Source organism: Solanum lycopersicum, chromosome 9 (genome assembly GCF_036512215.1).
Source record: "Solanum lycopersicum chromosome 9, SLM_r2.1".
Classification (NCBI taxonomy): domain Eukaryota; kingdom Viridiplantae; phylum Streptophyta; class Magnoliopsida; order Solanales; family Solanaceae; genus Solanum; species Solanum lycopersicum.
In genome coordinates, this window is record NC_090808.1 from 29,917,412 (window position 1) to 29,989,500 (window position 72,089).

Below are 72,089 nucleotides of genomic sequence, written 5' to 3' on the forward strand. Positions count from 1 at the left end.
AGTTTGTTGAATGTACAAGCATGTAAGGGGAATTCTAAAGTATAACATAAGCTTGAACTTGATATAATGGAAACATACATATCTCTTTTCAAGATTATTCAACTCAATAAGTACTTAACGATACTCAAAACTGTTCAACTTATTCAACTCAAAAGTACCCAAGGATAAGATATCCAACTCATAGATTAGATACTCAACTCAAAGATTATATACTCGACTTCAGATATATGATACTTTACTTAAAAAAGAACATATCAACTCAAGATACTCAATTTAAGGTACTCAACTCGAACTAGTCAACTCATGTACTTAACTGAACTCATTTCAATATATAGCAGTTAAAAGAAAGTTTAATATACATAAAAGCTATTTACAAACGTGATGTCAACTCATAATCATAATATCATAAAATACATACCATGCTACCTCTCAAAGTCTACTTGTACAATGAAGTAAAGAAGTATCATACCCGCATTCATACTAAGCATAATCCCTTGAGAAACCATGCAATTACTACTTTGCGAGTTTCTCTAACCGACAACCACTATGATAAGCCTAAGTGGTGATACATCGTCTTTCCCACACTGCCACAACTTTCCTACACTTTCCCGTCATATAGAACGCTTAACTTAGTGGATCCACTAACTTAAGTGATCATCTAAAAAGTATGACCCTTTGATACCCACGATTACTACATGGTTTATAGTAACTTGAATTAATATTAACTCACATTCCCATATCGGAGCTCAATACTACTCTAAAATATATACTTGGCTCATATGTTTTAAAAACAACTTCTTCTGTGATTTGAGATTAGTGCTCAAAAACTTAGTTCAAAAGCTATCATAAAAGTCTCAGTTTCATTTGTTGTTTCATTTAGAAAGCGGTTACTCTTTTCTAAAAACTAGCCCGAAGAATCTTTGAAAATATTAGCTTCCATTCTTATTTATATGTGAAAACATTTTAAATCTCGTCGGGAATACTTAGTTCCCATATACTTCTTTGAGGAAAAGAACTTCAAATCTGAACTCTTGGCTTAAATTTGAAACTGAAGTCTTAAACAAGTTAAAACATTGGTGAAAGACTTTTGAAAACTTTATAAACTTCTCATTGACTTGATCCTTAACTTCTAGACTTGACTCTTAACTTTCCTTGAATTTAAGTATGATAACAAGGTTCATGATCTCATGGTTATGGATGATTTCATGATGATCAACTTTAGGTGTTCATGCAGAATTATGAGCATGAACTACTTAACTCAAGGACTCTAAGACACTTCTCATCTAAAGACTGTTTGATTTCTAGGGTTCATGCGGAATTATGGACATGAAAAATTCAACTCAAGGACTTCATAGGTAACATGTTATAGTCCCATTATTAGAAATATACACTCAAATGTGTTCGAAACTTATTACTCAAGACTAAATACTTGAACATGCTACTCCTCTTAAAGATACTCAATTTGTGGACTACATGCGGAATTATGGGCATGAACGACTCGAGCAGAAGGTCTACATACTACATGAAACTCATATGTATTACTCTTCTCATTATCTTGTTTATTTCCTTAGAACTTAATCAATGATGAATCCTAAAGAATTCACAATTGAACCTAAAAGCTTTATTGAACTCTTCTCTTAACTCTCTTGAATGTGAATTATGAATTTTAGAGTTTTTATATATGACATGGAAGATCTCATGATGAAAGTTAGACTCATGAATACACTCTCTTCATTCTCATATTCACTTTCTCGAATCTTGAAACAAGTTACTAGAAGTTGGAAAAGACTCCACAAAAGGATCCAAAGGGACTTTCTTAGAATGCTCAAAAGAATTCTCCAAACTTAAATGTCAACTATACCTTGGATTTTAGTTATGAATTCCACGTTATGATCATGTTAGGAATGATTTTAGGTGTTTAGAAGTATCTTAGAAGATTTAGAATCAAAAGGGAGTGAGGTGCACTTGAAACAAACTCAAACGGAGCAACCAGAGGCAAACTTGATGGGGCAGGCAACCCTAGGGCGATGGATGGCGTGGGGATCCAGCCCTAAAAGTACAGGGGGGGGGGGGGGGTTTGGGTTGCTCTGGTAGGTGCATCGCGCCACCCTCACCTAGAAAATCCAAGTTATCTTACTCATTTTCTCACCATGTGTCGCGTAGAATCGAACTTCCCCAACTACTTGGATTCAATTACTTAACTTAGTTACACTCTAATCTACTGAAATCAATACTGAAATTACTCAATTTCATCCCAATAAAACATAAAAGAATCCCAACATAACAAGATTTATAATGAAGCTCAAGAAGACCTATTTAGAACTCTAATCTTTTAACATCAAGAATGAAATTTCGCTGAAAATAACATGATTGACGTGTGACTTCACTAAACCAAACACTATGGAATCTGTAATACCTCTTAGTTATCAAACACATGCCAAACATCCACGACATCACACAATAATCTCGGTGAACACTTTATCCTCTCCTCTTTTCTCCTTTTTTCTTTTCTTTTCTTTTCTTGAACTCTCAACAAAACCCCACACTTATATTAGGATTATAAAACTGAATCTAATCGATTAGGCCCTTAAAACCGTACTAAAAACTAATTAAATCTTATTGGGTAAGGAAAAGACCAAAATACCCCTTACTTTTTTGGCTAGCTTTCTTTAACTGAGCAATCTAACTTCAAAAGGTCATATCTCACTCATCCTAACTCGGAACTTAGAAAACTCAGTGACGTTGGAAATATAATTCAAAGATATTTCCTAAGGTATCTTGTACCGCACCTAACTCATCCTGTGCAACGAGTTATGAATGTTTTAAGTTGACCCAAAACTCGTACTTAACTTAACTCTCCAAATTTTTGATTTTTATTATTTCCAATGTAGTTCTTTTATAACTGAAGGTGATATATCTATGGAACTTAACACAAGAAATTTTAATTCATTGATAAAATCTCACTCGCTATGAAGAAGAGTTCAAATTTTAGCTTAAAATATTTCCTGGGTGTTACACACCCATTGACATCACCCTGACCCCACTCTTCGGTGTACCATTAGTAGTCCCCATATAAGACAAGATTGAAGCAACTGCATCGTCGAGGAAGCCAAAGAAGGGAGTCGTTTCATCACCTCTAAAAGTAGATATTCTTTTGGTATTATCAATACTTTAAAAAACAATTCAAAATATACAAAATCATGAACAAATAAGGTATATCTAATCATTAGGTACATTAATTTACATATCAAATACAAACAAAAAACTATATTAAATTCATAGAACAACATTTTAAATACACAAAATGAGCATATTAGATACATCTAATTATTATGTATATGTCATATACATAGAAGACACATTATATTCATAAAATAATAGCTCAGAAACACATAATGGACATATCAGATATAAAAAAAAAATCTACTCTTTTAGGAGTTGTAGATACAAAGTTGTTATACGCATGATTTCCACCTTAATTTATACTTTTCAGTTACATTCCTTATTTAGATACATTGAATTATATGACTGAGATACATACACACTATATACATGTATCCAAGTGCAAGTTGTGGTAGGATTGGTAATATTGCTAACTCATGAAAAATAGATAATTAGCTCCTAAACTAGTGGGATGTGTGTTGTTTACCCTTAATATAAAGTAGGAACATAAGCCCACTAATATGACACACTTCATAGATTAGGAATGATATTTTTTTTGATGATTTTTTTCCTTTTCTCTGTCATCTCTCTGTTTATTTTATTTAAACTTATCATTAATAATCTTTAAAGTCATTATAAAAATTAAGTTACTGCTAAGTTAAAATAATAAGTAATTTCCAATTAACACACCCCTTCACCTTCAATGATAGAAGCCCAAGGGACCTCCTTTTTTTCATGCTTAAGTATCAATGGATGAAAAAATATCATTCTACATAATCTCATTTTTACTTTTCTCAAAAAACATTTTCTTCTATTTTTTTATATGAAACTTATATCACTACAAAAAAAACACTTAAAATCTGGGGGTTAAAATTACATATTTCGAAGGTCAGTAACCACAACAACTTAGTTATAGGGTAGTTGCAAAAACTCCGACAATTAGGTGTGCCACAATTATGTCGCAGGATTTTTTCCCAACCCCCGGTACCAGTAGAGGGGGTTTACTAACGGGGGTTTTGAACCCACAAATTGATAACTGCACAAATTCTAGGATTCAGAACCTCAACAATTTATATACTTTGGGAGTCAAAAACCCCATGATTCATGAATTATACATTAAAACTAACAAGAGTTTTAACCCCTGCTATTTATGAAATGTATCTTTTTCTAAAATTTTGCTGGAAATTAAATATTTAAATTTAAATATTAATAACTAATTAATTAACATAGACAAACCTAAAAGGGAATATAAGTACATGAAATAACACAATAATTCACCACAAAAACATGTCATAAAGTGTACTATTAGTTCTACAAACTTAATTGGAACATATTATTCACTTCAACCATATTATTACAAGAAACTTTCAATCACTACAAAAACTTGCTTGAACTTCAAATCACTACAAAAAATTGCTTTAACTTTAGATCACTAGCATCCAAACTCAATAAAGGATCTACAACTTTTCATGAAACTTCAGCGGGGTTCACTACGATTACTATCACTAACATCACCTGGCTGCAAAGGAAAATACACATGTAAGTGACTTCATCCAAACTCAATACTTTTACTCCAATAAAATATGAAATAATGCAAGCTAACACTAAGCATGTGAACAACAATACTAAATTCACTACTATGAAAGTAAATACCAATGCCACTCATTAACAAATAGGTCAATACTAACATGTAAAAATATGTTCTGGACCATGAGTACTGCCTTGCCCATAAAACTTTGCCAAAAATAAAGAAGCTAATCTCAGTAGATATGTCACTAGAAAAGATAGTGGATTCAGAATATGGCTGCAACTAAACGAACATATCTGATATATAAATAAGGTCATTCAAGAAGAGATAATGTAAACATTATATGTACCATTGTTGTAGTAGGAGAAAATAACCCCACAAATTGTTCTGATAATGCCCCTTCTTTCATTATCATATATGACTTGAAAGCAGCCATCATTTGAATGTGAGAATTCAACAATTTATTATAGTTCTCTTGGCAATCAGATGGACATGAAACACTCGAAGCATTCATACCGCAGAATTGAGGTCTTGCTTGTTTAAAAACTCTAGTGGGAACAACTCCTAATACCAAGCACCTTAGCCTTCCAGAGTGCTCTTTTCCTAGAACTTTGCCAATTGCATCATCAGGCTCTATTATAGACTCTTTTACAGTGCTTTGACACAAAGTTTGCTGAATTTTTTCCGAGTGTAGTACACACACAGAACACTTTATCAAAATTCTAAAAAGTAATTGAGAACAAAGATGAATTACCTAATTATAATCAAAGTTCAATCACATATTCCTGAGTTAGGAATTCCTTTACTCCTGAGTTTAGCATTCATAAAATACATTTTCCTGGGTTAGGCATTCACATTTTAAGTTAAGTACATGCATATATTCAATCCAAGTGAGAGATAAGTAGTGAGACATAATTTTAAATCATTTACTCAAGCAAGGATTTTAAACCACTTCAAAATGACTGCACACTATACTAAACAAGGCACCATCAAATTGATTTGGACAATAGCAATGACGAAAACATTAACAAAGAATCTCAGGTTTAAAATAAATAAGAGACTAAACATAAACTGCTTGACTTAACTTGTTAATAGAATAGGAACAGACTTGACAAAACCAAGGAACTGGAGTGCTATTATTTCCTCCCTTAACTAACTTACACTGATAACTTTTGCCGCTTCATAAACATATGCTCCATCTACATTCTTATGAGTAGCAAGATAAAGTTCTGCTTGTGCAGGCATTTGACCGGTCTCAACCATATATAAGTAAAACAATCAACTTAGAATAACATAACTAATTAAAAATAATTAAAAAATAAGTTATCTTGATAATTAAATAAAATGAAAAGAACTAAAATATTTAACCATTTCAACCCTTCTTCTAGAGTTAGCTTTGGATCCACCTGTGTGTGGAATGATTTGTTTCTTTCGACTTTCATCAGTTCTGTTGCACATTTCCTTACAAAAAAGATACACAAAATTCAATCATTAAAAAGTAATTATATGACTACGCATACTACTTGAAACAATTAAATATATATACATGTGTTTCTTTTTTATAACGATAATTAACAAAAAGGGTCCACTGATCTCTTGGAATTCCACGTGGAACATTATCCATAATCTGAGTTTTGCTTTTAAGTGGATCACTGAACAATTTCATATGTCCAACTTATTTGCACTCCACTTCTTTGAAATACAATTATAAACATATCGTCGAGCAGCTAAGTTGGTTGTCGCGAAAAAAAATCGAGGCTTTAATAATGAACACTATTTAGCTTACCTATTAAATTTAAATATAAAGATTCAAGAAAAGAATATAAGTATAGCATTCAGAATATAGAGTTTATACCACTATGATTTGATCAAAGACGCTATCGAAGTATGACATAGGAATATTTGGCCATTTTTCTAAGTGCATTGGAAATAAGGACGAATCAGCAACTAAAATTTTAGAAAAACCAGAAAGAAGGGGTTGTGCTTCTCCAAATGGACAATTCAGGTAGTCAAAATTGACCACAATACGATCTTCTCCAGATAATTTAGCACTTCTTTGACTTTTACTTTGAGTTTTTTTTGTTTCCTTCTGAATCTGGAATAGTGAAAATGATATGAAATGAAAACATGTTCAATTTGCCAGCCAATCATGTTCTAGAGTGGGTTGTAGTACTTGTTTCTGTTTTTAATTGTTTCCCTATATTGTTCCATAGTGGGTTGTTGCCTTTTATTATTCTTTATTTGTGATGTATTCTTTATTGGAAATACACAAAAAGGTGGCAAAATGGAGGGGTCAAATAATATAACCAGAGAGGTCACATGTAACCCCATTCCAATTGCACCATCATGCAAAATTTATTTGACAAAGTAGAATCATATTGGAAGTTGCCCTTCAACTGCAACAATAATAACTTTTGATCATCAAGACATTGAGGGGAAACCAAGAAACTTGTATTTTTTTTCATTTTGTGATTGAAATGAAGGGAGTAGGTAGAAAAGAAGATGAAAAATGAGGGGAAAAATGGTCAAAAGAAAAATAGGACAAGTGCTTGGTTGTTAAATTATGTATTTGCAGATTGTATTATGTCAAAAGATAAATAGGACAAGCCCCTCTAACTAGAAGAATTAAAACATTACAAATGGAGAAGAAAAATAAAAAAATATGAAAAAGAAAGCAGAAGTGTAAAGTTTACCTATTGCTTCTATGATCCAATACTCCATAGACTCACGTCCAACAACACACTTCCTAAATAATTTTGATTGTGATTCGGCTTGACTTGATGAAGTCGAATGTGATACAACCTGATTTGAGGAAATAGACTGTGATGCAGCCTGAGTTGACGGAACCGGCTGTGATGTACCCTGAACTGAGGAAGTCATCTATCTTTTCGCCTGTACTGATGAAATCAACTGTGACGTGGTTGGTTAAGCGTTGGGATGAGCTGACAATGTAGGTTGTGTTTGAACTGAGAATTGCAAGTTCTGCCAGCGCTTGGTCTTTGCCATTTCTACAATAAACCAAAGATAAGATAAATCAGAAACTCTTATTGTAATTGCAATACTTGTAAAGATTACTGGTTCATCCAGTTATAAGACTGCAGATTTTCATAAGAAATTTTTATCCAGATCCACACACACATGAAAAGTTCAAATCTTAATAAAAGAGTGATGTGATTAGCATATACAAATAGTTTTTCCTTTACACCAAAACTAAAAAGCATGCTATGTGTGTTCAGACATATGCTCCTCTGTTGAGATTTGGACATTTCATAATCAAGATCGATTTTTTTTTCAAATTCTTGTTGTTGGTAGGGCTCATTCTCAAATTTCCCTTCTTCATCAACTTGTCCCATGTCAAATACATCTCTTGGTTGTAAATGTATAGCTACACTCCATTCTTTATCTGTTTCATCATTAACATAGTAAACCATATTTGCTTGTGCTGCTTCAATATAAGGATCATCATACTGACTATCAACGGTGTGAATCAATTTAGAAAAATTGACACAATTAAAGTTCCAAACATCTCTTTTAAACCCTCTATCTCGAGTAGTGTCAGCCCACTTGCATTTGAAAAGCACAACCTTGAACTTTCCATAATAGTTAAGCTCAATAATATCTTCCAACTTCCCATAATATGGCAAATCTGCTTGTCTTAAATTTCTATCAGCACTAGATGCAACGCAAGAAGTGTCAGACATAAGAAAAACTCTACTATTTTGAGTTTCAATCCTTGTTCTCTAGACAAAGTTCAAAATTTGAACCCATTAATGTTATAAGCAGTGAATCTTTATGCATATGGCGCTGGAACTTGTGCTAAAAACTTTATATCATCAGAGATTGTGTCTTCTATATCTGGATTCATTATCTAAATAAGAAAACTATTTTCGTCATATATTCTATATTGAATTAGAAATCCTATGCAAAACTATCATCTAATTTCAATCACTCACCCGGTTAGGAAACCAATCAGAAAACTCTCTATTAGTTCTCTTTTCTACCTATGTTACCGAAGGTTTTCTGCCTCTTGAACTCCTTTTAATGTGTTGCCTAAATTCGCTACAAAGAAAATCAATGAACAACCATTTTATTAATGTTTTTTAGTAGATCAAGCTTATTTAAATTACTTACTCAATAAATGGCTTTGCTGAAGCGCAATTAAGTAATACATATCGATGAGCTTGAGTTTTCTCCAAATGAGTCAAAGGAAATGTTATGAAGCCTCCGACAAATTCACCTTGTCAAGGAAACATAGATGACCTTTCAGGAACCTCATTATGATTTGTTTCATCATTTACTCGTTTAGGCCTATTTACCCTCGATTCGATATCCTCAAAATAACGAGAAGAAAGATTTAGATTTTCTTTAATTTTTTGACCTTCAGCTATACATCCTTCTGCCTGTGATTTGTTCCCTATAAGGGACTTGAAATGACCTAACAATCTACCATTAAAATTACATAGTATTAGTACAAGCATTTACTTTGTGACAAAAGTTTTTAAGAATAACATATTTTACCTTTGAACAAAATTCATTCATAGATAATGTAGTGGACCACCTTGTTTTACTCCGTCCACTAAATGGACAGTTAAATGAACCATTATAGTAAAAAAGGATGGAAGGAACAACATCTCTAGGTGGCAAAGAGTGATAACAATCCATTTTTGTAGTTTTTCTAAGTACATGAGGCTCACGTTTTTCAGACAAATCTGTCTAAAAAATACACAGAACTCCACAAAATTGCTATAACTTGATTTGGAAGCACATTGCGAGTTGCTATCGGCAGTAATTGTTCCATAATGATGTGACAATGATGACTTTTAAATCCAAAGATACTCTTTGATTCTAGATGTATACAACGAGATATATTACTCGAATAATCATCGGGCATTAAGATATTCTTTAAAGTTGTAAGGAAGGTCGCTTTCTTATTGATATACCGTGGTTTCACGGTATAATTAATACTTTTTCCTTAAGTTTAGTGTGTCCAAAAGCCTTTTTTGTGCTAATTTTTATATAAGTGTCTCTTTGTTAAGCAGGAAATATGTCCAAAGCGGAATGCGGAGATTTTGAGCGAAGAAATACAGAAGAGACCACCTACGGAGCTTATGACAGTCCGTCGTGCTTGTGACAGTCCGTAGGTGGTAGCGTAGTGAAGCTGCTGAAGGAAGATGGGGAAGTCTGACCAAGTGTGGGATTACGAAGCTTGTGACGGTCCGTCGTGGCTATGACGGTCTGTCCTGCAGGTTCGTCATGAAGTTCATAGAAGTGAATCCAGTACCCAGATTCCAGGAGTTTAAGTGTTTTGGAACGAAGACCCTTGACAAACCGTCGTGTCTGTGACGATCCGTGATACTTGCCGTCGAGGGTAATGAAGAGAGCAGCAGAAGAAATTGCACAAGTATGGGACGACAGAGTACATGACGGTCCGTCGTGACCACGACGATCTGTCGCGAGGTCCGTCGACCCAGCCGCGTTTTGACAGATTTCCAGCAAATAGAATCCTTGTTTAATTAGGTTTTTATTTTCTATAAATAGTTCAAAAAATCTCGTTTTTGAGGTTAGACGTCGTATTGTTAGACACCGTATTGTTAGAAGCCGTATTGTTAGACACCATATTGTTAGACTTTTGATTATCATTAGATTTTTGTGAGATTCTTGATTACTTTGAGATTCTTGCAAGTGATTGTTGGTGATATTTGGTAATTAATCAAGCAAACTTTAGGATTTTACTCTTTCTCATTGAAATAAGTACATGAATTCTTATAAAATATATTTGAATATTGTAATTATGACTATGGGTAACTAAACTCCATAACTAGGGTTGTGGGAACCATAGGCAAATAATGAGGTAAAACCTAACTAAAATAACAATTCTAGAATAGTGTCTTGCATGTATTAATAATTCTTTCGCTTAGAAGTCTTTTTAACGGATGACCAACGTTAGAACTCGCCTTAATGCTACTTGCCGTACCAAGGAGGTAGATAATAGGAAAAGAATTATTAACATAGATTTTGTGTATACTATCTAATAGGCTAGTATTGATTGGTACGAGGTAATAACTTAGTCAAATATCGAATACGATGCTTAATATGAGGTAAGGATAAGGGTTAGGATAGCAACACACGTAGCCGGACCAAGGTGCGGAGTGAGATTTTCTTGATGCCGGACCAAGGATTTAGAAATACATAACTTATCACTTTGCATGCAAGATACTAGAAAAGAATTGTTATAGTTAGAATTATCAAGTTATGAACCTGTGGGGAACACGTAAACCCTAGTTACTTTGACTAATTGATTAAAATCCAACTGTCAAAGCTGTTAAGTGTCTCTTTCAAGTTCGTTATTTATTTTCACTCATTTAGAAATAGAAACACCCTTTTTATGTTTTTACTTTCCAAGGAAGTCATTGACCAAACAATAGTAATAACAGGTTGAAGTTAAGTCTAGACTATTTTCCTCGTGGGAACGATCCCAACCTCACTAGTTGGGTTATTTACTTGACACGACCTCTTTACTTCTTATTTGAGAAGTAAGTTTGAGCGTATCACTTATCTTTTGGAATTGTAAATGCACCAAGCTGAAAATGACCATTCTCATCTGCCCAAAGGTCTTCCCTTATAACCATATCTTGTAGATCTTTTCGAGCTTTTATGTGATCCTTCGACTTTTCTCTATCATTTAACAGAGTGTGAATAATATTGTCAAATTTTTTAAAATATGTTTAACATCTAAATTATGACGCAAAAAGTTGGATTCCCAATAAGGATAATTGAAGAATATGCTTTTTTTCTTCCACTGTTTAGTTGAACCTTCACCCGCACTGCTTTGTCTATTTTTTTCTTTTTATTTTTCTTTTATCGTTCAAATTTCCTTGTATTCCAAATGTAACATTAATATTTGTCACTTGTTGCAAATTATCAGATCCAGATAAGTTTTTTTTTGGGGGGGGGGGGGGTTCTTTCTTCTACAGTTCCATCAAAATGATTCCTCATTAATTTGAATTTATTATTTCTTGCCAAAAATAGACGATGACCAACAGAGCACCACTTTCCACTATGAATAAGTCGACAAGGTTTCATGTCAAAATTACAAGATGGACATGCAAAACCAATATATGTTTTCCAACCAGATAAGATACCGAGTCCCGGAAAATCACTAATTGTCCACATAAGTGCTGCCCACATTCTAAACATTTCATTCTTTGATGAATCAAAAGTCTCTACACCTTCACTCCATAACTCATTCAACTCCTTAATAAGTGGTTGTAAGTATACATCTATGTTTTTTCCCATAATTCGTGGACCTGGAATGATCATAGATAGAATAGAATTTGGTTGTTTCATGCACAACCAAGGTGGTAGGTTATATGGAACCAAAATTATAGGCCAAATTCTATTATTAGTACTCATCGCTCCAAAGGGATTGAAACCATCACTAGCTTACCTTAATCGAACATTTCGAGATTCAAATGCAAATTCAAGATAAGTTGTATCAAATCTCTTCCATGCCTCACCATCTCTAGGATGACTTAAGATTCCATCTTTGTTACCACCTTCCGTATGCCACCTCATATGTTCTGCCATATTAGAGCACATGAACAATCTTTGTCGTCTTGGCTTTAACGGGAAGTAACACAAATTTTTTGCAGGTCTCTTTTTTTTCTTCTTACCCCTAGCAACCACTTTACTTTGTATTCTTCTCATCAAGCTTCCATCTCGAAGTATGACAATGCTTGCATGTTTCCTCATTAAAATCATCTTCCCAATACAACATGCAATCATTTGGACAAGCATCAATTTTAACATAATCAAGATATAACTTGTTGATAGTTTTCTTAGCCTCATAACATGAATCAGGGATCTTTGCAAATTCAAGGGCATCCCTGAGTACATCCAATATCATAGTCATTCCTTTGTCACTTAGACTAGACAAACACTTTATGTGATATAACTTTAGTAAAAACTCTAATTTTGAGTACTTAGATCCTTCATACAATTCTTTCCTGCCATCTTTGAGCAACTCAAAAAAGTCTTTGTCATATGATGTGGGTATATCCTTTAATATCTCTTCTTCTTCCACTATTTGCGACGGACATACATGAAAGATATCTTGACTAAAGCCATGAAATGCTTCATGAATCAATAATTCTACATAAATTTTTGGAGGCAGTGTATCCTGAGTAAACTCTCTACTTTCAGAATTTTGCCACGCACTTGTTTCCCCATGCATAACCCAAATGACATAATTTTGAGGAAATGGATTGCAAAAAAAATGATTAAATACTACCTCTCTAGTATGCCATTTTCCAAAACAACATTGAGGACACGAGCATTTTATTCTATCTTCTATAGCTCCATTTTTAAAAGCAAATTCCAAAAAATGATTCAAACCAACCAGATATTCCTTTGTGGTCCTTGGCATTCTAATCCATGATTTGTCCATCAAAAAAACAAGATTAACAGACTGTATCACCTGTAAGATTTTCATGAGAAAATTATAAGGTTAGATAACAATTTTATGTACCAGCTAATGCAGACATGGAGTATATGCAGAAATGGTCATAATGATTTCTATTTTCATTCCAAAATTGTAACATAATGAACACAAGAAGTGAATGTGCATTTACAGAACAACAATCTGAGAGAAAATGTCTATTTTTTCACTATTTAGTACTACTGTAGTAAGCGCACCTGAATTATTTACAGTCTTGTAATCGATATTCAATCAATTTGTGTATGTACTAACTTATTTGGCAGAAACTCATTGATTTATTTTGTAAGTAAAATAAAACAGATAGCTGAGATTGAGAAAGATCAGCATCAGCATCAACAAACAAACTTGATACCAAGAAGTTCATCAAGCTATCATGAAATAGTACCAACAAATGTCAAAAGGAGGTCAGAGTACCTCAGTTTTCTTTATCCTTAAACAAACAAGATCTAGAAGCTCTCCAGTTTCAGCTCCTGTTCAAGATAAAGAAAATATTGAAAGGGGGGTCAAACCTGATAAATTAAACAAAAGAAATATTTTCTACAAGATTATGCAAAAGGAATATCTAAACAACAGTCATGATGTCACAACATTTGCTTATATAGAACAACTAACTTAAGTTATGAATATATCAATGAAAACTCAAGTTATGAACTAGCCAGATCACTACAAATCATGTCACTCAAGTCAGTATTCATCAAAAAATGGTAAAATATGTTCCTGAATCCTCTTACTCTCCAGTTTAATTAGTTAGTTCCTCTGTCTCGGATATAACCCCGGTTAGGGAAACAGAGTAATTTGTCATATCATAGTAAGTATTTAGGAGTCTTATCCAAATTGTTGATGAACATACAAACATTATGTGATGAAAACAAAAATACAGATAGTACTAATATCACAAAGTCTAATTCAAGTTTATCATATGTCAACTTTAAGACCAATTAAGAACTAATTAAATCTTAGATCAAATCGAAGTTACATGATAAACGAAAATATATCCATGGTTTCAAACAAAAGAATTCTGTTACATTTAGCCAGAGAAGTGAATGGTGAATTAGTGCACAAGGTGATATATATAGCTAAAATGTTATACTCATGATGATACGCGGGCTATTAGAGTATGTCCAATATACACAATCTTCATGACTCTTTTATGGCAGAACATTTTCTAGTTACCCTTCGACAAGCTAAGTATATGAAGAATTACAAGCATTCTTGTTTTTAACACGAGAATCGTCGAATCAGTGTGTCTTGTAGAATAGAATAAGTGGACAACTTATATAATAAAACATGATAAATAATTCCTATGAAAACTATCACACACTCGACTTCCTCAAATAACTTTGTAAAATTTCTACTTCCACTCAAATATTAAGGTTTGAATTTACAAAAATAAACAAACTCATTACATGAAAAAGTAATATATTTTCAAAGGAAAAAATATCCACCACAACGGGAGCTAGCAAACAAGAGAGAACAGACTGTTGCAAACTAAGAGATGATACCGCGAAATGTAGAAGATGTGAACATGTGGACTACAATACTTCCTGTAAAAATCTTCTACCACAAAATATATGTGGACCAAAGGACTAAAGGACTTCCTATAAAGACCTATTATAACATGTGGACTATAGACCTATATGAATATAATATACAAATACAAGTATACAGAGATAAGTGAAATCGAGGGCATATGTAGCAGCTAAACAAAGAGAACTATATACACCTTATGCATAAACAAGGATTGATAGAGAAGAAAAATTTTATAAAGAAACAAGGCATCTGTTGAGCAACACAATTGGGGCTAAGAATCTGTAAACACAAAATGCCTCGAAGAATCTGTAGAATCGCCTAAAATAATAACAAAATAAACCTAATTCTACCACAAAATACATGTTCAAATTTAATATTTTGAATTTTTCCTCCAAGACTAATACAACAGTATTAACCTAATTTTACCTCCATGCATCTATACAAACAGCAAAAAAACAAACTTACATAGTAAATACAAGCAATAATTTGTACAATTTATGAAGATTCAAATGAGAAAATCCAAAAATATAAAGTCGGTTCATTATTCAATGAGGTTATAAGTGGAAAACATTACCTTACAACACCTATCTCATTTTGAATCTCATGAGTAGATGAAGTTTATAGACTTGCGAGGAGACGATGGAGGAGTGCGATGGAGACGACGGAGAAGTACCTCTGTGGACATCGGAGAAGTGCTCTATCGGCAGTCAGAGAAGTGTGACAGTGAGATATAATTTGAAAGTTTCCTGAAGTTGTGTTTATTTTGTGTTTTGTGTATTTCATAAATAAAAAATATATACCTTGTGTTATGAAATAAAAAATGTATTTTGAAATAGCAGGTGTTTAAGCTCCCGGTATCTACTTAAATTTTTCTCTATGGGTTTTAAATCACGCTATTTATTTTTATTTTCCATCAGCTATCAAACCCCCATTATTTAATGTAATATGTGGGAGTTGTAGCTAACCTCCGCTTTGAAACCCCTACGATTTAGGTGTTTTTTTTGTAGTGTATGTGGTATAAAAAATAATTTATTTTGATTTTTCTTTTGTATTGTTGATTTGGTCTTTTTTGTTTTTAATGCAGGATACATATTTTGTTTGAAGTGTCATTTTATTTAGGAACTATTTATTTCATGTTTGTTGGTCTTTTATTTAATTGAATTGTTTAACTCCTAGTATTAGGAAGTAGTCGTATTTTGCACTTAAGATAACAAAGTTTGCTGGGAGTCCTAATAGTAGTGGGTTTGTAAGTTTAGTTCTTAGCAAGAAAATATCAGTAAAAGTCTATATAATAGACTTATCATGTTGCTATTGAAATAAGAGTGTTATGCAGTTTTTTGTTTTCTTCTGTTGAGTTTTCCTGCCATCTTTATTCATTGTCCCACTTGTCATATTTTATTAGTGATATCAGCGCAGGTTAGATCCTGAAGAAAAATAAACAAACAAACAGAAAAATTGTGAGGTAGATTTCACCCAAAAATTTTACTTTTTCCATGACTTCAGAGAGTAACTTTGTGCAAGCAACCATTCCTCATTTTGATGGTCATTATTACCATCGGAGTATGTTGATGGAAAATTTTCTAAGGTCAAAGGAGTATTGGCCGATTGTGGAAGACGACAATGGTGTTCCAGCGGAAGGCAATGTTTTGACAAATGCACATAAGGTAGAGTTCGGAGCAAGAAAACTGAAAGATTTGAAAGCAAAAGATTATCTCTTTCAGGTTATTGAGCATCCATTCTTAAAAACTACTCTTTTCAAAGAAACTCACAAAGTTATATGGAACTCCCTGAAAAAGAAGTATCAAGGTACTATAAGAGTGAAGCGAGCATAACTTCAAGCCTTGACGAGGGATTTCGAAATTATGCAGATTAAGAAGGATGAAACTGTCACTAGTTATTGCACCAGAACCATGGAGATAAGCAAGAAGATGCAATTTCATGGCGAGAAAATGATGAAGTCACAATTGTTGAAAAGATACAGCTTTCCTTGTCATTGAAATATGATTATGTTGTATGCTCGATTGAGGAGTCAAAAGACATAGATGCTTTGTCACTTGACGAATTTCAAAGCTCCTTTTTGGTACATGAGAAAAGGATGAACCGAAGTTCAACTTTTGAGGTGCGAGGCTTGAAGTCTGCTACTTTTATTTCTTCTCATTCTAGAGGAAGAGGTGGGGGTAGATGAAGAGGGAGATGAGATTGAGGAAATAGGGATGGTGGCAAGAAACACTACAAGAATTTTAGAGTCAATAATGATGAATATGACAAAGGCAGAGGAAAAGATTTTGACAAATCTAAGATAGAATGTTATCGCTCCCATAAATTTGGTCATTATCGTTCCGAATGTCGTACTATGTTGCCTAGTGAGAAAGCTGAAAAGTAAAATTTTGCTAAGAACAATGAAGGATAACCCTTGTTAATGGTTGTCCACGATGAAAATTGGCATGGGGAGAAAGTTGTTTGGTATGTGGATACTTGTTGTAGTAATCACATGACTGGAAGTAAGTCTTCTTTACACTGTGAATGTAATAAGAAAGGGTAATATCAAATTTAGAATCAAGAATGGGTGTGTGAAAACCATATCTAATATTATGTTACTTCTTTGAAAAATAATCTATTGAGTGTTGATTTATTGTTAGAAAAAGGATATGTCATCACCCTTAGGAACAATTCTTGTGAGATTTATGATCCTTCCAGAGGAGTTATCGCTACTATGGAAATGAATCTTAATAGGTTGTTCACTTTGAATGTTGAAAATGTTCAATCTTGTTTTATGGCGAAAGTGAATGACCCTTCATGGTTGTGGCATTTTCAGTATGGTCATCTCAATTTTAGTGGTTTAAAGATCATTCAGAAGAACAATATGGTGCTGGGCCTTTCTAAAATTGTTCTTCCTTCTAAGTCTGTGAAGAATATGTTGTTCACAAACAACACAGTTTCAATTTCCGAAATGGAAGTCATGGCGAGCAAAAGAGATGTTGGAGTTGGTTCACTCAGACATTTGTGTGCCTATAACACCAATCTCTAAAGGAGAAAAAAAGTATTTTATTACATTATTGATGATTATTCCCAAAATACTTGGGTATATTTTTAGCAAAAAAATCAGAGACTTTTCATGTATTTTAAAATTTCAAAACTCATATGGAGAATGAGACAGGGAAGACCATTAAAATCTCCAAACGGATCGTGGAGGAGAATATTTTTCTAAAGAATTTAAATACTTTTGTGAGACTTGTGGCATTCGAAAAAATCTCACAACAACATATACACCTCAGCAAATGGTGTATCGAAGAGAAAGAACAAAATCATTCTTGACATGGTTCGAAGCTTGCTGGTCGAGGAAGAGTTTCAAAGGTACTTTGGACAGAAGGAGTAAATTGGAGCATCAACATCGTTAATAGAAGTCCTACTTTTTCTCTTCGATATGTGACACCACAACAGGCTTGTAGTGAAAGGAGACCAGTTGTAGATCACTTCAGAATTTTTGGATGCATTTACTATGTACATGTCCCAGATGTAAAATGAAAGAAGATTAATGATAAAGATGTTAAGTGTGTCTTTCTTGGTGTTAGCAAGGCATCGAAAGCATACAAGTGTTTCAATCCTTTGACAAAAGGATTGTGACTAGTAGAGATAATTGTTCTCCATGAAGGCAATACATGGAACTGGGTTGAAAATTTATCTAATCAAATTCTATGCGATGATAAATCTGAAGAAATAGCTCCAGCAAATATTGCTCCAACGATTGAAGATTTTCCACCTGCACAAGAACCTATTGAAACAGAGCAAGTTGTCACTCAAGTTTAAAAAAGACCTACATGGATGAAAGATTAATAGGTAACCAGTGTTAATATCAATGATGAGATGATTGCTCATTTTGCACTTTTCGTATATTGTGACCCCATAAATTTTGAAAGTGTTACCCAGTAAAAACTGGAGGAAGCAATGGATGCTGTGATTTCAGCAATTGAAAAAATAACACTTATGAGCTTACTGATTTACCAAAAGTAAACTCAATGAGAATGGTGAAGTTGATAAGTACAAGGCGCGCTTAGTAGCAAAGTGATATAAGAAAGAGTATGGTGTGGATTACAAAGTAGTCTTTGCTCTAGTAGTCAAATTCAATACCAGCAGGTCGGTGGTGGCATTGGCAGCCCGAAACAAATGGCATATTTATCAATTGGACGTAAAATCGGCCTTCATACATGAAGAATTGCAAGAGTAAGTATATGTCGATCAATCACCTTTTTACAATGAGTATGGTAGAGAAAATAATGTTTGCAAATAGAAAAAAAGTTATGTAGCCTAAAACAAACTCCATGAGCATGGTATAGTCAAATTGATGCTTATTTTAATAAGGCAGGTTTAAAAAATGCCCTTATGAGCATACACTTTATACTAAAGTTGAAGATGGAAAGCTTTTTAATTGTCCTTTTATGTAGATGATTTAATTTATACGGGGAATGATCATCTATTGATTAAAAAATTTAAGCAATTGATGATGATTGAGTTTGAAATGTCAAATCTTGGCTTGATGCACTACTTTCTGGAATTGATGAAGCCGTATTCTGGTAGAATTTTTATTTCACAAAAGAAAAATGTCCAGAAAATTTTAAGGAGATTTGGTATGACAAACTGCAACTCTGTCACTACACCAACGGAGACAAGAATGAATCTTCAAAAGGATTCTGCAGGAAAGTGGATAGACAACATTTTCTACAAGCAATTTGTGGAAAGTTTGATGTATTTAACAACCAATAGACGATATAATGTACTCTTTAAATCTCATAAGCAGGTACATGAAATGTCCAAGAGAATCTCACTTCCTGGATGCTAAAAGAATTCTCAAGTATTTGCAAGGTACTGTTGATTTAACATTTTGTGCAAGAAATGAGTAGAATCATATTTAATCGGCTTCACAGATAGTGATCATGCTGAAGATAAAGATGAAAGGAAAAGTACATCTGTTTATATTTTCATGTTTAGTTCAGGGGGTATTTCATGGTGTTCCAAGAAATAAACAGTCGTTACATTATCAACTGCATAAGCGGAATTTGTGACAGCAATTGCGAGTGCTACTCAAGCTATCTGGTTGAAGAACATTCTGTCTGAATGATGTCTTCTTCCGCAAAAGACAACTCTAATTTACTGTGAGAAAAGTTCAATAATTAAACTTTTTAAAAATTCAGTATTACATGGGAGGTGAAAAATAAAGATTTAAATATAATTGTGGAGTTTTATTTTTAACTGGTACTTGTACTTTGCAATTTGTTTATACGCCTAATTTGTTATTTTTTAAATTTAGATTTTCTCTTTTATTTTTATTTTAGTAGGTTGTTTTTGTTGGGAATAAATCCGTAACAGAAATAATATTTGCGGTAATAAAGGCAATAAATGCGGAACACAACAATGCGGTTACTCAACGAAAATAAAAGAGAAATAATGACACCAAGATTTTACATGGAAACCCTCCTAAATAACGGAAAAACCAGGACCCGAGAGGAGCAACGAATATCACTATAGTAAGGATTTTACACTTGTATGTCTGAGTAAAAAACTCCAAAGAGAACTATACATTCAAAAGCGATAACACTCTTTTGAATTTTCCACTTCACTACAATATCGCCCACACTCTATATTTTTCCTCATAGATTATTTTCCTTGTGATGCCTCACTCTTCTTTTCTCTCCTTTGTAATTCTTTTTGGTGCATTTTGAAATGAGCAAGAGCTCTCTATTTATTGGAAAATCTACTCCTAATGATGTCACCAGTGACATCAGAAGAAACACAAGATTTCAACCTTTTCACTTATGTAGAAATCTTGCTAAGATTTTAGTTGAAAAAGAAATGATGAGCTTTGAATTTTGTTGCAGCATTTGTAGACTTTTACAATAATCAACAAACAAAATTCAACCATTTCTATATTTTAACTTTCCTTATGTTTATCTACAATGGGTATGGACTCCACAAATCTCCCCCTCCATACCCATTCACCTAAAGGAGGTAGCTCTAGGTTTCTAGCTTGAGTGCATGCCGACAAGTTCTTTGCATAGCTCAAACTTGTCCCTTGATACCACCTTGGTCAGCATATCTGAAGGTTTTTCACTAGTAGGGATGTTCATGACCTGCATAGATCCGTCGTCTATCTTTTCATGAATCCAGTGATATCTCATGTCAATATTCTTCGTCCTTGCATGGTACATGGTGTTCCTGCTCAAGTCTATTGCACTATGACTGTCACCATAGACGACATACTCCTTCTGATGCAATCCAAGTTCTTGAAGAAATTGTTTCAGCCATACCGTCTCTTTGCCAGCTTCAGTAGCTACAATATATTTTGCCTCAGTTGTAGAGAGTGCGACACACTTCTGCAACTTTGACTGCCATGATATAGCTCCCCCTGATAATGTAAACAAATATCCAGTAGTGGATTTTCTATTATCAAGGTCACCTTCCATATCAGCATCAGTATAGCCCTTCAAGATTGGATCAGAACCTTTAAAACACAAGCAATCTCTTGTGGTACCTCTTAGATTCCTGAGTATCCACTTAACTGCCTCCCAGTGTTCTTTTCCAGGATTTTCAAGGAATCTGCTAACAACACCAACTGCATGAGCAATATCAGGTCTTATACACACCATCACATACATCAAACTCCCCACTGCTGAAGAATAAAGAACTTTAGCCATTCCCTCTTTCTCCTTTTTTGTTGTAGGACACATCTGTTTGCTCAACTTCAGATGACTCGCAAGAGGCGTTCTAACAGGTTTAGCACTCCTCATGTTGAAGCGTTCTATTACACGTTCAATGTACTTCTCTTGAGATAGCCACAACTTTCTTTTTGTTCGTTCTCGAACAATCTTCATCCCTAGAATTTGTTGTGCTGGGCCCAAGTCTTTCATGTCAAATGACTTGGACAAATCTTTCTTCAACTTTGCAATTAGTTCTTTGTCTTGTCCTACAATTAACATGTCATCCACATATAACAACAAAATAATAAAATTGTTGTCAGAAAATCTTTTGAAGTATACACATGGATCAGAATAGGTCTTTGTGTACGTTTGACTTTTCATGAAAGAGTCAAACTTTTTGTACCATTGTCTTGGGGCCTGTTTCAACCCATAAAGACTCTTATTCAATTGCACACCATTTGTTTATTTCCAGATACTTCAAATCCCTCTGATTGCTCCATATAAATCTCTTCTTCCAAATCTCCGTGAAGAAATGTAGTTTTCACGTCCAATTGCTCCACTTCAAGATCTAGACTAGCTGTTATGCTCAAAATAGTTCGAATAGAAGTCATTTTGACAACAGGTGAAAAAATTTCATCAAAATCAATACTTTTATTTTGTTCAAAGCCTTTTACAACCAATCGAGCTTTGTACCTCACCAACTTGCCATTTCCATCTTTCTTGAGTTTAAAGACCCACTTGCACTTAAGTGATCTTTTTCCTTTTGGAAGTTCAACTAGTTGGTATGTGTCATTTTTCTGTAGAGATCCCATCTCTTCGTGTATGTCTTTCATCCATTGGCTCTTTTCTGGGTGAGACAACACCTCCTTAAGACTTTCTAGCTCACCTTCGTCATTGATTAGGACATACTCTGAGGAAGGGTATTTGGTTGATTCTACCCTTTGTCTTTCTGATCTCCTCAGAGGTTGATATTGTTCTTCTTCTGGGTACTCCATTTGCTCGGTACTATCACCAAGTTGCTCCCCTTGCTCAACAATCTCATCAGGTTGCTCTTCATGCTCAGCACCTTCATCAATCATACTTTCTGCACTTATGGGATGGTTAGAAGAAGAAGGAATGGTAACAAGATTAGGGACTATACCATTCTTTTTCTTGGCCTTCTTGGATAGATCATTAGGAGTTCCAACTTCACTTTCTCAAAAGATTACATCTCTACTTCTGATGACCTTCTTCTTCACAAGATCCCATAGTCTGTACCTGAACTCTTCATCTCCATATCCGATGAATATGCAAGGAACTGATTTATCATCTAGCTTGGTTCTTTGCTCCTTCGGTACAACCGAACACCTTTAGGTGCGAGTAAGACATCTCATTGCTGGTCCAAACTCTCTCCGGAATGTCAAACTCCAACGGAACTGATGGACTACGATTGATAAGGTAACACGATTTCCGAGCTGCTTCACCCCAGAATGTCTTGGGTAATTTAGCCATTCTGAGCATGCTTCTCACCTTCTCAACAATGGTGCGATTCATTCTCTCAGCTACACCATTGTGTTGTGGGGTTCCAGGAACTGTCTTTTCATGTCTAGTTACTTAACCTCTGTATTTTTATTACCATCTTAATTTACATGTATATGTATTTTTTAAGATACCAGTGAAGTTCATGTAGCTTCTTTGTCCAAATTACTACTCTACCTTTTTTTTTCCTATGTGCTTATTTAGTTTGTAGTATTAAAAGCTTCGCAGGTGATCTGAGTAAATAAAAATTACAAGCTTCTGTTTATCACAAAATTAAGGTGATAATTGACTCAAATATTGGTAGGGCGACAAGTAGTTGTGTTTATATATATATATATATATATATATATATATATATATATATATATATATATATATATATTGTGATTTGATAGAACATTTGTCAGTAGTTTTAAGCCTTTCCCCTGCATCCACATTGTTGTCATCAAAATTCCACCAACTACATCTTTCCTTCTCCGCCGGTAACCATGCAAGCTATCCAATTTTCATCTCTCCGGCCATCTCCGGTCGACCCATTTCTCAAAACCATACCCCAATTCACCAATGTAAAGCCATTGAGACCCAAAAGAACCCCTTTTATCTCAGCTTCATCCACTACAGTTTCGGCCCAATAAGGGAAAAAGACCCCAAAAAGCGTGTTGTTATAACTGGCATCAATCTGACTCCACCCCCACCTTCTATTATGAGGTTTGTTATGAAGATTCATCCTGTGGAAACTGTATTAGATATGACTACCAGAAGATTTATGTCAATATACATTTCTACTTAAAAATAGTTATTTAGAAAGCCAGAATATTGTTCTTTACAAGATGTACTTTTCTGTGTGTCAAAATTACCTACATATTTCTCACAATTACTTCCTTCTTTTTTTTCCTTCTCAATTAGTACTGCGGCCTTGGAAAGGTGTAAAAAGCGTATTGAACTTATTGCAAACACTCTACAATTAGAAGGATTTTCGCGTATTGATGCGTTTGTTCATGCTGACACTGGCGAGGTATGTTATTGCTGAGATTCTTTTCAATTGATTGAACAATAATGGAAGTGAATCTAATAATTAATAGTTAATAATATCATTAAGGAAATGTGTCTTTTCCAGCAAGATGCAGTTCATGATGTGCCTCTTGATATAATTGTTACACACTCATGTTAATTATACGAGTGCACAGAGATTTACCATGTTGTTTAGAAGGCTGTAGTACTCTACTAAAATTTTCAAAGTATTCATCGTTTTTGTGGTCTATTTCTGTATACCAGTAGAACTAATTAAGTTGATACAAGATAAGTATAAGAGGTTGAATCACCTGTCGAAACTGGTCGTTTGCGGTGGAATTGGGGCCAAAGTATCATTTTAGAGGCAATATTTATTGTTGAGTTAATTCAGTAGTAGAACTTGAGGAGATCAGAACTTAATAAAAGGATTTCTGCAAACTGCAACACTTAACATGCCATACAATTGATAGAATTTCTGTAAATCAGATAACTACTTGCAGATGTGTTATAAGATTTAATTGGGGGTTGGTTGTTTTGCGGTCATAAGTACTGATTATCAAAGTGAATACAGTTCCACGAATGACTCCTTCCACCTTTTTCATTCATCAGGTGATATATCTACTTCTTCTTCAATGACCACATATATTTTCAATTTTGGACCAACTTTATGCTATTTGTAATTATCCGCAATAGGACTATATACAATGTCATATATATATATATATATATATATATATATATATAAAAGGGGTTCAGTGAGCAATTCGAATAAGTGAAACTTCAACGATTTACATTATCGTGTTTGTTGTATTTTGGCACTTTCAGAGCAACCTCCCCTGTATCCGCAACAGTTCTTCCGCACGTTGCTTGATCTGGCATCAGAGAGATCTATGTGAATATAATTATATCAGAAGATTTCAGGTTGTTCATTTTTTTCTTACTATCTGTTGTCCATCCATCATTTTCCTTCCTATGTTGTATGTTAATTCAAGACTCTTTGTAAAAATGTTGCCGATTTACATGTTGATTATTCAAGCTAATTTGGATTTCGATATGCATGACAACCATTAACTGTCTTTTATATGGTGCAATTTATCTTCTTCAGATGGTCTGTTGATACATTCTTATGGGTCCTTTTAGTAGGTTGTTCTGAAGTTTCCTCCCTCAGTTTTTGATGGTTGCACCTAAGCAAAAGTGGACTTCAGAAGAAGAATCTGCCTTTAAAGTTGGGAAGAATTTAATGGAGTATTGTGTTTGCGTTCAAATGTAGATCTCAAAGTAGGGTTCCTTCTATCATTTTTTTCATTAGATAATTATATTTAGTGCATAGGAAGTTCGGAAGTTATTTGAACCAGATATAGTCGTGAGGTCTAGTCTTAATTTTAGTTTCCTATCTATGCATGTGGTGTTAACATGCTTTCCTATTCATACTTATTGATGTTGTTCAGGACAAGTGGAGGAACATGACTGTAATGGCAAATGGTTGGGGTTCTCGGGATCAAGCAAGATTGGCTGTAATACCATGCATAGAGTATTCAATTTTTTCATTGTAGAAATAATGTAGGAATGCATGCAGTGCATCTCTAGCAACCAATAGTTTAGCAAAAATGCAGCAATCCTTAAGCCTCAACTTCTGTCCAAAGTGCATCATTCGTAGCAGCAATATTTTGAAAAAAACGCAGCAGTTAGCTAACTTAAAAGTGCAGCAAAGTTTAGCCAAATATATAGGCAAACCATTGGCTCAAATATATCCAAAAGTGTAGCAAAATTTAGCTCGACACATAGCAACAGTATACTGAAATTTGATCAGAAATGTAAGAAATAGCTTAGTCTAAAATTCAACAGCAATACGATACAAAATCAGTAACCCATGGTTTAAATACATCAAAACGACGGAGCAGCATGGAAGTAACTTCACGGTTGAACAGTATGTCAGGCTTTGTTGTGAAGACATAGTGCGAGTTCATTACTTTATCCTCTCCTCGGGTTCATTTCAAAATGTACAGAGGTTGTTGATATACTTAAGCCGAACCTATGACTTTTAAAATCTGTTGTCTACAAAAAATCTTAAACTATAAATCATTTTTTAATGTATTAAAAAAACTGTAAAATTAAGTTACTGCTACTTTTAAATTGTTCACATAAATATATTTTGTCAACAACAATGTCATACCAAGTAAATAATATAATGAAAACACACATGGCTAGTGCAATCACAAAATCGGCAACATTTTTACAAAGAGTCTTGAATTAACATACAACATAGGAAGGAAATGATGGATGGACAACAGATAGTAAGAGAGAAATGAACAACCTGAAATCTTCTCATATAATTATATTCACATAGATCTCTCTGATGCCAGATCAAGCAACGTGCGGAAGAAATATTGCGGATACAGGGGAGGTTGCTCTGAAAGTGCCTAAATACAACAAACACGATAATGTCAATCGTTGAAGTTTCACTTATTCAAATTGCTCACTGAACCCCTTTTATATATATATATATATATATATATATATATATATATATATATCTATGACATTGTATATAGTCCTGTTGCGGATAATTACAAATAGCATAAAGTTGGTCAGAAATTGAAAATATATGTGGTCATTGAAGAAGAAGCAGATATATCACCTGATGAATGAAAACGGTGGAAGGAGTCATTCGTGGAACTGTATTCACTTTGATAATCAGTACCTGTGACCGCAAAACAACCATACCCCCAATTAAATCTTATAACACATCTGCAAATAGTTATCTGATTTACAGTAATTCTAGCAATTGTATGGCATGTTAGTGTTGCAGTTTGCAGAAATCCTTTTATTAAGTTCTGATCTCCTCAAGTTCTACTACTGAATTAACTCAACAATAAATGTTGCCTCTAAAATGATACTTTGGCCCCAATTCAACCGCAAACGACTAGTTTCGACAGGTGATTCAACCTCTTATATTTATCTTGTATCAACTTAATTGGTTCTACATGTATACAGAAATAGACCATAAAAACGATGAATACTTTGAAAATTTTAGTAGAGTACTACAGCCTTCTAAACCACATGGTAAATCTCTGTGCACTCGTATAATTAACATGAGTGTGTAACAATTATCTCAAGAGGCACATCATGAACTACAACTTGCTGGAAAAGACACATTTCCTTAATGATATTATTAACTATTAATTATTAGATTCACTTCCATTATTGTTCAATCAATTGAAAAGAATCTCAGCAATAATATACCTCGCCAGTGTCAGCATGAACAAACACATCAATACGCGAAAATCCTTCTAACTGTAGAGTGTTTGCAATAAGTTCAATACGCTTTTTACACCTTTCCAAGGCCGCAGTACTAATTGAGAAGGAAAAAAAAGAATGAAGTAATTGTGAGAAATATGTAGGTAATTTGGACACACAGAAAAGTACATCTTGTAAAGAACAATATTCTGGCTTTCTAAATAACTATTTTTAAGTAGAAATGTATATTGACATAAATCTGGTAGTCATATCTAATACAGTTTCCACAGGATGAATCTTCATAACAAACCTCATAATAGAAGGTGGAGGTGGAGTCAGATTGATGCCAGTTATAACAACACGCTTTTTGGGGTCTTTTTCCCTTGTTGGGGCTGAAACTGTAGTGGATGAAGCTGAGATAAAAGGGGTTCTTTTGGGTCTCAATGGCTTTACATTGGTGAATTGGGGTATGGTTTTGAGAAATGGGTCGACCGGAGATGGCCAGAGAGATGAAGATTGGATAGCTTGCATGGTTACCGGCGGAGAAGGAAAGATGTAGTTGGTGGAATTTTGATGACAACAATGTGGATGCAGGGGAAAGGCTTAAAACTACTGACAAATGTTCTATCAAATCACAGTATATATATATATATATATATATATATATATATGAACACAACTACTTGTCACACAAAAAATAAAAGATCCAAAATTGATGACCCCAACCAACACAGCTGTATGGAAAAAGAAAAAAGCAACAGTTGTGTAGTACGTTAAAATCAAAGATCAATTTTATCACATTTTTCAACATTAGATGCTTAGGCTTAGCATAACGTGTAACCTTTGTTTATAGAAATGAAACAAATAAACTATACTCACGTGAAATCTTGTGTTATAAAACATGACATATAATTTATTTGTCCAAGAATGAATGTCGTTAAAGGTAATAACTGAAGGTTTGCATGTTAGCAATTTTCACTTGTTTTAATTTATTGATTTAACCTATCTCGCTCGCCCCCATGATAACTGTCTCATCGTTCCCCATTACTATATCTACTTATTTATTCAAACGTAACAAATGCTTAATTGAGACAAATATTAAATATAATCGATAATTATAAAGTACTATGATCAATTGGTTTCTTATCAAGATGGATTCAAAGTTTTGTTAAAGTACAAGAAAGTGTATCTATAGAGTATGACATTACACGTCTTAGAAAGAAATTTAATCAAGTTATGTCTATCATTTTACAAATTTGCATAAATAACTTAACTACAACACTAATTTCTATTGGCACATCTTTAACCAGTAACCACATATACCAAATGACCCCTTAATTTTTCTTATCGTAAAGAACAAAATGTCAACATTATAGTTTCAAATAAGAAAAAAATAATTAAAAAACAAAACTGAAGGAACAAAATGGATAAGAACAAAAACTTGTTACATATTTGGAAAGAATGGAACATGCGTTAATTAAATAACAAATCACTCATTAGGCTTGTCTCTTAAATACAGAAGAGATTTGCCTTAGGCTAATCCTCTTTTTTAATTTATTATTTTAAATTCTCTTGAAGTGTACTCACCTCCATTGTCGGTTCGGAGACGTTTTAGCTTTTGACCTGTCTCTCTTTCTATCAGAGCATGAAACTTTTGAAATACTTGAAACTCCTGATCTTTGGTTCTCAAGATATAAACCCATAATTTTCGAGAAGCGTCATCAATAAAGGTAACAAAGTATATTACCTCCTATCGATTCTATCTCCATTGGACCACAAACATCAGAATATACCAAATCAAGTATATTCGAATTTCTTTCAGATGATGTCTTAAATGAGACTCTATGTTATTTACCAAATAAGCAATAGTTACACGATTTTATCGTTGTACCTTCGGCAAAAGAGATGAGTGACTTTTTGGAAAGAATTTGCAATCCTTTCTCGCTCATATGACCCATTCTTTTATGCCATAAATCTGCAGAATTTTCTTCGTGAGCCGCATTTATTTCACCTTGGCATATTTCTGCATTTGTCCTGTATAACGTGCCACGAGCAACTCCTTTTTCAATCACCAATGCCCCTTTGGTGAGTCTCCATTCTTTATTTGCAAAGTAGTTCTCATATCCATCTTGGTCCAAAGCAATTTCCGAGATCAAGTTCATCCGCAAATCAGGTACGTGGCGCACATCTTTCAACACTAATGTGCATCCAACATTTGTTTTTAAGAAAATGTCTCCGATCCCCGCAATCTTTGAGTAACTTGTGTTACCCATTTTCACATTGCCATAATCACCGGCTACATATCTGCAAAAAATATCTCTTACCGGTGTGGCATGATAAGATGCTGCTGTGTCGACCACCCATTCCAACTCTATACCTGCCAAGTGCATGAATTCTTCTTCCTCATTTATGAGGAGAACAACATCATCATTATTTTGCACCATGGCAGCTGTGTTGTCATCATTCTTCTGGCCGTTGCTTTCCCCTTTGCCCCTTTTTAGATTTGGACAATCTCTTATGAAGTATCCTGGTTGATCGCAATTGTAGCATTTTCTGGCCTTCGATTTTGATCGGACCTTGGAATTTCCACGAGCTCCGGATCCACATAGTTACTTGAGCTCCTTTGGTAACTTCTGCCTCTACTTTCCGTGATGAGAGCCTGTCCATGATTTTCAGGCCTTTTTCTCATCTTCTCATTAAGCAAAAGGGCTGATGTGACATCCTTCAACTCAATAGAGTCCTTACCATGTAAAATGGTTGTTGCTAAAGTATCGTAGGAAGATGGCAGCGAGTTTATAAGCACTATGGCTTTATCTTCATCCTCGATCTTTACTCCGAGGTTTGCTAGCTGCGTGATTAGTCCGTTAAGTACATTTAAATGAGACAAAAAATTTGTACCTTCACCCATATGTAGCGCATATAACTGCTTCTTTAGGTAAAATTTATTTGTCAGCGTTTTTGACATGTATAGATTTTCTAACTTTGTCCAAATGCTACATGCACTCTCTTCATCGATGATGTTATTAACTACATCATCTGTTAAGTGCAATCTGATTGCACTAGCAGCCTTTTCATCCATTTCTTTCCAATCCTCAAGTTTCATGGATTCGGGCTTTTTGGATTTGCCACCTAGTGCCTTATGCAAACCCTGTTGGATGAGCAAGTCTTTCATCCTTCTCTGCCACGTTGAGAAACCGCTATCACCGTTGAATTTTGCTTCCTTGTAGTTTGCTCCAGACATTTTTTTTATTGAGTATAGTATAATAAGCTGCAAAAAATATTTCTGTAAATGAGCAGAACCTGTGCTCTGATACCAATTGTTGGGAATAAATCCGTAACAGAAATAATATTTGCGGTAATAAAGGCAATAAATGTGGAACACAACAATGCGGTTAATCAACGAGAATAAAAGAGAAATAATGACACCAAGATTTTACGTGGAAACCCTCCTAAATAAGGGAAAAACCAGGACCCGAGAGGAGCAACGAATATCACTATAGTAAGGATTTTACACTTGTATGTCTGAGTAAAAAACTCCAAAGACCACTACATATTCAAAAGAAATAACACTCTTTTGAATTTTCCACCTCACTACAATATCGCTCACACTCTATTTTTCCTCACAGATTATTTTCCTCTATGATGCCTCACTCTTCTTTTCTCTCCTTTGTAATTCTTTTTGGTGCATTTTGAAATGAGCAAGAGCTCTCTATTTATAGGAAAATCTACTCCTAATAATGTCACCAGTGACATCACAAGAAACACAAGATTTCAACCTTTTCACCTATGTAGAAATCTTGCTAAGGTTTTAGTTGAAAAAAGAAATGGTGAGCTTTGAATTTTGTTGCAGCATTTGTAGACTTTAACAATGAGCAACAAACAAAATTCAACAATTTCTACATTTTAACTTTCCTTATGTTTATCTAAAATGGGTATGGACTCCACAGTTTTAAGGGAGAGGTTTGTAACTAACAACAAGTGTGTGTTTATTTATTTTATTTTCTTACATTTTTATTTGAATAATTTCGAAGATCTTTGTTCATGTTGTTTCATAATACTCTCCTACTTTTGTGATTTATGATATTATCTTATCTCATTTATTTTAATTTTATTGAAACAAATTTTATCTACTAATTATTATTAATATGGAAACGAATATGACTCTTGATAACAACTTGGGTATATAGAGAGAAAACAAAAAAATTGTGCTAACAAATAATTGCAATATGACACACGAATAATAAATTTGAGGGGAGATCAACGATAGAAAATGAGTATGAAAGAAAAAGAAAATACATAGTCATTAATATGCATTAATTCTTCACTTTAATTAGAGATTAAAATGATTGTTGACACATTTTAATCATGTTTGTGAATATTTTAATTTTAAATGAAATAAAAAAAGGAGGACAAACGAAGAATTATTTTCTTATGTTCCATTTCATTATTTCCAATTTCATTTTATAACTTTTTAATTATTTTTTTCTATTAAAATGAGAAAATATATCGACATCATCAAACATAATTCTTGCCAATTTATACTTAAAAATAAAAAGACGGCTGTAGATCAAATTTTCATTCACAAAATAATATATCATGATCTTTTCTTCTTTATAAGTTTTTTTCCTCTTTTTTTTTCATAATTAAATTCACATACTAATTTAATTTTGTCATTATGTATTTACCTTGAAATGTTTTTTTACATAATTTTTTAAAAAAATCACAGAAGATGTCAGATAAAAAAAGACACATAAATTGGACATTAATATTTGTATAATCTCTCTCTATATAATAAAGTTATGTATAAATGAAGTAATGAGACACCTTGCTATGATCAAACTTTTTCCCCTTCTTTTCTTGCCTTTATTTGCAATTATATTATTTTTAAAAATTATCTCCATAACTCACATTTTCCTCAAAATTCGGTGAATATGATTTATTAAGGCCTTTCAAAAATTAGAAATACATTATTATGGTAAATGGTCTAACAATTTTGTCTTTGAAGGTTAGCAAAAGATAAAAAGTGATGAACAGCTGAAACATTATTTTCTTCTCACAGTAAAACCACATGTAATAAGTTGAAATTAAAACACTTCCTAAAAGAGAGTTATAATAATAATTTTAGTATGGAGATTAAAGATTGTTTATTAATTCATTTCATTAAGTATTTCATTGAAATATCTAGGAGGTTAGAGTGAAGGTTCTATTAATATGTGTAATGATACTTGAAGATTCTTTAATCGAGATTGTTGAGTTTGGATATATCCAAACAAATAATTGGGATGATAAGTTATATGTATATTTATATTAACCAGGTAAAAAAAGAGTTAAAATAATTAAAATAAGAAAGATAAATTTAATAATATAAATTTTAAAAGGCGAATATAATAAAGTAAAATTTGTAGGAGGCTAGAATGAAAATTCTAATTATCTCATGTTTTTTCTTGATAGATCTATTATTTTTGTAGATTAATTTTCATTTAGTTCAACATTTTATGCATTTATATTAGAAAAAATAACATGATATTAGTAAAACAAACTTTATGTTAATCCAAGCAGATCTTTATTTTAGTTATCTACAATAAATGTAGATTTTACTTCATTTACTACGTCATAACTCTATAAAAAAATGCATTCAATTGGATAATAAAGTAGTAAATTTTAAAGATTCTTTTGCTTATTCTATTCTTTCGGATAAAATAAATACTTCAAGAATCAAATCAAAATTACAAATTCAAGTGAAAGAATTTCTAGTTTTCATTTAGTTGAATTTGAAGCTCCAAAAGAATCTTTACAGCAGTTTTAATATTTATTTTTAGTTCAGTTCTTGAAGCCCTAGAGAAAGCTTGATCTTCCTCTTCACTGGAGTCTTGAGTTGTGAGAGTTTGGAGAGCGTTTATGTTTTGATTAATGTTTTCAGTTAGAATGACTTGGGTAATGTGGTTGGGGTCTTATAGTAAGGCTTAGTTAGGTAATTAACTCCCCAACCACCACCCTTACTCCCTAATTAAATAACTAACTTGAACTTGGACCCCCAACTTAAAAACTAAAAAGCTGCAAATTGCTTCTACCTGCGGTCACCACCTATGGACCATAGGTGGTCCATGCTCCGTCCTGCACCCTTATGGTTATTGACTGAGGAGGTGTTAAGGAAGGCTTTGTGGGGAGACTAACTTTCAACCCACGAGCCTGACCTACGGGGCGTCATTCCCTTCATGGTTTGTCTAAGGCCTACGTGAAGTCTGGTGTCTTTTGACAACTTTTGGTAAAAAATTTGGGTCCTCCTCAATGGCCCCTTGGGTTGTCCTTGAAGGGTCTTACCCAAACGTTTTGACCTTAAAAACATTGTTTTACTAATTTAAAGTGTTTTTACAAGATTTAACTATCAAACAACACTCCCAAGCCTACACGATCATAGAACACCTACTAGTTCAGTTTCACTAGTTTCCGGACGTCATGGTCGTTTCTTGACGTTTACAATCTAATACTTCCAAATTAAGTTAATTACATTAGTTTAGGGATAGAAAAAATCATTTTAAATATTTTCAAGTCATTTTTCATTATGTGAGGTTCTAGCTTAGGTTATTGAATTTCTGGGGTGTTCCAATACTCCTCCCTTGAAAACATTCATCCCGGAATGACACTTGGAGTTTTTATAGGGAAGACAATGACTCTAGAATAGCAGCCCATCAAAAAGCAACATCAATAAAACTTCATAGAATTACATTATATAGGATCTTAATCCGCAATAGTCTTATGCACCAAACTCATTATTTCACATAACCATAGAAGGTAGTTCTCCAATTTCAATGAAAATTATTTTGGGCATTTAGAGAATCAACACAATATTTCTTTATCAAGTCAACATCACACATGCTTAATTCAATTCTCATGAAGACTACTTATTCATATCACATTTAAATTCAAGCCAACCAGGAAACGTAATGCATGAAAATCAAAATTTCTTTAAGCATGGATTCTCACAAGAACATGCACATATAAGGAAAACCCATGACAAGTTCGACATTACAGATAAGTCTCAATTTGTACTAAATTAAGAGAAACTACTAATCTCAACTTTGGCTAGGAGCTAGAGGAAGAAGATGAGGATAGTGGTATTTCATGTCGGCCTCGTCCTCCCATGTTGCACCCTCAATTAGGTGGTTTATCCATAAGATTTTTATGGAGGAAACCTCTTTATTCCTCAATTCATTAACTTGACGATCTAAGATCTCCACCAGAACCTCTTCATAAGAAAGGTTCTCATTCACCCATAAACCTTCTAAAAGGAGAATAGACACGGATAACTTATTCATTTCTTAAGCATGGAAACATGGAACACCGGATGAACCGGGGCCAAATCATTTGGCAATTTCAACTCATAAGCAACTTTTACGACTCGCTTCAAAATTTCATAAGGACCCACATATCGGGTACAAAGTTTCTCCTTTTTACAGATATTATTATTCCTTTCACGGGTGAAATCTTCAAGTAGACCCAATCACCTACCTCAAAATTCATATTGACATTCTCCCACTTCAAAGTAGGGATGTCTATATTTTGGAATAAAACCACCCGAACTTTGATGCTCGACTTTGACTTATATGTGATTTTTACACTTCTCCAAAAAGTTCGCTATATCTTTCTTCATTTTGCTCCACCAAATGATTTCTTGTAGGTCATGATGCATCTTAGTGGCACTCGGATGAATGGAATATCGGGAGCCATAAGCCTATCCAAAATTTTCTCCCTTGAGTCATCTATATTCGGCACACACAATCTACCTTGGTATCTAAGTACTCCATCTTCTCCTTGGGAGTAAGTGATATGCTCAAATTACACCTACCTAAAGAAGCATAAGTGATCTTTATCAAGTAAAGTGTCTCATCCCACAAGTACACCCTAGAAGTTAGAGTATCTTTGCGATGATACACGTCAAATGAGACTTCAAGAAGTCTCATCTGAGCCTCTAGTGTCATTCATTGCATAATAAGCATAACTAAAATGAGTAAAAATTCAAAACTTTCTTCACACATGAAGAACTCTTTCATAGACAATACGCAAGCGGAAGACTTTCAATTAAAACATTAGAACTATACAACATCTCATTGAACCATCTAGACCTTAGAGTTTACGACACTTGGGACTAAACCCATACAAGACATAAAATAAAGACTTAAGACATAACGGAATATGTGGCTATTGTCCTCGAATCGATGAGGACTCACCAATACTTTATTTTCGAACCTTAGAAACCTATCCATCCTTCATGTAACATCAAGATTTAATTTTCCTACACTTTAGTCAAAAAGTAAAAGAAGGGGTTAGCACATTAGATATACCAAGTATAGAAGTCATGCAAAAACCATGAAAAAGGGACATTTAGTAATAAGCATGCATTTCATGATTTTCGATTAAAACATCGTACTATAATCATAAGAACAACATTTAACAACTTAGAGACACATATGAAGTCATTTGCGCAAAAAGTCACATTTTTAGCAAACATTACAGTGAAGTCACTTCACTTCGCTTTAAACTCCTTTTAGCATGTAATTTTCTCACTCAAAGTTATCTTAACATTCACTTAAGTCACACAAGGAAAGACTGACCATACACCCTCTCTAGATGTTCCCAAACTCCCCTTAAGATTACTTATAATGAGTCACATACACACTTAAGAGACATTAACATAAGAACATGAGATTCTCCTACCAAGGTGACTCTAAGGTTCACTTGAGTGAGTTGTGAAGCGACCGCCCATACAATCCCTTACACACACACTTAAGAGGGACTCCCTAAAATAGAATCATTCTTATTTAACACATTAGCATATTGGTGATATGACATTCTCCTTCCATAGGATACCAAAAGACTTACTTAAGTAAACCAAGAACATAACGCTCATAATGACCTCTTCAAGATTACCTAAATAATCCTTAATATTACCTAAGGCTTAGATCATGTCCACGTAATCAACCAACTTCCCTAACTAGAGTCATCCTTAAGACTTATGTAGGTAAGATAAGAAGTGACCATTCCTATGCCCCATTCACACCTTAACTAGACAACCCTTAGTTACTCTAGATAAGTACTACTTCAGTTTCACAAACTTAACTCGAGTAATTATATTCATCAGTTCATTAAGAGACATTCATCACATAAAGGACATTCAAGTAATGGTCTTATACAAGACCTAGGGACTCTGAAATAACATCTTCAAAGTCTATTGTGCAATGTCTAGATAGCGTCTCATACCACCACCTAAACTTCATACAACTTCTCAAATGCTAGTAGGTATCCCACATGATGAGAATAGTCAATAACCGACATAGACCATGTTAGCAACTCATGGAATCCGGAGTTCTAACCTACTCCGATGAGAGTGTTCTACTTGCCAAGGGTAGAACTAGGACACATCCCATGTAGCCACATGATTAAGGACTACGAAGGGCTTTTATGTACTCTAGTCTCATTCTCAAGTAGAGGTACATTGTACTCTAGTCTCATCTCAAGTAGAGATACTTCCCATAACATAATCACTCGGTGCTAGCCTTCATTTTTAGAGTTATTCACATTAAGATTCATATAAATGGGTCCCATATCTTGTTCATGACCCAATTACATTCAACCAGCCAAAGCAAGGTCCACTATAGAGACAAGAAGCTCATCATGACTTTCCTAAGGTATGATGTGATTCCATTCCATCCAATCAACCTTAATTCCATCACTCATTACATGAAGGATACCATTACGACTAACTACTTCACGATTTCTAACCTTACCGCTTGGTTCAAGGTTCCACATAAATGACTTTCGTATCATCATGCAAGGTCTCACCTATATTTATTTATTCAAGACTAAGACCCTTTAGGTTCCTAAGTCAGACATCACATATTCACATAAGCATCAAGTAAAGGACACAAGTCAACCAAAACAAGACACCACATACTTCACCTTAACACATATTACTAGTCATTCTATAAGCACATAGGAATAACCATTATCGTCTTTAAGTCATCCTACACACTAGCATATCATCATCAACATAACTATTATAGACTCATATAGCCATGTAGAAACAACCATGCATCAACCCTAAGACTACACATAGAAGCTCATAGTCATATTTTACATGATTTTCTAACATACATGACCAGAACACATACTTTCATATTCCTTCACATATAGATAGATATACTCATATTTCACATAAAACAACTATACAAAATATCATAGTATTTCAAGTAGTGCCGACAAGGTCATGATCATCATATTGCATAAAGTAACGCCGACAAGGCCACATCAATTGCAAGTAAATCACATAACACCGCCACCATAAGTGGACCATACCAATCACAACATAATTGAAGCCTAACTAACATCAAAATAAAGGAATTAGGGAAGCATGCCCCACTCCATCTTACCACTTCAATTTCAAGGCTAAATCATCCAATTAGATATTACAAGGCCCTTACCCAAGGCCATAACCAACAACTCAATACAATTATATCTATAATCAATGAAAGTAGGTCAATTCATTACATACTTATCAATCTAATACAACCTAGATATCAATTTATTTCATCATTAGAAAGCCTATAGAAAATTACATTAGAAATCATAAGCTTTAAATCAATATCAATTCAATAAGCTTAGCATGCAATAGATCTAAGAGTATCCATTACTCAATTAATAAAATTGCAACATTCTATACATCATACATACATAATCTATACATGAATCAAAAGCCTATAACAATCTACACATAAATTCATGAATATCAAAGCATAATCAATATTCACCCATATTTTACTGAAATTTAGAGATTTGAGAAGATAAAGGGTTCATGGAGAATTTAATTGGAAAACATCAATTAAACATCAATAACATTATATCTTAACGTTTGGAAACCATTTATGGAAGAACCCAAGACTTAGAGTAGAAATTGGACTTTTTCATCAATTTGAAATCTTTGAAAATCATCTTTGAAATTGGCTCTAAGGTGATAGCAAGCCTTAGATGAGAACTCCCATACCTTATTTGAAGAATCCAAATCTAGTTGAAGAATAAACTCCATTGAAGACCCATCTTCAAGCTCCATCTTCACTTTGAACTCACATGGAGGTTTTGTGATATTTTCTAAATGTTTTGGGTTTATGATTTTGAAGAATGACGTCTTCCATGTGATTACCCCTTATATACTTAATTAAAATACCCAAAATAACCTTAATAAAATTCCAATGACTCAATTTAGAAGTGGGGTGAATTTACCAATTCACCCCTTAATTGGCAGCAGCACCTGCACAGGAACAGGTTACGCATGACGCCTACCCTTGACGGGTCGTCACAGGCATGATGGGGCGTCACAGCCCTACGTTGTTGGATACAGTGGCTGACCAAAGTTCCTATCTTCACCCTTGGCTAGTTCCCTCACGGAGGGACCCTTTGACGGGGCGTCACAGCCACGACAGGCCGTTGACTGCTCCGTCGCCAGGGTCTGCCTAGGACAGCCTGCACACTGATTTTGGGTCCTTTCTCAAGGACCCTTTGGTCGTCCTTGGGGATAATATCCCAGACGTTTCCAAACTAAATACGACCGTCTATAGTTTTAACACCTATAACATAAATTTTATCAAAAACAAACACGTAAAACTCGATGAAACTCTCCTAGACGTACAAGGTCAACTCAAGACATATCTTTCGAACGTCATGGACGTTCTTGGTCGTTTTTCCTCCAAACTTCATGAAACTTGACACACTGACTTTAAACACCATATTAACTCATTTAAGAACCATTTAATCTCATTCATCACACATAAACACATAAAAACACATATGAGGAACTTAGCTGACTTAATCGTCCAGTGTCTTGGTTGTCCCTTGACGTTTGACTTCCAATGAACCTAAACTCTAAGATACTGCCTCTATATTACATTATAGACCAAATTAGGACCTTATATCACCATTACAATCACGTTACACTCTAAATTTACCTAAATTATTTTTTGGGTCTTACATAAAGAACCCAACTAGTAGGTTGGGGTCGATCCCACAAGGAATATGGTTTAGACTTAATTTAATGCACAATAATATCTTTTTATTGAAGGTATTTACAAAAACAATAAATTAAAAGGGGGTTGGTTGTGAAACAAATTCCTTCAATTGTGTGGTTATCATGTGAACAAAAATAGACTTTGGTTGTTATCAAGATGTGAAAGTAACTAGGGTATGTGTGTTCCCCACAATTTCATAACCCAGTAGTCCTAGTAATATAAATCCCTTCCTAGTTATTACATGCAAAGTAATAAGTTATGTATCCCTAAATCCTTCATCCAACTTCTACAGAATTTCATTCCGCACCTTGGTCCGACTTCATGTGTATAATTTACTAACCCTTACCATTACCTCATATTAGATATCATAATATATGTATGGCTTAGTTATTACTTCGTACCAATCGACTGCAAGACCTCAAAATGAGTTAGGGTGTCTAGATCCTAACATGTTCCTTAATTTTATAATCATAAAATGACTTATAATATGGTTTAAAGTCAGTGTATATATTTTGAGGTGATTTGGAAGTCGAACGACAAGGGACGACTTAAACATTCGACGACTAGTCACCTATGTGTCTCATGTGTCCATGCGTACTTATATTGTATGTCATGAGCTTATTAAGTCATAAAATGATTTATAATGATGTTTAAATATGGTATATAAAGATTCAAGATGTTTTGAGGTCAAACGACCAAGAACGTCCAAGGAGATTGAAAGATAGCCCTTAATACGCTCAATGTGTGTCTTGATGTGGCCTAGTCTGTTTAGACGAGTTACAGGTGTTTTTTACGGGTGAAACTTATGTGGAAGGTCTAAAACTTGTTTAGGTTCTTATTTACGTTGGAAACGACTAGAAATTACTTCTAAAGGGCCCCGCAAAAGGCCCCACAATAAGGACCAAGGATGGTCGAGATACTGCTTTGACAGTGTCAATCGCCGAACCAAACGACGGCTCGTTGGTTGACCAACGGCCTATTGGTGGGGTATCATCGATGGACACATATCCTGGAAAGTTTTCAACCAAAGAATAGGCAAAGTACCAATCGACGTAAGCCACAGACGGCCTGTTGATTGACCTACGGTCCGTGGATGGTGGCCTGCAACTAGTGCCTTGCGCACTATTTTATTTAAGGTGTGAATGGGAAATTCACCCCAGGTCCTAAACTGACTATAATAGATTTATTTAGATACTTTTGGGTGTATATAAGGCATATAACACGTGATTGACCCATTCCAAATCCTCTCCCACGAATTGAACCTTGTCCCTCCAAAATATTCTCCATAAAAAACCACCATTGTTGGTGAAGGTTCAAGAACACATTGGAGCTTGGATTTCCATGGATGAACAACGAAGATTTAGAGGTTTTCAACTATATAAATGTATGGTGATCCTTCATCTCTAGTTATCCTTCCATCTAGAGAGTTAATCTCAAAGTTTTCAAAGATAGTTTATCATCAAAGTTCTTATTCTTCAATCCAACCATAAGTTCTTCCTTAAATTGATTAAAAAGCATATTATTAATTTATTGATGATTATCTACTGATTTGGACATGATTTTCAATACTATTTCATGATGAACCCATGCTCTTTCACAAACTCGATTTTAGTCTATGTATGTTTTTATGATCTTGATCTTATGCTTATCGATTTATGATTCAATTATGTTAATATGATTATGTCTACTGTCTAGTATGTATATTGATGGTTATCATTGATGAATTATCCATGTAAATAAATGCATGAAGGTTTAAACATGGGTAGCCTAGTCTTCATTATGATCATTGTAATGTGGTCCTCAATTGATTTAAAAGTGGATTTCAATTGTGTTGTGGTCCTTGTAGATACTGTTTAAAGGTAATATTATAATTGAATTGTAAGTATAAATCGTGTATGCTCAAGATTAATAAGGATGAACATGAGTTGAACTAAGTTCTTCTATTCGATCAAGTAGTAACTTGTGATCTTGACGTTAGGTTTGTTGTTATATGAATTGATCATGGTTAATTGTCTATAGCCGTTGCCTATTACGTTGTGCGAGTATGAATTATATGTAATGGATTTAATATGGGTAAATTCATGATAGTTTGAATAGGATTAACCTATGTAAACTTACCTTCCACAAAACCCTAATATGAAGAATGCTTATAGTGAATTCGACCTTATTGGCAATTGTAGTAGTGTCTCATCTAGACAATGATTTTGTTAGCTACTTCCTGGCATGTACTTTATTGGTAAAATATGATTGATGATTAATACATTGGGATAATTAATAAGATGGCCTATTCTCTTTACTCTACATTGAATTGATAGTTTAATGCCTTCAATGGTAGATTGATTTTGAAGAGCTTTAAGCATGATTTCGATATTATTAAGTGTATGATTAGCTACTTCCCTATACTTGATTTTTTTTATGAAAGAGTAGAATGGTCAATGATGACCAAGGTCTAAAGGGTTGGTAAGAATTCCTATGCTCTTCTACTTCTCTATTTCTTTATTGTAATATTGATGAAGCCTTGTATGTCATTGTGTGGTATGGTACACTTACGGTGGTGGTGTTTACTTTATTATTAATCTATATATGTTTTGACCATGTCGATGAAGGCAAATTGATGAATATATAGACATGTGCTTATGATGATACTATGTGAAGCTTATGCCTACTTTCCTATCTAGCAGTGATTTAGGTTGTATGACTATTGTGTAAGCATGTGTATATTCATGTTAGGGTAAAGTATACGTTCTGCCATAGATGAGTTAAGATGGTTAATAACCCCTTACCTATGTACCCCTATGTGAATGCATCAATAGCACAAGTTAGGAGTCTTAAGTTTAATATAAAGTTGGCTTGTCTCCAATGCTATTGTGAGCTGTGTGGTTTATGCTTGAAAGAGTATTATGGTCTAAGAGGCTGGCTTCCTAAATGTGTTATTGATAGCCATTATGTGATCATGTTGATCAATGTACACACACACTTACTTTACATGCATGTTACAATTAGTATAGGTCATGGTGTCTTAATGAAAGATAGTTTTCATGTTTACTAGTGTCTACTACTATGCATGTAAAGTATATGTATGTGAAGTATTTTATGTATTCCATAACTAAGATGACTTGATAGGTATACTAGTATGGGCAAGGGTATGGGACTTTTCCTATACATTGTACATGTGTACCTTGATAGGAGAGTTCCTAGGCTTGGTTTCTATGTACATGAAAATGAATGAATGGGCATGCATGAATATATCTTCTATCCTGTGATGTTAAGTATATGATATGATGAAGTTTGAATGTGCATAGTGCATTAATGTGTTAATATGAAATGTTTACTCATATGGTCACACCTATAGACTTATATATTAATATATGAAAAGTGTGACTTAAGGTGTTGTGTGAGAGGTTTGCTCACATGTTTGTATAAACACACACATGAAAGATGATTTAGTAAATAGAGGAGCCTAAAAAGGTGTGCTCAAGTGTATCCTAAACTAGATAAGTGTTAATACATATGTTATGTCCATGCGAGAGTATTTTCTCACATGATATAGGTTGATGTAAGTACTTCTCATCTATAACCTATGAGCTAAGCATATGGGGAGTGAATCACCTAAGCCTACATTTTTATAAAGTAATGTTAAGAAAAGTGAACTTAGCTTAGCACTGAGTGAACTTGAATATGAGTGTGTGTCCCTTTCCAATGTGGAAAGGTAGGTCACCATAAACCTCATGAGGTGGATAACCACAATGCCTCAATGGGCATTAATAGGATTTCCATAAGTGAATAACTACAATGCCTAACCTTGGCATAAAGAGGGTTTTCACATGTACCTCACAGTTCCATAACTATGCTTGCCACATAGGATCTAGCAATGTGATATGACTTAGTAATATATCTTGTATTAATGTTCTACCTTGGCTAGGTAAGAACACCTTCCATTGGTGTAATGCTCTACAACACCAAATTCCATGTTTAGCACCCATTGTCTTAGTGCCAGTTAATGCTATAGTTTCCCTAAAATAAAATGGACAATGGAAATAAATGAATAGGATCCTAACTAGGAGGACTTAAGGGAGATTACTTAGTATAGGTGGAAGTAATGAACCCATCTAGACATTGCACAAGCAGCTCCTTAGGAACTCCTAGGATGGTGACCTAATGTGTATGTGTATGCTTATGCCCATATGCATGACTTTGTAATATTGGTCTACTTCTTGTGATGAAATGCATGATTTGAGCCTACATGAAGTGGTCTTGATATATATATATATATATATATATATATATATATATATATATATATATATATATATATATATATATATATATATATATATATATATATATATATATTCTAATGTTGGTATTAATGATTATATGATGAAGGTCTTTCCTAGTTTTGATGAAGTTACGTTTCCTTGTTATGTTGATGTATGAAGTGTTAAGGTTTGTGGTCTCATGACGAGTTTACTAAGAATGTATGAGGTTATTGGTCTTCATATGTAATTGCACTAGTAGACTAATATTGAGGTCATGAACAAGGTCTTATAATGAGGAATATGAAAAGAAATAATAGTGTGTGCAAGTTAGATGTAGCTTACTGTAATTATACTATCGTATTTGCTTAAATGTGTCTAAGTTGTATTATACTCCTATGATGGTATGTGTTGTCTTGTGTAGATGATATATATGTTTCCTTGTTGCCTTAGGTGATGCATTGCACCAAGTATCACTAGAGGGTTACATGGGAAGTTAATGAAAAAAGGAAATTAGCTCACTGTTAAGGGAAAAAGAGATCAGTGTAATATGACTCAAAAATGTAATAAATCCTATATGTGATCCTATGAAATGTTTGTCCTTTGAATATGTTTATATGAAGTATATGAATGATATAGATTCTATTGTTTCAAGGTTTTATAAAGATTTACTCAAGAAGGCATGAAGTATGATTTCAAGGAAATGTCCCTTTTAAATGCATGTCTTTACATGGCTTCCATACTTATTGCATTCTTGTACTTATCCCATTTTTCTCTACTTTGTACACAAACTTTAGGTTATGGATTTTTAAAGGATGTCTATGATTGTGGAGCTTGATATGTGATTCCGAAGCTCAAGAAAAGGGGTCCTTATGCTCCAAGGATTCCCTACTAATGTCTTAATGTAAAATTTTTATAGATTGTATAGTCATGTCTTGTGTTTTAAGGGCCCTGTACCTAATGTATTCTAATGTTGTTGAGTCTAAGATGTCAAAGAGACTTAGAGTCTATATATGTATTATGACTTATGTTTTATATATATATGAAGTGATGTTTCTAGCATATGATGTGCTATGAAAAAATTTGAATTTTCAGCTAAATTTACTATGTCAATGCGATGAATGATAACTATGGCTCATATAATACCTCTGAGAAGTCAAGTACACCATGCTACTTCTAGTGGGTGCTTCCCGGATGTGACAAACGTTGTATTAGAGCACAAGGTCTTTAAAAGTTGTTTAGGGTCCAAGAAGTCTCATATTGCCACGTGTTATATGTCTTGTATCATTGGTGGTGAGTCACGACACATCAAATTGTACGAGAGGCTATAGGAAGGTGAAGTTTCCCTTCTTCATAATTCTCATATTGATCCATAGAACTCAACTCTATAAGATCTCTCTCTTATGTTTTCTATTCCGGTAGTTTGCTTGGATGAGATTTTTCTCTATGCTTGAGGGAGAAAATGTGAGTTTAATGATTATCTTTTTTTTATGGTTGAATGAGTACGTGATGAAGGTGAATTTTAACATGTTTTGATGATGTGATGCCATTTATGGCTATGTATGATATTTATGTGAAATAGCATGTTATATTGAGAAATGTATGTCATGATATAGTTAAAGTATGTTAGAAGTTATTATAGTTAAAATGAGTTCTTTTGGAATGATGTGTTGCTACATAGTTTCTTTAATGATGGTAGCCTAATAATATGATTTGAACTTGAAATTCTTAGTGACTACCTGTGAAATCATGCTACCCTAAGAATATGTGCTTAAGGTGTTCGATGTTCCTTTTTGTATAAATGTGGTCCTTCATAAGTTGCCTAGTATGGATTGGAGTCCTTTGTGTAGACTTGATCCTAAGTGTGATGATAGTATGATTGTCTAGGTGAAGTTTTGTATCTCACATTGTTATGTTTTTCCTATGACTTTCCTAAATGTTGCATTTTTGGAATTTGGAAGCATGTTTGCTGCATTGATAGGCAGTTTACTGTGAGAATTTTGGAAAATAAACTAAATTGTTTTTTGATTTGATGTTGTTGAAATATGTATAGAATTGATATAGATGAACATGATAATGAATGTAAAATGGAGAATTTCTATTTAGAATGAAGAATGAGAGTCTTATGGCATGATGAGTTGTAGAATTGTTTCTAACTTCTTATTGTGTTGTGAGTCCCTTGATTTTGTGGAATTGATGTTTCCCCTAGAATTGTGGGTAGTATTCGATGTGGGTTTGATCGACCTAGAAGTTACCTTACATTAATGTTAAAAGAAAAGAAAGAATCCTCAAGACTAAGTCTCCTTATTGTATCCCCTAATGATGTATGACCTTGGTGTCTATTGTACTGTATGAAAACCTTATGTGGTTGAATGAGATGATCTAACTTGATAATTGGAGATAAATGGTCTAGATGATAAGGTTTAGAATACCTTGGTGTTCCTATGATAACTTTCTGTAAATTCTTTCTAAAGTTGTAATCACTTTTAAGTTATGAAAACGAAGGTTATTTAGTTAAGATCCTTTTAAGGTTGGGTTAAGTTGCTTTTGATTGGATTTACCCTAAGTGGAGGATGGTGATGGAGTAGTAAGGTTGTAGATATTGTCTACCTTGTCCTTCTATTCTTACATGAGCTTGAAACTAATGAATTTCTAATAAGCTTGTTCATGAATAGATATTTACATTAAGTATGATGAACTTTATGTGTTTGGGTATGTATTGATTGTCATTACTTTGAAGATACTGTAAAGATTCCAAAGTTAATGCAAGAAAAATTTTGATAAAATCCATGTTTTCTCATGTTAAATTGCATCTTTATATGTTAGTTGTGCATTTGACTTCATTAGATAAGATAAGAAACATGGTAATAGTCACTTGTGAGGTGTAATGTTCAGCCTTATAATGGAAAGTTGAGTCTCTTTCAAATAAAATATATGGGGTCTCTTGAAAATTATGTGACTTGTATGGTTTGGAAGCATAATTGTAGGCTCATTCTTGAAAAGTGAAAGCATGTTTAGCTAAGTGCTCATGTGTGTTCCTATGATTTGTGTGATTCTTTCCAAAATATGCTTACTATGAAGGTGAGTACTATGTTAGAAATTGACGTTTTGTGAAATTTCTTCCTATTTATTGTGATGTACTTTGTGTGACTTACAATTTAGACTTCACTAGGAAGGAATCATGAGCATGTCTTGGTTAAAAGTTGAGAATTTCTCATTTTAAAATGAATTGACCTTGTACATTGCTAAAGTGTGAACTCATGATACATGTAAGTGTGTTGAGGAGAAGGACATTTCTACATGGACACCACTAAACATGGTATGGTTGAGCATGACCTCCATGGCACTAGGTCTAACTGATGATGATCTTTGTTGATTCAATTAACTCAAGTCTATGTGCATTGAAGTAAGAGTGCCTAATTGCTTTTTGAGTGTTGTTGAAATATGCCTATGTGTTGCCTTGCAAGATGATATCTTAATAAATTAAGGTGAAATGACCATGTTATGATTAGGAGAAGGATGTTCCTCCTATGAACATGATAAGAGCTTTTGTGTTTGATGCATTAAGGAGTGAGTGAGTAATTGGTTTGCTTGCTTGTGTGCATTGAGTGCTAAAACGATTTGATGTTGTTATAAATGTTATGAACTGCTCTATGATGCATTGAAGTCCTTGTTGTGAATAAAGAGCCCTAAGTGTCATTCGAGGACGAATGTTCCCAAGTGGGGGATATTCTAAGACCCCAAAATGTGTTAGGGTATCTAGAGACTAACATGTTCTTCTTAAGGTTCTAAGGTCCTTAAATGACTTATAATATGATTTAGAGGCAGTGTGTAAAGTTTGAGGTGATTTAGAAGTCGAACGACAAGGGAGGACCAAAACATTCGACGACTAGTCACCTATGTGTCTCATGTGTCCATGCGTGTTCCTATACTGTATTTCATGATCTTATTGAGTATTAAAATGAGTTATAAGGATGTTTATAGATGGTATATGAAGTTTCGAGAAGTTTGGAGGTCAAACGACCAAGAACGTCCAAGTCGTTCGAAAGATAGACCTTAAGACGCTCAATGTCTGTCTTGATGGGGCCTAGCCTGTTTGGACGAGTTGCAGGCGTTTTTTTTTGGGTGAAACTTATGTGGAAGGTCTAGAAATTTTTAAGGTTCGTAATGTTCCCAAGTGGGGGATATTGTAAGACCCCAAAATGTGTTAGGGTTTATAGATCCTAACATGTTTGTCTTAAGGTTCTAAGGTCCTAAAATGACTTATAATATGGTTTAGAGGAAGTGTGTAAAATTTGAAGTAGTTTGGAAGTCGAACGACAAGGGATGACCAAAACATTCGATGACTAGTCACCTATGTGTCTCATGTGTCCATGCGTGTTCCTATACTGTATTTCATGATCTTATTAAGTATTAAAATGAGTTATAATGGTATTTATCGATGGTACATGAAGTTTCAAGAAGTTTAGAGGTCAAACGTCCAAGTCGTTCGAAAGATAGACCTTAAGACGCTCAATGTGTGTCTTGATGGGGCCTAGCCTGTTTGGACGAGTTGCAGGTGTTTGTTTTAGGTGAAACTTATGTGGAAGGTCTAGAAATTATTAAGGTTCGTATTTACGTTTGAAACGCCTGGGAACGACTTCTAAAGGGCCCCACAAAAGTCCCCACAAGAAGGACGAAAGGCTGGTCGAGACACTGCCTTGGCAATGTCAATCGACGGACCAAACGACGGCCTGTTGTTTGACCAACGACCCGTTGGTGGGGTATCGTCGATGGACACTTAGCCTGTTCAAGTGTCACCCAAAGACTAGAAGGACCAATCGTTGGAAGCCCTAGACAGCCCGTCGATTGACCTACGGTCCGTCGATGGTGCCATCGATGGTGGCTTTCAAGTGGTGCTTTGCACACTGTGTTATTTAAGGGGTGAATGGTAAATTCACCCCACATCCTAAACTGACTCTAATAGGATTATTTATCTACTTTTGGGTGTATATAAGTCATCTAACACGTGATCAACCCATTAAAAATCCTCTCCCATAAATTGAACCTTTTCCCTTCAAAATATTCTCCGTAGAAACCACCAATGTTGGTGAAGCTCAAGAACAGCTTGGAGCTTGGATTACCATGGATGAATCACGAATTTGTAGAGTATTTCAACTAATAATGGTATGGTGATCCTTCATCTCTAGTTATCCTTCCATTTAGAGAGTTATTCTCAATGTTTTCAAAGAAAGTTTATGATCAAAGTTCTTATTCTTCAATCCAACTATGGGTTCATTATTAAATTAATTCAAAAGCATAATATGAATGTATCGATTATTATCTACTGATTTGGACGTGATTTTCAATCCTATTACATGATGAACCCATGCTCTTTCACAAACTCGATATTAGCCTATGTATGGCTTTATGATCTTGATCTTATGCATATCGATTTGTGATCTAATTATGTTAATATACTTATGTCTACTGTATACTATGAATATTGATGGTGAATCATTGATGAATTATTCATGTGAATAAATGCATGAAGGTTTGAACATGCCTAGCCTACTCTTCATTGATTATTGTAATGTGGTCCTCAATTGATTTAAAAGGGGATTTCGATTGTGTTGTGGTCCTTGTAGCTACTGTTTAAAGGTAATATTAAAATTGAATTATAAGTATAAATCATTTATGATGAAGATGAAGAAGGATGAATATGAGTTGAACTAAGTTCTTCTATTCTATCAAGTAGTAGCTTGTGATCTTGACGTTAGGTTAGTTGTTATATGAATTGATCATGGTTAATTGTCTATAGATGCTGCCTATAATGTTGTGAGAGTATGAATTATATGTAATAGATTTAATATGGGTAAATTCATGATAGTTTGAATAAGATTAACCTATGTAAACTTACCTTCCATAAAACCCTAATATGTAGCATGCTTATAGTGAATTCGACCTTATTGGCAATTGTAGTAGTGTCTCATCTAGACTATGATTTCGTTAGCTACTGCCTAGAATGTACTTTACTGGTAATAAATTATTGATGATTAATACTTTGGGAAAATCAATAAGATGGCCTATTCTTTCTACTATACATTAAATTGATAGTTTAATGCCTACGATAGTAGATTGATTTTGAAGAGCTTTAAGCACAATTTATATATGATTAAGTGTTATGATTATCTAATTCACTATACTTTATTTATTGATGAAATAGTAGTAATGGTCAGTGATGACCAAGGGCTAAAGGGTTGGTAAGAATTCCTATGCTCTTCTACTTCTCTATTTCTGTATGGTAATGTTGATGAAGCCTTGTATGGCATTGTGTGGTATGGTTCACTTATGGTGGCAGTGTTTACTTTATTTTCAATCTATATATTTGTTGACCATGGCCATGAAGGCAAATTGATGAATATATGGACATGTGCTTATGATGATACTATGTGAAGCTTATGCCTACTTTCCTATTCTAGTTGTGATTTAGGTTGTAATGATTATTGTGCAAGCATGTGTATATCTATGTTAGGGTAAAGCATATGTGCTGCCATTTATGAGTTAAGATGGTTAATAACCCCTTATCTATGTAACCCTATGTGAACGCATCAATAGCACAAGTTAGGAATCTTAAGTGTAATATGAAGTTGGCTTGTCTCATATTCACTAGTGTCAACTACTATTCATGTAAAGTATATGTATTTAAAGTATGTTATGTATTCATTAACTAGGATTACTTGATAGTTGTACTAGTATGGGCAAGGGTATGCATTGCACATGTGTAACTTGATAGGATAGTTCCTAGGTTTGGTTTCTATGTACATGAAAATGAATAAATGGGCATGTCATGAATATGTCTTGTATGTAATGATGTTAAGTATATAATATGATAAAGTATAAATGTGCATAGTGTCTGAATGTGTTAATATGAAAGGATTGCTCATATGGTCACACCTATAGACTTATGTATTGATATATGAAAAGTGTGACTTAAGGTTATATGTGAAAGGTTTGCTCACATGTATGTATAAACACAGACATGAAAGATGATCTAGTAAAAAAAGGAGCCTTAAAAGGTGTGCTTAGGTGTATCCTAAACTAGATAAGTGCTAATACATATGCTATGTCCATGAGAGAGGATTTTCTCACATGATATAGGTTGATGAAAGTACTTCTCATCTTTAACCTATGAGCTAAGCATATGGGGAGTGAATCTCCTAAGACCACATTTTATAAAGTAATGTTAATGAAGGTTTTCAATAAAGTGAAATTATCTTAGCATCGAGTCAACTTAAATATGAGCGTGTGTCCCTTTCCAATGTGGGAAGGTAGGTCACCATAAACCTCATGAGGTAGATAACCAGAATGCTTCGATTGGCATAAATAGGGTTTCCATAAGTGAATAACTACAATGCCTAACCTTGGCATAAAGAGGGTTTTCACATGTACCTCCAAGTTCCATAACTATGCTTGCCATATAGAATCTAGCAATGTGATATTGCTTAGTATGCTAGCTTATGTTATTTTTTTACCTTGGCTAGGTAAGAACACCTTCCATTGGTGTAAGGCTCTACAACATAAAATTCCATGTTTAGCACCCATGGTCTTAGTGCCAGTTAATGTTATAGTTTCCCTAAAATAAAATGGACAATGGAAGTAAATGAATAGGATCATAACTAGGAGGACTTAAGGGAGGTTACTCAGTATAGGTGGAAGTAATGAACCCATATAGACATTGCACAAGTAGCTCCTTAGGAAGTCCTAGGAAGGTGACCTATTGTGTATGTTTATGCTTATGTCCATATGCATGACTTTGTAGTATTGGTCTACTTCTTGTGATGAAATGCATGATATGAGCCTACATGAAGTGGTCTTGATATATATATATATATATATATATATATTAATGTTTGTATTAATGACTATATGATGAAGGTCTTTCCTAGTTTGGATGAAGTTACCTTTACTGGTTGTGTTGATGTATGAAGTGTTAAGGTTTGTGGTCTCATGAAGTGTTTACTAAGAATGTATGAGGTTATTGGGCTTCATATATTCATTGAACTAGTAGACTAAGATTGGGGTCATGAACAAGGTCTTATAATGGGAAATATGAAAAGAAATAAAAGTGTGTGCAAGTTAGATGTAGCTTACTATAATTGTACTATGGTATTGACTTAAATATGTCTAAGTTGTATTATACTCCTATAATGGTATATGTTGTCTTGTGTAGATTATATATATGTTTCCTTGTGGACTTAAGGTTATGCATTGCACCAAGTATCACTAGATGGTTACTTGGGAAGTTAATAAATAAAAAGGAAATTAGCTCATTGTTAAGGGAACAAGAGCTCACTGTAATATGACTCAAAAATTTAATAAATCCAATATGTGATCCTATGAAATGTTTAGCCTTTGTATATGTTTATATGAAGTATATGAATGATATAAATGCTATTGTTTCAAAGTTTTATAAAGATTTATTCAAGAAGGCATGAAGTATGATTTCAAAGAAATGTCCCTTTAAAATGCATGTTTTTACATGGTTGCCATACTTATTGGATTCTTGCACTAATCCCATTCTTCTAATACTTTTTACACAAAAGGTGTAGGTTATGGATTCTTAAAGGATTTCTATGATTGAGGAGCTTGATATGTGATTCCGAAGATCAAGGAAAGGGGTCCTTAAGTTCCACGGATTCCCTACTAGTCTTTGTGTGTGCTAGTGTCCCTTTACATGTTTTATGTGTTGTATGGTGTCTTAAATGATAGGATTGGGCTCCAAAATATTAGATGAGAATATTTAGGTTGAAACATCCGGGTAAGACTCCCCAAGGTCCACGCTAGGGGTCCTTGAGGAGGATCCAAACGTTGGCCATGAAGCTAGAAAAAGTTGTCCAAACCACGACTCTAAACGACGTCCAGTAGGTCCATCGACGCCCCGTCAAAAGGGGTGTGCCTCCACACTTAGTTATGGGAGATTATCCCCCAACTGGGTAATCTCTTACCAAAACCACGGATCAGAAGGACGGTCCATTGGCCAGTCGACACCCCGTTGATGGTGGTCGTCGTTTGAGACCTGCAATTTATGCAGGTGTCACAGCCAACTGAAAGGTGATTAGGGGAATTCACCCCACAAATTAATTAAGTCCTAGATGGTTATTTTAGGTTATTTATGGTATTTTAAGTTATTTAAAACTCTAATACCTAGACTTAGACTTGATTTTTCAAAATCAAAACCCCAAGATCAAAAGAAGTTCTCTCTAGACTCCATTGGAGCTTGTAGTCAAGTTGAAGCTAGAATTGAAGTTCTCCATTGATATAAATTTTGTGATATCTCTTCAATTTTAGATATGGTTATTTCATCTTTGATTCATCTTTCATTCAAGGAGCCAATCTCAAAGGCTTTTCAAAGATATTCAAAAACCTTTTAATCCTATTTTGAATTCTAAGCATGGATTATTACATGAAAAGGTTGAAATTGATGTTTTATGAAGTAATCAATGTTAATTTATGTTTTTTAGATCAAAAACTCCATTAACCCATGTATTCCTTGAATTTCTAATTTTGACTCTAAAGTTGATGAATTGATCATGGCTTAATTATATTGAAATCATGTGTAGATTGTATTAGGCTATTGAATTATGTATTAATCAATGTTAGAATTATTCATATATTGACTTATAATGTTGGTATCTATATTGAGTATTAATGGATCATATATACGGATTAATTTTTTGCCTAATTCCTTTGTATACTATAGAAATGATATTAAATTGTTGTTGATTTGTATGTACCACTTATGGTGGCGGTGTTTAATTGTTATATATTTATGAACATGGACTTGTCACCATTATTATGTGAAATTATAGTACCATCATGTTATAATTTGTATATATGTACAAAGTGAAGGATGATATTGTGTATATATATGTGAGGTGAAAGTATGATTCCTCTAAATGATTGTAAGTGAAAATGATAGACTATGAAGAATATCTAAATGTTGATAGGATGTCTTGTTTAGGTAGATTTAGTTGTCCCTAGTTGGTACTTGAATAGTATTTAATGAATGTACGAATGAAAGTCTAGGATCGATAAACTTAAAGTGGTGCCCTTCTTGGGAAGACTTATATAAAACCTTGAATATGAGAAGAAGGTCAATAAAGAAGCTATTGGTAGATCGTAATGGTGTCTTTCTTGAATGGAATGATAGACTTATAGATATGTTTGCTGAAACGGTAGGAGACTATCTTTAAGGAAGTCGTAAGAGCTATCCCGGTAAACCTTGATCAAAAGACCCTTGTGGATCCTTCTTGGCTAAGGTATTATCGGTCGGTAGGCTGAATGATGGTACCCTCTCTAATACACTTATGTGAATGAACTTACTCTATAAGAACCATGGCAATGCACCAAGTGGATATGCTTATGGTAGTATATCTACTTGAGTATGATAATAGAGTACAAATAAGCCCTTGATATCCCTTAACCATGTGCCAACATGGGACGTGTCCTAGTTCTACCTTTGCCAAGTACAACACCTTCCACGGTGTGGGGTTCTTGTGACACCGGATTCCATATCTAGCTAGTATGGTCTATGTTGGTTAATGCCTATTATCATCATATGGGATGTGCACACTAATATTGGATAGGTTGTACAATGTGTGGGTAGTGGAATGGGATTATATTTATACATGGCACGAGTAGGCCTTGAAAATACTAAAGTGAGTTCCCTAGGTCTTCCAAGAACATTATGTGAAGTCCTCTAGTTGCTTAATTGTGTCTTAAATGGTTTTAATGAATAATGTTCACTTAACAGAATGTTAAATATATATGTTCTTATCTAGGGTAGCTCTGGGGGTAACTTAGGTGTGCTTGAAGAGGGTGTATGGGCGGTCTCTTCTTGTCTTACTCAAGTGAGTCTTAGAGTAACTTTAGGTAGAGAGTCTAAAGTGATGAAAAGGATTACTTGATGAATATGGAATTAAGTGTTATGTGATGGAAATGAATATCCTTACTTTGGGTAGTCTTGAGGACCACGTAGGTGTGTGTGAAGAGGTTGTATAGCCGGCCGCTTCATATCTTACTTAGATGGGTCTTAGGATAACCTTTGGTAGGGAGTCTAAATTCTTATATGGATTCTAAGTGATTATGGTCATATCTTGTGGATTATTTGGGTATTTTCTTTTATATGATTGCTTTCTTTTATTATGTCTTCTAAACTCTTATGATGAAGGTTCCTATCAAAAGAGCATGAAAATTATATCTTAAAGTAAATGTCCCTTTTTTCAAGGTTTTCTTGCATGTTCACGATTTCTGTATTTCTTTAAGTGTAGGTGACAAGTGAGGATTCTCTTAGAAGTTGAAGCTTGGGATGTAAAATTCTCTCCAGAAGCTTGGAATGTCCTCATATATTTGAGGACATGGTTTATGTTTCTAGTTATCTCTTATTGAAACTTGACTACGCGGGTTCTACAATAAATTGACACTAAATTAGCATGTAGACAATCCATCCCCAATATGACATTTAACTCAAACATATCGAGTTCTACCAAATCAACCAATGTGACTCTATTGGGCAACGAAATGGGACAAACCATATAAACTCTTTTAGCAACTATGGAATCATCCACTAGGGTAGAAAACGAAAAAGGGTTCATCTAAGACATGAGGAAGCACATCCAATTTCCTAGTCACTAAAGGAGTTACAAAATAAAAATTGGCATAGGGATCCAATAATGCATAAACTTTAATTGAAAATACTTGCAACATACCGGTAAAAACATCCGGAGAATCTCTCTTGATCCCTTCGGGATTGAAGTTTATAGAAGAGATTCTTCTTAGGAGCATCAGAGTTAGGACCACTTGATTGTGCTTGAGCATTTTAACTTTCTTGCACCTTTAACATAGGCAATCTCTCTTCGTGTGGCTACTCTTACTACAACCATATCAATTACCCATGCCAACTAGTCACCTGCCTTCATGCTTTCTATTACACTCTGCACTAATAGACTTATCAACATAAGAACCACCATTCTTATTTCCTTGTGGTTTGGGGTTAAACACCCAACCTTTATTTACCCATAGAGTGTTAGAGGACCTTGGTTGGAAAACCTCTTTTTGAACTTTGACTTATGTTGAACTTCACATCTAGCATTAGAAGAACTTCCATCATCGACCCCTGACCTCTTCAACTCCCTACCGACTTGCTTGAGCTTTTTCTCCTCAATTTGTTTGGCATGACCATGAGACGAGAGAAGTCCATGTTAGGAATAAACATAGCTGACCTACAATTATTCACCACCAAATCAGATATCCCCATAATAAATTTGTTCATTTGATATCTTGAGTCTACCACCGTAGTAGGAGTATGTTTGGACAGTTTAGTGAACTTGAGACTATATTCCTTCACACTCATACTTCCTTGACGAAGATTGATAAATTCTTGTATTTTCCTCTCCCTCAATTCCAATGGGAATAACCTATTAAGGAATGACCTCTTAAATTATATCCAAACTTGATCCACATCTTTGACTTGATAGGCGGCTCGTTTCACCTTTTCTTGAGAATACACACCCATAGCATCCATCACCTTAAACACTTAATCGATGAACCCTTGTGGGTCTCTGCACTTTGGAGCCAAGTATAGTAGGGGGCTTCATCCTTGTGAAATCCCTAATTCGAGAAGCGGTTGTGCTAGCATTGGGTTTCACTTGCACCCTAGTGTCCCTAGCCACTTTTGTTTCCAACGCTTGAGTCAAACTATGAATGACCATCCTTATATCCACATTAGACATAAATTCTTGTTCAATAGGTACTTGAGGGTCTTGAGGAGCTTGAGCGGGAACCACTTCATTCATCTTCTCCTCATCGGTCCTTTTTGCATTGGTCCTTCGTGTATTCATTGCCTATAAGCACAAGAAAGGATTAGAAGAAAGGACTAGATCGAGTTAAGACTCTTATGCATGACTAATGAATAACAAAAGAGTGAAAGTCCTTAACATCTCATAGCCTCTTATTCATAAGTGTGGCACGTTTCACGCTCATGAAAAAGACTCTACTAGACGTGGTATTTTGAGACATCAATCCTACAATCATTCCAAGCCTTAATCTTTGATACCAAGTTTTCATGAATAGAGAGCACCCCCTAGTTGAACACGGGGTACTTGACCACTCAGAGGTCTTATAAATGACCTTAGCATTCATCATCACATATAGTCTTAGAAAAATACGAAATTGTTAAAACTTTTACAATTTAGAAGTCAACTTCTTCTATATATAAAAAATAGGAACTAACTTTGCCTAATAGTACCATCTAGTCATAGGAATATGAAAGTTGGTACTTAAACCTTACATCAATAGGAAGTTTTAGCATAGGATAGAACAACATATTCTATCAAATATACGAATGAACTAAAGCTAGAATCATAGGTGTTTTGTCCCCGGAATTGTGAACTCACCAACTTGTGAAAGAAAATTCAAAATTCTTTAGAATTAGCCTTAAATCAGCTCAATGGCCCAACCCTATAAATGGGGGGCGGGGGGAAGGAAGCAATATGGGTTAGTACAACACACGTACTAAGTATGGCGACATGCACATAAAACATTTGAAATATGCACAGTGACATTTTATTTTAAAACATGCTCTTTATCAAATAAAACCCAATATGCATACAAGATAAGGAACATAATCTAAATCAACATAATAGTAACCTAACATACAAGCAACCCTAAGCTGCACTAATGTAATGCCAAGATAGGATACCATAACCCCATCAAAATTTAAGTGTAAACTATAAGCCACCTGATACATTCGTATGTCATATAATCATAATCATTATAAGCATACCACAATATGAAACCAATCATGTTCATGATGTTCATACATAGCTTGCATTACATAATCCATAATCATAAGAGAACCCTACTACAACTACCTTTTAGAATCCTACATTTGCAATGTGCAAGATAAGTCTCATATCCTCTCTTTCACTATGTAGAACCCCTCAAGAAAGCCCTAGTGAAAGTTTATATCCTTACATTCATTTTTTCATACATTTACTTTTACATTAAGGGAAAAGTTTCAATAACTGACATAGACCATGTGAACTTCATGGAATTCAATGTTCTACTCCCACACTAAAAAGAGAGGATCTCCACTTGTCTAAGGTGGAACCATCAATGCTAGCTATCTAGGTGGATCCACTAACCTATAATCCTATGTGGGAACATAATTGAGGTATAAGGAGATTGTTACTAGAAATGCAGACTTAAATCCGTAGAAGGATTCAATATCAAGAGACAACAAATATACTTGGGACTTCGCGCTTGCTAATGTATAAGGAACCCATGTGGGAAGTCAGACATGCTAAACGTAAAAGCTCCTATCTCACTTTCATGTCCTCTCGGTGCTACACATTTATCCCTTTAGTGGTCATCTTTAGTCGTTACATATGTTCACATTTGTCTTTACCGAACACTCATGTCAACACCTTATCATAATAGCTCATAGGGGTTTCATAAGTGAGAATGATCCTTTCACTTTTAGAATCACTAGTAAGAGACTAAAGCTTTCACTTTAACATTATACTATAATCATAAGAACTACATTTCAATCATATAACAATCTTACCATAGCATGCATACATAATTCATAGGTAATTCAAGTGTATAGGGTTTAGAATGAGAAAACCTTTTCATCAACACCACAACAACACAAGAGATATAACATTATTACTATCTGAGTACTTCACTTTTCATACATAACTTCCATGGAGAATCATCCTTTGTGCGTTTTTGCCCTTCAAGGGACTTGATACTTCAATCAACCCAACAATCCATAATAACCACATAATATAAATTAATTCATGAAGTAACATAATATAATGTAATTCATGAAGTAATAACATCTCTAACATCAACATAAACTGGTATGTCCATCATCTTCAACCAATCCATAATATCAAATCCAAGATTTAGGAAATTGGGGAAGAAAATGGGTTTGGGGATTTCAAGTGAACAACAACAAATACTCATAATTATAAACATAATAAACCCTAAATATTCATAATTAATCATAATAAATTCATAAAATTCTTTTAAGAAGGAAACTCATATGTAAAAGTAAAGTCCTAGCTTTTTGGGGAGAGTTTATGTTTTGATTTAATGTGTTGAGTTAGAATAACTTGGGGTAATAGGGTTGGGGTCTTATAGTTAGATTTAGTTGGGTAATAACTCACTAATAAACCCCCTTAACCCTAATTAAATAAATTTGAAGTTGTACCCCCAACTTAAAAACTAAAAAGCTGCAAACTGCCTCCACCTATGGTCACTATCTTCGGACCGTAGGTGGTTCCACGCTCTGTCCTGCACCCTCGTGGTTATTGACTAAGGGGGTGTTGGGTAAGTATTTATGGGGATACTAAGTATCAACTATGATCCTGACCTACGGGGCGTCACTCCCTTAACAATCTGTCAAAGACCTTCATGGAGGGTGCTGTCGTTTGACCGCATTTGGTCAAAAGTTTAGGTCCTCCTCAAGAGCCCATTAGGTGGTTGTACCATGATTTTTTGACCCTAAAGTATTGTGTTACCTATTTAAATTATTTCTACAAGATTTAACCATCATACGACGCTCCCAAGCCTTCACCAACCTAAGAACACCTACTAGTTCAATTTCAGTAGTTTTCGAACGTCATGGTCGTTTCTGGACGTTTAGACTCTAATACATTCAAACCACGTTAATTAAATTAGTTTAGGTATAAAAACATTATTTTAATCATTTTCAAGTCATTATTAATTATGTGAGTCTCTAGCTTAGGTCATTGAATTTCCAGGGTGTTTTATCCATGAAACTATTGTATTATTAAACTATATCTAATAGAATTGTAGAAAACAAAAAAATGAAACTTTAAAGAAATGATGGGTTCATTACTTATAAGTTCATGTTTACCACAAAACTTGTATGGAGGAACTATCCTTACTGTAAAAGGGAACAACAAAATTTTTTTCTTTTTTTTTTGTTTGTTTAGAACACAATATATTTCATATGAGAAATGAAAAAAAAATCCAATTTGAAATATTTCAAAGTGTGGGGGTGTCTAGAAATATGAATTGTAGAATTAGACTTGAGTAGTCTAGTGAAAGGTCTAAAGACCTTGGAAAGAACAAAAGGAGAATGTACTTAATAAAGAGATATAGACGCGAATTAAATGTCAAAGAACTTCTACTATCTTCGAATTTGATTTCAACATTTGTATGTTTTATGTGGACTCATCCTTTTGGAAATGTGGTGCCAATAGAGAGATTGGTTCAATCTTGAACGATCTTATTAGAAGTTGGTTGATATTCCTCCAGGAAATAAACCTTTGGTTTCAAAGTGAATCTTCAGAAGAAAAATGAAAGTTGATGGAATTATTGACAAATATAAGGCAAAACTTTGTCAAATGCTTTATACAAAAATAAGGTCTTGATCCAGTTAACACATACTTGTCAGTATCTAGAATTACATTCATTCAGATGTTAAAATTATTAGTTGCAATATATAACCGCTAATTTCATCAAATGAATGTGAAAAAAACTTTCTTGATTGGAGGAAGAAATTTACATGGAACAATATGAGGTTTTTGTGATTCCTAGTAAAGAAAACAATGTGGGTGAACTTGTTAAGTCACATGATGGACTAAAACAAGCACCCAAATAATGACTTGAAAATTTGACCAAACCATGTAGGCAAATGAATTTAAGAATGATGGAAATGATAAATGTATTTACATTAAAATCACAAGGGCATTCTTTGTTGAGTATTGATGACATGTTAATCATCAGTAGAGACACTAATGACGTAAATGCTACTACATGTATGCCGAAAAACAGTTTGATATGAAAGATGTTTGAGTTGCTGATTCGACCTTAGGCATAAAAATTCTTGGAATTCCATGATGTGTAGCATTGTCACATTCTCATTGCATTGAAAAGGTACTTAACTAGTTCAAATACTTGAATTTCAATACTTTCAATACTATAGTAAATGTGATCTTTGAAAGTGACTCATAATTGGATTGTGCTAGAATATTGACAAGTATGATGTATATCACAAAGTGTGCGCGATCAGATATAGCATGTGCTATTAATGACTTGAGTCGGTTCACGAGTGATCCCAATCAAACTCATTGGATGACAATTAAAAGAGTTTTGGGGTATTTAAAACATACTCAAGACTGTGTCTTCCATTACAACAACATTCTTTTGACATTCTAGATAAGACCGGTGAATAAGTTGAAAGACTCCAAAATTTCTTGATAGATATTCTTTTTTGGCTCAAATCTTTGTCATCATTATGAATATACTTTGATAGTCAAGATGCGATAGGTAGGGAATGCAGCATGATGCATAACTGAAAATCTTGTTATGTAAGACATATACATAATACCGTTAGAAAACTACTCTCTAGATGAATTATCATAATTGACTATGTAAAGTCAAAGGATAATGTGGCGGATCCACTTACAAAAAGAACTAACTAGATATAAAGATGAAATATCATCTAAGGGGATGACTTTACAACTTAGGACAAGTCATCATGGTGGTAACTCTTCCTAGCATACTGGAGATCTGAAGACCAGCCATTATGGATGACTGGCCAGCAATCACAATACCTATCGCAAAGCTAGGGTTGTAGAGTCATCCTCCTCGAACGCTTATTCTACTATGGAACTCAAAGAAATGTCACTTTAATATAATTACATGTTAAAATTTTCATTAAAAAGAAGAAAAATAGGTTTGTACCTAGGGTTGTTCATGGTTTGGATAAAAACCAATTCAAATCGAAAAATCAAATTAAGCTGACTACATAAATTGATTTAGTTTGTATTTTGATTTGGTTTGGTTTTACACTGTGAAGAACCGATAGTATTTTGTTATGGTTTTGTTCAAAAAAATGAAGAAATAACCGAACCGAACCAACAAGTTATATACATAAATTTTAGAATAATTTCCCTAGATAGTCACCCATGTTTGGGAAATTACCTAGGAATATCACTTATGTTTGTTTTAGGACTACATTATCACCCAACTTTGTCTATTTTCTTCAAAATATACTTGACACAAATATACATTATTTCTCTCCTAATAGGGTGTTATGTCACATTTTTTAATGTATTATTAATATTTTTCTAATTCTTTTAAACAACCAGACGAACCAACATATTTTCTTGAAGATGTGGAGGAGCTCATATTACAGTACTTAATGTATTTTATTTTACCGGGTATAATATGTGGGTTCGACTATTTTTTAAAAAAAATATATCTATATATAATAGGAGAAGTAAAAAGTGTCACATGTCAGCACCACAAATATTCAAGAATTTCAATTTTTCAAAAAGCATTTTAAAACACAATCTAAAAAAATAGAAATTTAAATATAACTATTTTAAATAGAAAATAAAAGTTCTTTTGTTTAAAAAAAACTGTAACGACAGAGATGATTTTTAAATGCCTCTAGTTTCAATTTTAAAGAAGAAACATGAAATCCAACTATTTTTTTTTATAAAAACAATAATGACTATCACGGGAAAAAAGATGAAAGATCTTAAAATGCTCAAATTTTAATTTTTAAGGTTAAAAAATGAAAACTGAAAATTGAATTATTTTATAAAAAAGACTGTACTGTCTATTTATATTTGTCACACTTCCAGTAATTTTAGGGAATGATCCAACAAAATGGAATGTAAAAATATCTATATAAATAGGAGAAGAAAAAATGCACCTTAAAAAATATAATTGCTATTTTAAAAATTAATTAAAAAACTTATAGTTAAAAAAAATAATTTTCATTAAAAATTTAAAAACTTATTTTTAAAAATAGTTAAACGGTCCATTAGTAGTTAGTTGTAGAAAGGGGTTACTTTTTTTCATTCATTTTTAAAATTTATCTTTATATAACTGAAAAACAAAATATTTTTAAAAAACAAAAATAGAAAACAATATTTGAAAAATACATTGGCAACCTAAGGTTTAAATAGGTATAAAGCATATTTTTTTTAATAATAAAAAATAAATAATGTGACATGACATCCTAATAGGAGAGAGATAATCTATTTCTTGTGTCAAGTATAGTTTAAGAAAAATAGGTAAAGTTGGGTGATATTGTAGTTCTAAAAAAAACATAAGTGATATGCGTAGATAATTTTCCAAACATGGATGACTATCTAGGGAAATTACTCTAAGGTTTATTATTATACATACATAATATTTATATTCATAAACAAATATAAAGATCTTATATATATGTTTCATTCAAATTTATTTATAATATACTTATGAAAAAATGTCCAATGTAAGAACTTTTTTTAATTGGTTTCATGTATTTGAGTGTCTATCAAAATTCTTTGTGGGGCCGTGTAACGACCTGTTTAGTCGTTTTGAGCATTGAAGTTTATTTCAGGTAATAACTGTCTGAGTCGACGAATCCCACGACGGACCGTCATGGGCACGACGGACCGTCGAGGGTATCTCGTTCCAAAACACTTAGAATTCTGAAATTTGGGTACTGAGATCGACTCTCTGAACTTCGCGAGGAAATGGCAGGACGGACCGTCACAGGCATGACGGGCCGTCACAGACTCTTCAAGGAATTGAGTCTCTGAACTTTGCGACGGAGGCAGCAAGACGGACCGTCGCAGGCACGACGAGCCGTCTCAGTCTGCGTAACCCTGCCTGGGTCGAATTCTGTTAAATGTTTTAAGGGGCGTTTTGGACTATTCCTGCTTATAATTGTGAAGTTAGTGGTTTAATGTTAATAACTCAATTTCTTGGGGGTTAAAGAAGATAACCTTGAGTTAATTAGTGGGTTACCTTTATCATCTTTTATACTTAATTATATGCTAATTAGGGTAAAAGAAAAAGGGTTTGACTAAGAAAAATAGAAAGAACAGGGAGAGGGAGAACGAACGAACGAGAGAGAGGAGAAACGAAGAGGAAAGCAAAGCTTTAGAAAAGTAGATTTCTTGATCACGAATTCTTCGGTGGAGGTAGGTTATGGTTATGTTGTTTCATAGTAAACTCTTAATAGCGAATGATATCTATTGGGTAGCATTGTAAACCCTTCTATATGCTTAATTGTGTGCTTGCATGGTGTGATTATATAATTGTGATAAAATAAAAATGATGAGGCTATTGAATCCTAAATTTTGAAACCTCTTTGTTAATAATGATGCCTTGGTATAAAAGAAGGCTTGATGAACTAAAAGTATGAGGTTAGAGGATCGGAGTGTCACGTTTCGACACCAGGATAGTAGTAGTGGATCGGGTGTCACGTTCCGACACCAGGATAGTATGATGAGGATCGGAGTGTCACGTTCCGACACCAGGATAGTATTAATGGATTGGGTGTCACGTTCCGACACCAGGATAGTATGATGAGGATCGGAGTGTCACGTTCCGACACCAGGATAGTAGTAGTGGATCGGGTGTCAGGTTCCGACACCAGGATAGTATGATGAGGATCGGAGTGTCACGTTCCGACACCAGGATAGTATTAATGGATCGGGTGTCACGTTCCGACACCAGGATAGTATGATGAGGGTCGAGTGTCACGTTCCGACACCAGGATAGTAGTAGTGGATCGGGTGTCACGTTCCGACACCAGGATAGTATGATGAGGATCGGAGTTTCACGATCCGACACCAGGATAGTAAAGAGAATGAATTTTGAAATATGTTAATTTTCTCAAAGTAATGAACCTATTTCCCAAATGAGTATGGTATGGAGGCTTGAGTCCTCATGGGTGTACTTGGCGTCATTATCAATGATTCTTGTACTTGTTGTTGCTACCTGTTGAGTATTGTAGTTGATTTTATGATATTATCTGATATATATTGCTTTGTATTTTGAGTTGGCCGATAATATCTACTCAGTACTTGTGTTTTGTACTGACCCCTACTTATATGTTTCTTTCTTTGTTATTTGTGGAGCAGCAAACGTACCGTCCTCTTCAACTCAACCGCAACTCTAGCCAGTCTTCATCATACCAGGTTTCAGGGTGAGCTAATGCTTCTAGCTTGGACTGGATCTTCTTCTTCATGTTTTGATGCCTTGAAGTTCCGGCATGGACTAGCTTTTTAATTATTTTAGCTTCTTAGATACTCTTAGATTTAGTAATTTGAGGATAGATGTTCTTGTGATGATGACTTCCAGATTTTGGGGATAGTAATTGATAAATTTTAGAAGTTGTTAATTGATTTTGTTAATGAGTTTTAAGTCTTCCGCATTATTTTCTGTTTGTTATACTTGAAATGTTGGGGTTTGGATTGGTTGGTTCGCTCAGATAGGAGGGTAAGTGTGGGTGCCACTCACGACACGTTTTGGGTCGTGACAGGCTGAAAATGTCATTATCTCTTCCTTCTGACACAAAAATAGTGAATTTTGAAGTTTTATTCACTAAATTTAATGATCGAAAGTTCTGTAATGGCATTCATTCTAGCTATTTTTTTGTTTGAATGGATTGTTGTCACTTTTTTCACGTTTTGGATGAATTATTTCTTTTATTTTTATGTATAGTTAATAATCAAATAGCTAAACCAAACCAAACCAAAATTGAAAATAAGCAAACCGATAACTGCACATTATATTTGGTTTGGTTTTGAAAATTTTAAAACCAATTAAATTGATTTGGTTTTGATTTTGATCGATAACCGATCCAAAGCAACCCGTGAACACCCCTATTTGTAGAGTGAATATCTCAAAGGTCACTCAAGTATGTAAAATTATTTGAAAAAATCACTCAACTTGGTTTTATATCAATAAAGTCACCCAACTTATGGATTTCCTTTTTATAAAATCACTCAACTTAATCTATTTTTCTAGAGAATCATTATAACCAAAGGATAAAAGAGATTATCACAAACTACCCTTCAAGTTTAGGTTTATAACAATTTCTTAGTTTATATTATTATGTTTATTTCTCTTATTTTATTTTTGATAGTTATTTTCTTAATCTAATTATTATTAACATAAAAAATTATCATTTAACTAAATTTTCCTTTTATCATATATTGTTTAATTTAAATAACTTTATAACAACTTTTATTCAATTTATAAAAAAAAATGTAACTTTGCAAAACATACTAATTTTTTATTCCGTATAACTATGCACATCATACTAAAATAATACCATATTAAACACTAATATCAAATAAGCTACCCACAAGTTAAAATGATTTTTCAATTCAAAACCATAAAAACAAAAGTAGCGAAGAGATATTCAAAAACTAATATCCAATGTTTAGTTAAAATAATCTTTTGAAAAAACTTTTGCAAGGTGGAGAAAAAAGGAACGGTTCTTTTTCATAAAAAAACATCCTCTCATGTTGATGAAGGAAGAAAAAGAGGGAAGAATTTGGGGTGGGGGAGAAAGAGGGAAGAATTTGGAGTGGGTGGTTTATCTTAGCCTCATCTATGTCCAATTTCAATTGGGTGGGAGGAGATGAGAGTCATCGAATTTGGATTTGTTCGAACTAATTTAAAAATATTAATGTATATGTATTTTATTATCTAAATAAAATATTATTGCAAGTTCGTATGTTGGTGGATATTAATTATGGTAAAATATGATGAAATCTGAGCCAAGTTGAATTAATGCTTAGTGCTTAGACAATTGAATTGATATTAATTAAGTTAAAGACAATAATTAAAAATAAAATAAAATAAGAGATAAAGCATAATGTTATAAATTACAATAAAAGTATTATCAAACTAAATTTGAAGGGTAGTTTGTGCAATTCTTTTTTTTTTAATCTTTTGATTATATTGATTTTCTAGAAAAATAGTTATGTTGAGTGATATTATAAAAGAAAATTCATAAGTTGAGTGGTTTTATTGATGTGAAACTAAATTAAGTGACTTTCTCAAATAATTCCACATACTTGAGTGACCTTTTGAGATATTTACTCCTGTTTTTTTTACCTATAAAAATACACCTCTCATGAATTTGCGATATTTATTTAGCTTTGAATCTTCGTATTTTGAGTATTTTAACATCATTGTCCATTTTTACTTTTCGAATCTTTTAACTAATTATTTAAAAAATATTCATGTAAAGTTTAGATTGACATGGTCAACTCCCTTTTTTACTGATGAACGGATTATTTAACTGATATTGAAAATATATTTTTCTTAGCTTCTCGTGACATGACCCAAATCAAGTCATTAGTGGCATCCAAACTCAACCTCCTAATTGGGAAGATCAAGGAATATAAACCCACTTACAAAATAAAAACATAATGGGGAAGCTTAAAATCTTATCAAAAATTGATTTCCAAAACCTGATCATATCAAGGACATCTAATCTTCAAATATCAAGTCTAAAAGTGTTAAAGACACCAAAATAATTAAATAAAATAGTCTACATCCAAAAACTAAGGACATCATGTCATAATCGAGAGAATCCAACGCGAGCTTGAATGCGTCGCTCAACTTGGAACCTGTTATGGTTGAGACTAGCTAGAGATGAAGGCGAGTTGAAGTAGTTGGTACACTCACTGCACTCCATAAAAGGAAACAAAGGAAAACACAAGTAGGGCCCAGTATAGTGCAACATGTACTAAGTAGGTTTCATCGGCCAACCCAAAATAGAAATCAATATACGATGAATAATAGTATGAAATAAACTATGACACTTAACCGTTGGCAAGCAACAAACAACATGAACAAGTGACAATGGAAGCTAGTACACAATCACTCACAATATTCAATACACATATGAGGACTGATGCGTCCACACTAGCTCATTTGGGAAATAGGTTCTTTGAGATAGAGTATGTTAAGTTAATTCAAGAACTTTTTTCTTTAATGTACCCTGTCATGTGACACTCCGATCCAATTATATCATGTCGGAACATGACACTCTGATCCAAGAATAACGTGTCAGAACGTGACACTCCAATTCAATAATATCGTATCGAAACGTGACACTCCGATCCAAGAATACCATATTAGAACGTGACTTCGATCCAAGAATACCGTGTCGGAACGTGACATTCCGATCCAATAATATTATTCATTTATTAAATATTTTCACCACTGAATTCATTAACAATATTTCATCAAGCATTCTTTATTCAAGGCATCACTTCGATAGAGAGGGTTCAAGATAATAAATTTCACGGCCTCAAGGTTTTAGACCAATCATGAATCACATATCCAAGATACACAATCACACAATCAAGTACATAGAGAACTTCACAGTATCGTTTAATGCATATCAATCAGTCATTAAGAGTTTACTATCAAATAGCATAAACCATAACCTACATCCATTGAAGAGTTGAAGGCAAGCAAGCTACATTTCAAATATTTTTCCTTTCCTCAATGCCTCTTAACCTTTTCAATCTATCAAGTATATATAATTTGTAAATAAAAATGTATATGAACACTCAAAACTATAATCAGCTTCCTAAAGTTCAAGCCTAAGAGTTTTCTAAGTTCTTTCAATTAGCATAAATTTAATAAAATTTAAATAATATTAGATTCCTAATACTTAATTATCTATTCCAATATATCAAAGTATAATTTATAATAAGATTAAAAATAAACATTTTAATGTTTAAAAGTTCAAGCCACTGGTTGTGAAACTAGTGGCAATGAACACCTCCACCTATACACTTAAATACTCAAATTTTACATCATCAATGTTCTGATATAACTTTTCTTTCATCAAATATAAAATACTATACATATGCCCACTTTCACTTTATTATATAATATATAATATAACAGTAATAAAATACTATACATATGCCCACTTTCACTTTATTATATAATATATAATATAACAGTAATAGTAAATAATTAAGGTTCAGACCACTGGTTATGAGACAAGTGGCACTACCTCTCAACCACGTACACATGCCAAAACAACTATGGATCCATTCCCTTAAAATATGTCCTATACTAATAATGATCATTCCTATTATTAAATCATTAACCTTGCAATCTATATTCATACATATAAAATATACTAACGTTGATTCTTTACCTGATTTGCTGATTCTTCTTTACCGCCGCAGGTAATGATTTTCTCCATTGTAAGTCCTCTGGTCTCTTCTTTTATTACTAGATTTTTTAAGGTCGTGATATGGGTCCAATATAATTTTATATATTTAGTTAAAAAAATTATATAAATTTACAACTTCAGATATTATAATCCTTTCTGGGATACATTTCTATTTCTTCTCGGAAACTTATCTATTCCCTCTCGAACACATCCTTTTCATGTAATAATATGTCATTTGCAATGTATTAGACAACTAAAAGAATGTATCGAGATGAATGAAAAATTTAAAATCTTGTAATTGAGAAAACTTTTCGAGTATAATGTAATTAGCCTCCAAAGATATGAGATTTTTATACTTTATACTATTTTTTTCTTTAGTAAACAACTTCAATATATTACTTTATAATCTATTTCAAATGGTCATACGACATAAATATATTACTTACAACCTAAATTGAGAAAGTTTGATTACAAAATTTTTGCAACAAGAAAAGAGAGAATTGTGTTAGATTAAGAGTTAAAACATTTTATGTTCAAGAATGTATAAAATGTTGTTATCTTTGAAAAAATTCATCGATCTTCATATATATTCGCAAGCGTTATCTATTTTTCACAATGTTTTTGTTTTGTGATATTTGCACCATTGTCTTTGCATCTGATAAAATATTAATCATTGATCAATCAATTTGTATAGATCGATTTAAACTCTTTCAAATCTCTATTGCTTGAACTTAAGTATAATGTGTTTGTCTTTGACTTTGTAGATGAATTTTGTGATACATTTTATTATTATCTTCGATAAATAGAAATATTTAAAAAAAAACTGATTTCTAACTTCACAACAATAAAAACAATCAAGAAAACAACTTTATTTCTATATACAATACCAATTATCGTAATGTTATATTCTAAATATTGAAAGTATTTATTAAAAAAATATTTTTTGTCTCTACAACAATAAAATCATGAAAGAAACTTTATTCTATATACAATAACAATTATTGTAATGTTATATTCTAAATTAAATTAGTTAATTTTTTGATACTACACTTAATATCATGCCGTAAAGAAAACCTAAAGCTTACCCTCACGAAATAACCAATATACTTTTTTCAGGTTGTTTTTTTCTAATTTATTTATTTTTAGTTTTTTTTTTCCTCTATAATTCTAAACAAAGTCTTTTTCTATTGAGATTTTCTTTTGTTGCTCTTCTTTATTTTTTAACTACTCATTTTCTTTAGTTTGAATTTTAATATTCATTGGAATTTTAATGTTAAACGTTCTCCTTGTCGAATAATATCAAAAATATGTTTACGCAATATTCCTTTAAAGTATTTCTAGAAACAAAATATTAGCTATTCAAACACATTTTATTTTAATTAGTTCAATTTTTTTTCTAAAATATGTCAAAAAAAGCTTAGCATTTATTATTGTTTGTAAGAAGCTACGTAATGGAAATTCTTCATCTAAACAAAATTACAATAATATTCTTATGGACCCATAATATAAGTTAAGACATGTATGAATTCTTCAAGATTTTCATTTTTATAATTAATTATACAATTATTATTTTACCTTTAAGTAATGCTAAATTTACTAAAATGTCATTGGTCGTCCTTTTATGGCTCTTCTATATAATACTAGATGAGTATGACCCGTGATATCACGGGCCCAACATTTAACTTTGATTTGAAGTGGTTATTTTTTTAGCAACTTTCACATATTATCTCCTCTCGAATTTATACATATCCTCTCTCGAGTACATCTACATCCCCTCTTGAATACATTTCTATCGTCTCTTGGATACATCTCTCTCCTCTCGGGTACATCCATATTCCCTCTCAAATATAGCTCTCTCCTCTCGAATTTATCCATGAATTATGTGTTTACAAGTTTCCTGAATAGCAATGTATCATGACCGATGTATCCGCATGTCTGCTGATAAATCTAAATTATTTTAATTCAAAGAAAATTTTTGTAATTTGAAAAAAAGTAGATATATAATGTAATTAACTCTTAAAACTATGAAAATTTATGACATTTTAACTTTAAGTTAAGAATGATGTATTTATATATTTATAATATTTTGACTTTAAAATATACATTTTATTCTTAGTAAGAAGATTTATAGTCACATGAACATCTATGATTTATTTTAGACTACAAGTTTTAAAAGTATTTTTTTTTTTAAAAAAAAGCTTCATTTTAAGTCAAATAAACATTACATAAATTGAAATGGAGTGAGTGCAAACTTTAGTTAAGTTTTTTTATAACTATTTTGTTGTTTAACAAAATTTTAAATGAAATAGTTATGTTTTATAGTTTTTTTTATCAATATCTAGTCGATAATAACTAAAATTTTAATATAAATAAGGTAATAAAGTAACTTAATTCTGAAATTCAAGTATTAATATTAGTTGAGAAAATATTTATTTATAAATTGTAAAGCATCCATAATCTAATATTTAATATGCTTCCTACTCTCAACGAATGACACTAAGTAGAAATCAAGACTATAAAGTGCAACTCACTATTATATGAAGGTCAATCCGTAGTTTATCCATTGTGAAAATTTCTAAGTAAATGATATGTAATTCTATGACAAATTATGTATTTTCTTAAACTACAATTATGCGATCATTATTTATCAATTCTTGCATTATCAACTCTACATTCTTCTTCTTCTTCTTTTCTCTTTAGAAATGTGATATTATTGTTTTCTTATCTAAGTCGCAATTTTTAGAGATAAAATAAATATTATGTAGGAGATAAAATAGGTTTGGTAAAATTATATGAATACTTATATTTAAAAAATATTATATATAATTAAAAAGGAAATTACATTCATGGAATTAAGATGAAATAAATATTATTTTGAAGATAAAGTATGTTAAATAAAACTATATGAATACTTATATTTAAAAAAACATATAATTAAAAAGGAAATTACATACATGGAAGATTGTAGGATTATACAAATATGTTGTAGTAGTAAAAAACAAAGATGAAAATTTGAATTGTCAACAGTATAAAAGTAAAGATATTTTTCTCATTATTATTATAATTAAACAAATACAAATTTAATTTTTAAAAATAAAATAAAATGAGTTTGTGGGCCACACATGAAATAAAACATTTTATGACTCTTAAAAAATAAAATTAGATTTTTCTAGAAAACTATTTTGAGAATTGATTATATAATTATAAATATAGATCTTTTATCATGATAATGTTTAAAATTACAAAATTGTCATTGGTCGCCTTTATCATGACTCTTCTATATAATATATAAATATAAATATAAATATAAATTTAGGGTAAGTAATTCTCAACTAATAATTAAATAAATACTAAAACTTCTTATTTATTTTTATTCATGGGCCATATGGTAATTTAATTAAATAAATTATGGACTTAGTTTATTAACCACAAACTAAATTAATTATTAAAAAAGAGCAACTTTCAAAGATAGCAAATAAAAAATTCATACTTGTATGCTATAGCAAAGTTTGCATAATTGCGCTCCATAGCAAACATAGAAAATGTATAATTCGCTATACATATACAGTTGAAGC

General features: G+C 33.3%; 1 protein-coding gene and 1 long non-coding RNA gene across 2 annotated transcripts; both read right to left on the reverse strand.

The window, feature by feature from the left end:
- Positions 1 to 4,471: 4,471 nt before the first annotated feature.
- Positions 4,472 to 9,166, reverse strand: LOC109121041 (uncharacterized). The gene is made up of 4 exons (XR_011211513.1): positions 8,822 to 9,166; positions 7,384 to 7,698; positions 5,852 to 6,151; positions 4,472 to 4,681 (listed from the first exon to the last, which is right to left on the reverse strand). It is a non-coding gene; the product is annotated as an uncharacterized lncRNA (long non-coding RNA).
- A 15,546-nt stretch (positions 9,167 to 24,712) lies between these two features.
- LOC104649147 (uncharacterized) lies at positions 24,713 to 27,789 on the reverse strand. Its single transcript, XM_010327874.3, has 4 exons — positions 27,486 to 27,789; positions 27,182 to 27,290; positions 26,577 to 26,639; positions 24,713 to 26,358 (listed from the first exon to the last, which is right to left on the reverse strand). Exons 1-4 carry the CDS (start codon positions 27,704 to 27,706, stop codon positions 26,278 to 26,280), a joined length of 474 nt encoding a protein of 157 aa, XP_010326176.1. The 5' UTR covers positions 27,707 to 27,789; the 3' UTR covers positions 24,713 to 26,277.
- Between the last annotated feature and the right edge of the window lie 44,300 nt (positions 27,790 to 72,089).

Coding starts and splice junctions, on each gene's coding strand:
- LOC104649147 (XM_010327874.3), bottom strand. CDS start 27,706: ATGCAAGCTATCCAATCTTCATCTCTCTGGCCATCTCCGGTCGACCCA. Junction 26,640..27,181: donor TTCATGCTGACACTGGCGAG/GTATATTATTGC, acceptor TTGCGGTCACAG/GTACTGATTATCAAAGTGAA. Junction 26,359..26,576: donor CCACCGTTTTCATTCATCAG/GTGATATATCTG, acceptor TGTTGTATTTAG/GCACTTTCAGAGCAACCTCC.